The sequence below is a fragment of the Ranitomeya imitator genome, chromosome 9 (genome assembly GCF_032444005.1).
Source record: "Ranitomeya imitator isolate aRanImi1 chromosome 9, aRanImi1.pri, whole genome shotgun sequence".
NCBI lineage: Eukaryota > Metazoa > Chordata > Amphibia > Anura > Dendrobatidae > Ranitomeya > Ranitomeya imitator.
The window spans coordinates 33,071,567-33,143,456 of NC_091290.1; the positions used below are offsets into that span (position 1 = coordinate 33,071,567).

The following is a 71,890-nucleotide window of genomic DNA, read 5'->3' on the forward strand; positions in this document are numbered from 1 at the left end:
TCGTTAAGCGGAAAAGCTCTTCTCTTTTTTTGTTCTAATCCCCCAAACATGATGTCTTGTGCTGACTTTTTGGGGTGGGAGTCTACTAGTCCCATAGTACTCCTCACTGCCTTTATGAGGCCATCAGTGTCCTCTAGCGGGAAACAATTGTGACCTCCTGAGGAAGAAGTGGATGATGAGGATGAGGAGGAGGAGTCGGAGGATGCTGAACTCGCACTATCGCTGTCAAATTTAGAGACTGGGGACGGGGACCTGTGTCTGGTCCTTCTCCGTTTTTTCCTCTTTTTAGGGATCTAAAGGTGTCTTCCACCTGTTCTTTAATCAGGTTTTTAAGATCTGTTGCAAACCCAAGCAGGCTTTCAGATACTGTTTGCTGTATGCAGGAATTGCATAGCTGCTTCTCCCATGCGGGTGGAAGATCCTCTTTACAGATGGCACAGGCATTGTGCTTCGTTTTACCTACGCTTTTCCTCCCCTAAAAGAGACAAATAATAATCTTACTGTCTCTAACTTTCACGAAGATCAACTTACCACCTCCAGGACCCATAAATACCGGTTGGGGATTCTCAGCCTCTGGCTTTTTCCCCGACGCCGTGCTGGACTCCTTGCTGTGTTGAGACCTTTGGCGTTCTTTGCCGGTGTCCTGGTAACTTTTCTGCTGTCGCCTTTTTTGCTGCTGCTGAGGCGATGCTGTAGGTGGAGGTGATCCAGGCAGGGGAGACATAGTAACATAGTAACATAGTAACATAGTTAGTAAGGCCGAAAAAAGACATTTGTCCATCCAGTTCAGCCTATATTCCATCATAATAAATACCCAGATCTACGTCCTTCTACAGAACCTAATAATTGTATGATACAATATTGTTCTGCTCCAGGAAGACATCCAGGCCTCTCTTGAACCCCTCGACTGAGTTCGCCATCACCACCTCCTCAGGCAAGCAATTCCAGATTCTCACTGCCCTAACAGTAAAGAATCCTCTTCTATGTTGGTGGAAAAACCTTCTCTCCTCCAGACGCAAAGAATGCCTCCTCGGGTCGCTCATACTGCTGCTGGTCTCTGCCAATAACGCTGGCTGCGCCTGATGCTGCGACGATTAGTAGCTCCTAAGGCTCTTGCTGATAAACTGCAGAGCCGCTGAGAGGAAGTAAATCCCCCATTTTAAAGCTCCCGCCGCTTTTCTTCCGGCGCCTGCGCAGTAGCGCTTGGCCGACGGCGAACGCCGGCGCCTGCGCAGACGCTTCTGCCTTTGGAACGCCCAAGCGACCTATCTTTTGGCGACGCCTGCGCAGACGCTTCTGCGGCGCCTTTGGAACGCCCAAGTGACCTATCGGCGACGCCTGCGCAGTAGCGCTCAGCCGACGGCGAGGAGCGCCGAACGCCGACGCCTGCGCAGATCCAGGCCCAGCGTCTCGCGAGACCAGCGCAACTCCGGGCATGCGCCCTACTCACAAGATGGCCGCCCGGAGTGCAGATATGGCGCTGCTGACCGGCACCCCCGGTCCTATGCAGACCCTACTGCGTGGCTCTGCATACCCGATGGCATGCAGTGTGCAGGCTGACGCGTGCTAGGGGAGGGCCACGCCGCACCTCCCGCAACCACAGAGGGACCCCCCTGGATGTTGCCGCTGCTGCATCTTACCTGGGGAGGTGACCGCGAACTCCTTGTCACCTCCCCCGCACACCCTGTCGGCCCACTGGCTCCCAGCGGTGGCGCTTCGGGTCACCACCCTAGCCGAGGCAGAGGGACCCCAGCTGCCTGAATCGGACTGGTTGGCCCCGGAATTCCAACGACGACTGGTAAGTCCGTAGGTCTCCCATCAAGGACAGGAAACCAACTGATGCAGGAGAGTGGTACCGCCTTTTTATCCGTAGGTTTCCTGTCCTTGGTGGGCGGATCCCCTCTCTCCGTGGTGCCGTCATGGGCGATCAGAGAAAAAGGGGATATGAGATGGTTTACTCATATTATGTCGGGTTTGTGATGGAGATAGCAAAAGCCGGCAATTGAATTACCGGAGTTTAAGCTATCTATCGCTGCATTATATACAGTGGGGCAAAAAAGTATTTAGTCAGTCAGCAATAGTGCAAGTTCCACCACTTAAAAAGATGAGAGGCGTCTGTAATTTACATCATAGGTAGACCTCAACTATGGGAGACAAACTGCGAAAAAAAAATCCAGAAAATCACATTGTCTGTTTTTTTATCACTTTATTTGCATATTATGGTGGAAAATAAGTATTTGGTCAGAAACAAAATTTCATCTCAATAGTTTGTAATATATCCTTTGTTGGCAATGACAGAGGTCAAACGTTTTCTGTAAGTCTTCACAAGGTTGCCACACACTGTTGTTGGTATGTTGGCCCATTCCTCCATGCAGATGTCCTTTAGAGCAGTGATGTTTTTGGCTTTTCGCTTGGCAACACGGACTTTCAACTCCCTCCAAAGGTTTTCTATAGGGTTGAGATCTGGAGACTGGCTAGGCCACTCCAGGACCTTGAAATGCTTCTTACGAAGCCACTCCTTCGTTGCCCTGGCGGTGTGCTTTGGATCATTGTCATGTTGAAAGACCCAGCCATGTTTCATCTTCAATGCCATTGCTGATTGAAGGAGGTTTGCACTCAAAATCTCACGATACATGGCCCCATTCATTCTTTCATGTACCCGGATCAGTCGTCCTGGCCCCATTGCAGAGAAACAGCCCCAAAGCATGATGTTTCCACCACCATGCTTTACAGTAGGTATGGTGTTTGATGGATTCAACTCAGTATTCTTTTTCCTCCAAACACGACAAGTTGTGTTTCTACCAAACAGTTCCAGTTTGGTTTCATCAGACCATAGGACATTCTCCCAAAACTCCTCTGGATCATCCAAATGCTCTCTAGCAAACTTCAGACGGGCCCGGACATGTACTGGCTTAAGCAGTGGGACACGTCTGGCACTGCAGGATCTGAGTCCATGGTGGCGTAGTGTGTTACTAATGGTAGGCCTTTTTACATTGGTCCCAGCTCTCTGCAGTTCATTCACTAGGTCCCCCCGCGTGGTTCTGGGATTTTTGCTCACCGTTCTTGTGATCATTCTGACCCCACGGGGTGGGATTTTGCGTGGAGCCCCTGATTGAGGGAGATTATCAGTGGTCTTGTATGTCTTCCATTTTCTAATTATTGCTCCCACTGTTGATTTCTTCACTCCAAGCTGGTTGGCTATTGCAGATTCAGTCTTCCCAGCCTGGTGCAGGGCTACAATTTTGTTTCTGGTGTCCTTTGACAGCTCTTTGGTCTTCACCATAGTGGAGTTTGGAGTCAGACTGTTTGAGGGTGTGCACAGGTGTCTTTTTATACTGATAACAAGTTTAAACAGGTGCCATTACTACAGGTAATGAGTGGAGGAAAGAGGAGACTCTTAAAGAAGAAGTTACAGGTCTGTGAGAGCCAGAAATCTTGATTGTTTGTTTCTGACCAAATACTTATTTTCCACCATAATATGCAAAAAAAATGATAAAAAAACAGACAATGTGATTTTCTGGATTTTTTTTTCTCAGTTTGTCTCCCATAGTTGAGGTCTACCTATGATGTAAATTACAGACGCCTCTCATCTTTTTAAGTGGTGGAACTTGCACTATTGCTGACTGACTAAATACTTTTTTGCCCCACTGTATGTATATATATATATATATATATATATATATATATATATATATATATATATATATATATATATATATATATATATATATATATATAGGTGTCTCCCTGACACACACACATATATATATATATATATATATATATATATATATATATACCTATTCTATGTGTATATATCTACTCTAATCTAAGCTGTCAGTGTGATTTTACTGTACACTGCGCTGAATTGCCGGCTTTTCAAAGGACACCGGTGCATAAAAAATCGGACAGCACTCGCATGGTGTGAGTGCTGTGCGTTTTTTTTCTCGCACCCATTGACTTCCATTGGCGAGTCTCGTCCGAGAATCGCAGCAATACGCAGCATGCTGCGATTTTTTTTCTCAGTCCGATTTCGGCTGAGAAAAAAAAAAAAATCGCAAATGGAATGTCACCTATTGAATAACATTGGTCCGAGTGCAATCCGATTTTTTATCGGATTGCACTCGTCCGTTTTCCTCGCAAGTGGAAAGGATCCCTAACACATGTCACAATACAATATTATACTGTTCTTCAAGGGGGAACATGGGCAATATGTCCATCTCCTAAACAATAACCTCTGGGCATTGGGTACACACCTCTGCGTCAGGACAGGAAACCATGTGTCAATGTGATATCCCCTTCCTGTATTTGGACTTTGCGGCTTCTGTGGCAGTCAGAAAGGGAATACTCTTTTGCTGGTGACACTGAGATCTTTGATACTCACCTACCATTATCAGTGCCGCTCCACCGTACTCCTCAGGATGTCTTCCTTCGGTCTCTTAGCTTTTATTAGTGAGAGTCATCTTTTGACCGCTACAGTCAGACATCGGGCAATGATTAGCTGCATAGGTCAAATTTTGTCTTTGCAAGGCAAGTTGTAGTTTTGAATGGCACCAATGTATTGAAAAACTGGCAAAAAATGATGACCGTTTTGTTTCTATTGCTTCCACGATGTTCATTTTGGGATAGAAAAAAAAATGACACATTCACTTTCTTCTACGGGTCTGTACAAACATGGTGATACCAAATGTATATACCGTATGTATTTAGATTTTTTTTTTACGACTTAAAAAAATATTTTTTTTCAGGACGAACAATACGGTAATTTGTATTGGTACCATTTAGGTGTACATATGACCTCATGATTGACAGCTTCATCAAAGGCTTGGTTCATATTGCGTTAATGTGACCGCGCTAACGGACAGCGTTGCACGGCAAAATTAACGCCGTGCAACGCGTCCGTTAGCGCGCCCATTAACAGCTACGGGGACGCGCATCACTAGCACGTGCCATTTTCGGCACGCGCTGGCGATGTGCCGGTGTTTTGTGGCGCGCTGCGGACACTGCTTGCAGCGTCCGCGGCGCGCCCGAGGACCGTTCCCCGCTCTCGCAGATCAAAGATCTGCGAGAGCGGGGACGTTTAACGCGAGCCCATAAAACAACATTGCGTTAGCGCAATCTGCTAGCGCTGGGCGCTAAACGGAATGCACTAACGCAATCTGAACCTAGCCTAAGGAGTGATGGCTGTATAAGGCTATGTGCACACAATGTGGAATGGGGTGCAGAATTTTCTAGCCTAGTTTCCATAGACTGACAGAACTTTTTTTTCTCCATCTTCTCCTGTAAAAGCGGCGATCTCTTCTGATTTAACCCCTTAATGACCGCCAATACGTCTTTTAACTGACCTGAGATATAAGAGAATAGCCTCCCCATACAGATGACAATCCAGCATCTGTCGGCTGTACACTATAGCTGACAACTTGCTGCACCAGCCACGATCAGTATTTGCACCATCTAAATCTGTTTAACCCCTTAGATGCTGCTGTCAATAGTGACTACATCATTATAAATGGTTAACAGAGTGTGGGGGCTTCTTCTTTGTTACAATTGGTGCCCTCAGATCATGATTGTGTGGTCCGGATGTTTGCCATGGCAATTCATGACCAAATAGTGGCCTTAGAGTCTGACGGCTGTAGTAATCTGTTTAGAAGTTAGCAACATTTAGGTGGTAAAAATACACATTTTCATTTCTGTCATACCACTTTGCATTAATTCCTGTAAAGCACCTGAAGGGTTAATAAACTACCCGACAGCAGTTTTCAATATGTTTAGGGGCGCTGTTTTTAAAATGGTATCACGTTTGTGGGTTTCCCAATATATGGGACCCCTAAAGTCACTTTAAACATGGATAAGTCCCTAAAAAAATAAATTTTGTAAATTTCTTTGAAAAAATGAAAAATTGCTGCTACATTTTTAAACCTCCTAAAATGCTAACAAAATAAAATAACATTTTACAAATGGTGCTGATGTAAAGCAGAATGTGGGAAATGTTATTTATTAATGGTTTGCTGTTGTATGACTATCTGGATTAAAGGGATAATCATTCAAATTTAGAAAATTGCTAATTTTTTAACATTTTTCTCAAATTTTTGATATTTTTTATAAATAAACACAAAAAATGTTGAACAAAATTTACCATTATCATAAAGTATAATGTGTCACGAAAAAACAATCTCAAAATCACTGGGATTTGTTGAAGCGTTGCAGAGTTATTACCACATAAAGTGACACTGGTCAGATTTCAAAAATTTGGCTCGGTCACTAAGGGGTTAAGTGCCACTGTCAATCAACAATAGCAGCATTTAAAGGGGATATTCGGAACATTTTTTTTTCTATAGGGCTGAGTATTTATCGGCAGGTGTCCTGCAGCCATCGATCCCGTCAGCAATTCTCCTGCTTCTGGTGACGTCATGTTTGCTGTCAGTGGACTCTCCGCTGTGCACACGTTGCGGATTTGACGCTGCGGATCTGAAGCTGTTTTACAGTAGCATGTAAAGCTATGGAAAACCAAATCCGCTGTGCAGATGCTGCGGAAAATTCCAAGCAGAATTGCTGCGGTTTATATTCCGCAGCATGTCAATTCTTTGTGCGGAATCCGCAGCGTTTTACACCTGTTCCATAATAGGAATCCGCAGGTGTAAAAACGCAGGTGAAATCCGCACAAAAACCGCTGTAAATCCGCAGGGCGTTTTACCTGTGGATTTTTCTGACTGAGCGGAAAAATCCGCACACGAATCCGCAACATGTGCACATACCCTTAGGCTGAAGCAGCAATCAGCATGACGTCGGCCATAACGCCCCATCGACAGAGAGCGGATGAGAAGACGATAACCTCCGCCTAAGGCTACTTTCACACTGGCGTCGTTTGGCCTCCATCGCAATGCGTCGTTCTGCAAAAAACGCATCCTACAAAGTTGCCCGCAGGATGCGTTTTTTCCCATAGACTTGTATTGGCGACGGATCGCGACGTATGGCCATATGTCGCGTCCGTCATGCACTGGATGCGTCGTGTTTTGGTGGGCCGTCGTATCGAAAAAACATTCAAAGGAACGTTTTTACGTACGTCGGATCCTGCATTTCCTACCGCGCATGCCCCCTCCTCCCCGGGACTTTACAATGGGCAGCGGATGCGTTGAAAAACTGCATCCGCTGCCCACGTTGTGCCGAATTTTCACAACGTTCGTCGGTACGTCGCGCCGATGTGTAGCGATGGCCCCGGAAGTGTGAAAGAAGCCTTACACACAAAACAATGATCCCATAGGGGTTTATTTCACCGTTTTACCTCACTCAGAATTTGTTCCCCATGTTTTTAGAACATTGTACGTTATAATGAACGGCGTCATTCGTAACAGCAGCTAGAAAAAAACGCCAATATACACACGATAGCGACAGAAAAATAACAAAAAAAAAAAGACTTAAAAGAGGAAAAGATAAAAGAGCAAAAATTAGAAGAAAAAAACAACCCACCTGCTCAGGTAGAAGTAACTAAAAATAAAATTAATGGGGAAAACCCCCTCCGTGGCCATTCTCCTCCACAGACACAGTCAGTGCCCTCAGCTGCGGGGACCGCGCCGCCCGGAGCTCATGCCATCGCGCGGGAATCATTTATCGCGCCTTTTTTTAAAAAAAAAAACATTTTTCCCGCAAATTTGCTTTGTCCCCGAGAGAACGACAAGAGACGTCGCGGACTCCGCACCTCCTGTGTCCTCTCCGGTCACCTCTGAGGTAATAATGGAAGTGTATACGCCGGCGGCGGCCATTGCTGTCAGCGGAGACTGCTGCGGGCTCAGGTTACAACGATTCTCCATGGTGACTGCTGGCTGCACTGTGTCACGTATGGACGGGGAGGGAGGAAGAGTGTGTGGGGAGAGGCGCTGCAGAAGCACATGGTGCTGAGAGGAGCGTGTGAGCAGGAGGCCGGTCAGTGCTGGGGCCGCCCGGGCCGGGAGCAGGGGGCCGGTCAGTGCTGGGGCCGCCCGGGCCGGGAGCAGGGGGCCGGTCAGTGCTGGGGCCGCCCGGGCCGGGAGCAGGGGGCCGGCCAGTGCTGGGGTCGGCCAGTGCTGGGGCCGCCCGGGCCGGGAGCAGGGGGCCGGTCAGTGCTGGGGCCGCCCGGGCCGGGAGCAGGGGGCCGGTCAGTGCTGGGGCCGCCGGGAGCAGGGGGCCGGTCAGTGCTGGGGCCGCCCGGGCCGGGAGCAGGGGGCCGGTCAGTGCTGGGGCCGCCCGGGCCGGGAGCAGGGGGCCGGTCAGTGCTGGGGCCGCCCGGGCCGGGAGCAGGGGGCCGCCCGGGCCGGGAGCAGGGGGCCGCCCGGGCCGGGAGCAGGGGGCCGGTCAGTGCTGGGGCCGCCCGGGCCGGGAGCAGGGGGCCGGTCAGTGCTGGGGCCGCCCGGGCCGGGAGCAGGGGGCCGGTCAGTGCGGGCTGGCACCGATAATCCTCCATGGTCACCGGTACAGCACCATCCACTATGGAAGTGTGAGAATAGGGCGGGGGCGCTCTCTTTCTCTTTCCCTCTTATTTTTCATTCTCTCTATCTCTTGTTCTCTCTTTCTTTTTCTCCCTCTCTCTCTGGTTTTCTCTTTCTTTTCCCTCTTTTTTATTCTCTTTTTCTATCTCGCTCTCTTTCTGGTTTTCTCTTTTCCCTTTTTTTTCATACTTTCTATCTCGTTCTCTCCTTTTCTCTCTGGTTTTCTCTTACTTTTCCCCTCTTTTTTATTCTCTCTTTCTGTCTCGTTCTCTGTCTCTGGTTTTCTCTTTTCCCTTTTTTTTAATTCTCTCTTTCTATCTCGTTCTCTCTCTGGTTTTGTCTTTCTTTTCCCTCTTTTTCATTCTCTCTTTCTATCTCGTTCTCTCCTTTTCTCGCTCTGGTTTTTTCTTTCTTTTCCCCTGTTTTTTCTCTCTTTCTGTCTCGTTCTCTCTCTCTCTGGTTTTCTCTTCTCCCCTCTTTTTTCATTCTCTCTTTTTATCTCGTTCTCTCTCTCTCTCTCTCTCTCTCTCTGGTTTTCTCTTTCTTTTCCCCCTTTTTTTTCTCTCTTTTTATCTGGTTCTCTCTCTCTGGTTTTCTCTTTTCCCCTTTTTTTTATTCTCTCTTTTTATCTCATTCTCTCTTTCTCTCTCTCTCTCTCTGGTTTTCTCTTTCTATTTCCCTCTTTTTTTTTCTCTGTCTCATGTTTTATCCTACATTAATCATATAACCCCCGGGGTCCGCCAGTGTCTCTATGGGACACCGGTCAGTCACTTCCCCAGAGGGGGGATGGAGGGTCTCAGTTCCCGCAGCGAGGACGGCTGACCTATGAGGATACAGGATGATTGGGGACGTATATAAAATATTCCTAAACTCTACGTATATTTCATGTTTATTCCCCACCTATTAAACACAGGGAATATAATATACACCTGTTTATATGGGATATGTGTTCATTCCTCTATTATCTACATATAGTCCATGTTTATTCCATATCCAAGATGCATAAAAAATCTACAATCCCTCTCAATATTTTTGGACCTATAAGTTATTATGGTCATTCTTTTTATTTGTTTCTTTTCTTCATTCTTTTTAGCACATCCCGTTTTGTCATTTATATCTCAGTAATTAAAGGAATTGTTCGTCCTTCTGATAAAAGTCTGCATTCATTTAATGACAGACTGCTGATTTCAGAATCCTTTGAGCATGTGGTGTTCGTCCTTTCGCCGGCAATATCGGAGACTCCTGACAGCATGTGGTGGACTCGCTGTCGGGATCCGGAGGTCTGTAGTCACCATAGAGTGCGGCTATATCAGAAGGACGGACACCCACTTAAAAAAATTGATTTGAACCTATGTTAAAGAAGATTGTTCATCCTCGGAAGAAAAGTTTGCACGTGTCTGAACAATGGTGTCACTATTTGCTCACTGGGATTTCCCCGGTATTTCCCATGCAGGGGCGGTCACCAGACCACATGTATGTCATTTGCACACCTACAGTCATGAGCTGACGAGACTCCTACAGTTCTCCCTATTCTTCTCTATTAAGAGAAGCCAGGTGAGACTAGTTGGCGAGGGTGCAAATCGTGCACATGCGATTACTTGACCGCATGATTTGCACGGGAAAAAATACAGAAATGGTGACGTGTTTCTCTTATACCTTCCCTCTGATTGTTCCACTCCTGGTTTTGACTTACAAATACTGATGTAAAATACTGACCAAATGCTCAACGTGTGAAGTTGGGGTTGGATCGAATAACCTCTTTAATAAATGCAATGGGCAACTACCTGCCTGTAAGTTGTTAGACCCATAGGGAAAAATTAGAAAAGTCCTAAATCCCTTTAATCTAAATGAGCCCCGACAGTTGTGTTACAACACTACATACAATTTTAAAAGTCATTTTAAAAAAATCAGTCCCGGATTATAGAACTTTTTGTTACCATTTCTCCTGTTCCATTGACTAAAGCCGCTGGTTATAATATTTCGCAGAAAAAGGTATCGCTGCTGATGACTAGAGTTGAGCGATTTTGTTCAGGTCCCCTCATTCGGCAAGCTATAGAGCTTATTAAAAAAAAGCTGCAGAGGGAACCTGGATACATGGAGCGCGCCGGCTGATCGGCGCCGCAGCTGTATGTGTCGCGGCTGTGTCACAGCACAGGCATAGAGGGCCCAACACACAGACTCTCCATGCATGTACTGTAACACAGCCGCGACACATGCCGCTGCGATCAGCTGATCGGCCGGCGCACTCCATGTATCCAGGTTCCCTCTGCAGCTTATTCAGTAAGCGCTGTAGCTTGCCGAACAAGAGGGAACCTGAACAAATTCGCTCCACTCTACTGATGACCAACATAAACATGACAATACCATGTCATGGTGAATTTTCTGGTATACAGTTAGGTCCATATATATTTGGACAGAGACAACATTTTTCTAATTTTGGTAATAGACAGAACCACAGTGAATTTTAAACAAAACAATTCAGATGCAGTTGAAGTTCAGACTTTCAGCTTTCATTTGAGGGTATCCACATTAAAATTGGATGAAGGGTTTAGGAGTTTCAGCTCCTTAAGGGTATGTTCACACGTTCCTGATTTCCATCCTTTTTTTTTCAGGACTGTTTTTTAAAAAACTGCAGCTCTTGGCAGAAAACGCAGGTCCTTTTTTTGGTCCTTTTTTTGTCCTTTTTTGATCCTTTTTTGAATGCAGTTTTCTATGCAGTTAAAATGGCTGAAAATACCCTAACCCTAACCCTACCCCTAACCCTATTCTAACCTTAGTGGGAAAAAAAAAAAAAAATTCTTAATTTTTTTTTATTGTCCCTACCTATGGGGGTGACAAAGGGGGGGGTGTCATTTACTATTTTTTTTTATTTTGATCACTGAGATAGGTTATATCTCAGTGATCAAAATGCACTTTGGAACGAATCTGCCGGCCGGCAGATTCGGCGGGCGCACTGCGCATGCGCCCGCCATTTTGCAAGATGGCGGCGCCCAGGGAGAAGACGGCCGGACGGACACCGGGACGCCGGGTAAGTATAAGGGGGGGTAGATTAGGGCACAGGGGGGCATCGGAGCGGAGCACTGGGGGGGGGCATCGGAGCACGGGGCGGTGGGATTGGAGCACGGGGGGGCGGGATCGGAGCACGGGGGGGCAGCCACACTCCGCCCACGCACTTCCGCCCGCTTCCCCACACTTCCTGCTGCAGCGGTTCGGCACCACAAACCGCAGTAAAACCCGCAGATATTTTTTTCATCTGCGGGTTTTACTGCGGGTTTGACCTCACAATGGAGGTCAATGGGTGCAGAACCGCTGCGGCTCTGAAAAAAGAAGTGACATGGTACTTCTTTTTTCCCGCAGCTATTCAGCGCGTTTTTTTTTTTTTTTTCCGCATTGTGGGCACAGCAGTTCCTGTTTTCCATAGGGTACAATGTAATGTACCCTGCATGGAAAACAGCTGCGGACCCGCAGCGGGAAAATCGCAGCAATTCCGCATAAAAAAAAGGATCGTGTGAACATGGCCTAACTTGTGCCACCCTGTTTTTAAAGGGACCAAAAGTAATTGGACAGATTCAATAATTTTAAATAAAATGTTCACTTTTAGTACTTGGTTGAAAACCCTTTGTTGGCAATGACTGCCTGAAGTCTTGAACTCATGGACATCATCAGACGCTGTGTTTCCTCCTTTTTGATGCTCGGCCAGGCCTTCACTGTGGTGGTTTTCAGTTGCTGTTTGTTTCTGGGCCTTTCTGTCTGAAGTTTAGTCTTTAACAAGTGAAATGCTGCTCAATTGGGTTGAGATCAGGTGACTGACTTGGCCATTCAAGAATATTCCACTTCTTTGCTTTAATAAACTCCTGGGTTGCTTTGGCTTTATGTTTTGGGTCATTACCCATCTGTAGTATGAAACGACGACCAATCAGTTTGGCTGCATTTGGCTGGATCTGAGCACACAGTATGGCGGCTCTGAATACCTCAGAATTCATTCGGCTGCTTCTGTCCTGTGTCACATCATCAATAAACACTAGTGACCCAGTGCCACGGGCAGCCATGCATGCCCGCGCCATAAAACTGCCTCCGCCGTGTTTTACAGATGATGTGGTATGCTTTGGATCATGAGCTGTACCACGCCTTTGCCATACTTTTCTCTTTCCATCATTCTGGTAGAGGTTGATCTTGGTTTCATCTGTCTAAAGAATGTTCTTCCAGAACTGTGCTGGCTTTTTTAGATGTTTTTTAGCCTTTTTATTCTTGATGCTTATGAGTGGCTTGCACCGTGCAGTGAACCCTCTGTATTTCCTTTCATGCAGTCTTCTCTTTATGGTAGATTTGGATATTGATACGCCGACCCCCTGGAGAGTGTTGGTCACTTGGTTGGCTGTTGTGAAGGGGTTTCTCTTCACGGAGATTATTCTGCGATCATCCACCACTGTTGGCTTCCGTGGGCGCCCAGGTCTTTTTGCATTGATGAGTTCACCAGTGCTTTCTTTCTTTCTCAGGATGTACCAAACTGTAGATTTTGCCACTCCTAATATTGTAGCAATTTCTCGGATGGGTTTTTTCTGTTTTCGCAACTTAAGGATGGCTTGTTTCACCTGCATGGAGAGCTCCTTTGGGTATGTTTCCACGTTCAGGAAACGCTGCGTTTTTCCGCAGCGTCAAAAACGCAGCGTCCAGATGTTACAGCATAGTGGAGGGGATTTAATGAATTCCCGTCTCCACTATGCAGGAAAAAACGCATGAGTTTTTGCCGCAAAAACGCACATGCGGCGCGTTTTTTCAGGACGCAGCATGTTGTTACAATGAGCAAAACACGCAAGAACACCGCCAGTGACCTGCCAGTGACCTCAGGTGCATAAAATCCTGACCAAATCCTGAAGCAAGCTTGAACGTGGACACATACCCTTTGACTACATGTTTACATCACAGCAAAACCTTCCAAATGTAAGCACCACACCTCAAATCAACTCCAGGCCTTTTATCTGATTAATTGAGAATGACTTATCGAAGGGATTGCCCACACCTGTCCATGAAATAGCCTTGGAGTCAACTGTCCAATTACTTTTGGTCCCTATAAAACCAGAGTGGCACATGTTAAGGAGCTGAAACTCCTAAACCCTTCATCCAATTTTAATGTGGATACCCTCAAATGAAAGCTGAAAGTTTGAACTTTAACTGCATCTGAATTGTTTTGTTTAAAATTCATTGTGGTAATGTCTATAACCAAAATTAGAAAAATGTTGTCTCTGTCCAAATATATATGGACCTAACTGTATGTCACTATATTGCTTAGATAATGTTATTGCTTTTCTTTGGTGCTTCCCCGTACCGGACAGATAACATATGGTCATTCTGTGATCCAATTATCATGAGGTTTGTGTAACAACAAGGGGTTGCCCAAAGAAGACCACACCTTTAAGGTGGCTATATACTAACTTTGCCTTTGGATCTCTCAGGAGTGCTCTGTTCTGCATTACGAACCGTTAATTACTATGTACAAATACTCTTATTTCACGCTTTTCTTTTTAATGGATGCACAGTATGACGGACTCGCTCCGGCTGGATCCGCCACTTTCCGCATCAGTGAAATGATCAGGTTATAACGATTACTGAGTAACGTATCAGATTTCGTTATTCTGGTTACTGCAAACCAAAAATAGATGATGGCCGACTTGTTGAAGGAGCGACTTCTTCTTTCCCTATATTTTTTCTTCACATTGGGATGTGGCTGTTTTTTTCCCTCCTCTATTTATAGATCCTGCTGCAATTTCTTTCTCCATTCACCAGAGCCATAAATTGTTCGCTTTCCTCCCCGTGCACATCATCTATATTCCTCCTGCGTTCTCAGCTCTATCTATTTACTGCATCCTCTCGGTTTCAGCTTCTCTTTTTTTTTTTTTTATGTTCCTTTGCATGTAGCAATTTTTCTGATACTTTTGTGGTGTTTATAGCTGATTTCCCTCTAGATACATTTATCAGTAACGCTCGGGATAGGTAGGTGATAAATGTATGATTTCTGGGTCCCCTACTTATCACCTGTGTGTCAATGGAACACACTGGATGCACATGGTGGATGAACAATTGGGGGTCCGATTTACCCCTCCCCCTCTTCCGATGGAGTGAGAAAATACCGTATGAAGAAAGTGGTATGATCGTCTTCTGATAAAAATAAAAAAAAGATAACTTTTCCGTAGAGATCTGATGTTCCGGTCATGATAAATCTAGTTCAGAAGCCATAAGCAAATCAGGTTGGAAGTGCACTAGGGGCGTGTCAAAGAACTTGGAAGAAGCTGCCCAAGTGCACTTACACGCCCCCACTACATTTCCAGCCTGATTTTCATAACGCTACTGTACTAGATTTATTATTGCTGGTACAAACAGTGCATGGGAATTTTTATTTTAGACTAGCTGCAAATTTCTGAGCACATTGGCCACCTAGATCCTGATATTTGCCCTGCCTCAGATGATAGCAACAATAGGGCAAGAGTCACACCAACGGTTTTTTTGTTATATCTGATTATGCTAATCATACTCTTATAAGAGTGTAATCTGAATTTTTCAGATAGGGAAAAAAAAATGTCTCCATCTTTTCCATTCTGTCAGTTCATGAAAATCAGACTGCACACAGATGTCATCCGAGTGCAATCCAATGTTTCCTACAGACTCATTGACTTGCACGGTCGAGTGTCATCCAATAATCGGATCCAACTTGGGCACGCTGCAATTTTTTTTTCCCTTGGACCAAGTCAATCCGAGGACTCTATCAGACATGTGCACAACCGCTTAGAATAACATTGGACCTAGTGTGCGATGTTTTGTCGGATCGCACTCTAATCGAAAATACGGCCATGTGCACAAGCCCTAATAAAGATTCAGAGTATTCCCTGACAGAAACCTCCAATGAAATCTACGACATGTACCACGGGCAAACGGTGACCTGAGTTATACATTTACTCCATTGTAAGGAAAAGCACACAGATTGTAGTTTCTTACAAAGTAAAAAAAAAAACAAAAAACATCTGACCTGATTTTATTGGTGTATCCTGTGTGCATGATGCCCTGATGATACAAAAAATGTAATAAAAAATTGAACTGTGAGTCTTAGATCTCTACAAGAGACATTTCTGGGATCGTTCTGTATAAATGAGGCTCTGTATGCTTGGGCTTTTTTATGAATGCAGTATTGTACAGAGAGGCAGTTTTCTGGGGGCGAGACACTTCACGTCACCTTATGGGTAAGAACGATGGTAGCTGAGCAGCTGACCTTTTTTTTTTTTTCTTTGATACACGTGGAAGTTTTCTGACTTTTTTTTTATTATACTGATGTTACATAGAAACGAATGGAGATTTCCACAGAAGGAATAGTCATACTTGCTGTTTACATAGGAAATAAGAAACAGAAAATGACATTTTGCTGACTGTTCTGTAAGTAAGTAATATCATCCTGTGTGTACACAGCCACTAGTCTGAGATTATGATTCACTTACTGATATTACTGCTCTTTAAAAAAAAAAATATATATATATTTAAATGGAAACTGTAAGCTATTTTTGTGCAAATCAATCCAGTTCTCTGTAAACTTCATCCTTCTTCAGGCTTAAAGGTGTATATGCCAGATTTTGGAGGGGCTTGAGATGAATTACATTGTCCTCAGGGACATCTTGGGTGGGTTTTGGGCATGGCTATCTTTGACTCTACTCCTGAATGGCTTGACATTGCTCATGCAGGGACCTGTGACCCGGTAGGTAACGTAGACGTGGCATCATCTCTCGATGCGCTCGGAAGTGAGCAGAGTAGTAATACCCCTCTAAAATTAAAGCTATTCTTGAAATAGTTTATTTGAGAAAGCTGCAACGTAGCCATGGCAAGAATCATATGTATTTGCAATTATGGTTGCACGTTTCTAAACACTCCCAAATGATATCACATTTGTTGGTTGATCCTTATTTAATTTTTCCCTTCTCTCATGACAGCACTGCCTGAGAGAGGATATCCGCCGTCAAGGACAGGAACTCCCTGTCTTCGTGGGAACCTACAGATGAAGCGATACACTTACCCGGGAACGTAGGATGCCATCCGTGGGTGAGGTGATGCCGATCGGGAGATTAGTGCAGCACTGTGCAGTCTGAGAACTTTTGGGCAAATGTCTCCGAGCAGCGCATGCAAGATTTTCGCTGGGATGCGCTTCCGGGTCTGTGCACGGCCAGGAACGCTGGGGGAAGCCGATGTGGCTTGGAACCGAGTGCGCCTGAAAGGGAGACCTTCCGGGTCTGTGCACGCGTGGGACACAGGAGGAGATCCGGCGTGTCCCGGTGACGCAGCGCGCCGGGCACTTCAACGGCCATCCGGGTCTGCGCATGCGCAGGGCTAAAGGAATCCCTGCACTCAGTGCGCGAGGCCACCCGATATTTAAAGGGAAGTGCCCAGCAAGATGGTGGCATTTCCTGCAGCATCCGAGTCATGTATGAGCTACAGCAGCAGTGTCGCCCGACGCCACCCCCACTACCACCATCTTCGCTACAGTCGACACAGGAGCCTTTTCAGCGCTGCCAGAAGCATTGGCAAGGGCGCAGTGGCAGTTGTACAAGCAGCAGGACCAGCCTGAAGAGCAAGGCAGGTCACGAGTCCACCGCCAGGGGGAGATCTTCTAAGGAACCAGCTCAGCCTCCGTCTACAGTAGCATAGATTGATCTGCTGATGGTGAGTGATCTATGTGAAATTGCACTGTATTAAAGCAGCCCTCCCCTTTCTCTGTATATTCATTTACTAGGGAAGGCCCCTGAAACGCAGTTCCAAGCATAACAATAGGGAGTGCACTCTGTGCAAAGAGGATCTACCCAGTGCTTATAATAAGAGACTCTGCCCTGGGTGTGTACTGCAGATGGTCTCAGAAGAAACCCCTGGATTTGCTATGGACCTAAAAGCCATCATTAGATCGGGGGTCCAGGAGTACTTAAAACACCTGATGGGGCAAAAAGAAGAGGAGAAGCCAGAACTACTATTGTCAGAGTCTGTAGGATCAGTAGAGTTCAGGGGGTAGACTTCGTACCCGACGGAGTCATCCTCCTCTTCCTTCTCCGATGAGGACACGGCAGGTAGGCCCTGCTTCTCAGCTGAAGATACTGATAGGCTGGTTAGGGCAGTAAGGTCCACTATGGGCATATCTGATCCCAAGCCAACCAAGACAGTTCAGGACATTATGTTTGGGGGCTTGGATCCAAAAAAGAGGTGTTAATGAGAACATCAAGATGCTCATTAATAAGGAGTGGAAAAGGCCAGAAAGGAAAGGGCTACTACCATCGTCTTCAAAACGGAGCTACCCTTTTGATGAGGAAGATGCATGCATATGGGAAAAGACCCCAAAAATTTGACGTCGCGGTTGCTAAGTCAGTTAAAAAATCCACATTGCCCTTTAAAAACCTAGGCACTCTACAGATCCCTTGGACAAGAAGGCAGAGGTCTTCCTAAAACAAGCCTGGGAATCATCGGCAGGCTGGTTAAAGCCGGCGATAGCAGCAACCTGCACGGCAAGATCAGTGATGGTGTGGCTACAGCAGCTTGGCAACCGTCTAAGAGACAACACCCCAAGAGAGAAGATCCTTGCGGATCCTTTTCTGTTACATGGGGCAGCTTCCTTTTTGGCTGATGCCTCGGCCGACTCTGTTAGGTTAGCGGCAAGATCAGCAAACCTCTCTAATGCTGCCATTGAGCCTTATGGTTCAAAAGCTGGCCGGAGGATGCCCAGTCCAAGGCTAGGCTATGCTCTATCCCATGTGAAGGGAAATATCTTTTTGGTCAAGCTCTGGATGATATTCTGGATAAGGCAGCGGATAAGAAGAAAGGTTTCCCTAGTGTGTCCAGTCCTCAGTTTAAAAGTTACTTTCGTAGGAGAAGGTATAGCAGGAGTAGACCCTCCAAGGAACAGGGCGACTGGAAGGATAAGAAACCGAAAAGCAAGGGTTTCATGTTTGAGAGTTTCTCGACGAGGAGCTGAAAATCCTCCAAGTGATGGGCAGTCCCAGATGGGAGGAAGGCTGACCCACTTCCAAACTGCCTAAGAGGAAATCTCGGCCAATGCCTGGGTGCTCAGTATTATAAGATCGGAGCTGAGACTAGAGTTCACATCCATCCCCAGGTACAGCTTCAGGATCTCGTCCCACAGGTCCTGGAAGGACCAACAGGCCCTGGAAGCAGAGATGTTGCTCCAACTTCAAAAGAGGGTGCTGGTGGAGGTGCCCGTTCAGCAACAGGGGAGAGGATTTTATTCTCCCCTGTTTCTAATGAGGAAGCCCGACTGATTGTCCAGGACTATTATCAATCTTAAAGGCCTCAACAGGTTTCTGGTCTACAGACCATTGAAAATGGAGTCAATAAAGATCTTGTTCCTGAGTTGTTACATGAATGTCTTAGATTAAAAGGACACATATTACCATGTCCCCATTCACCAGGAAGACCAGCAATTCCTAAGGCAGTATATATAAACAGACAACTCAGGCATTTCCAGTACAGGGCTCTGCCCTTTTGGTCTGTCCATGGCCACGAGAATCTTAACCAAAATTCTTCTGGAGGTGACGGCACATTTACGGGAAAAGAACGTGTTAGTAGTGCCATATCTGGACAGATTTTTATTGATCGGCAGAACAACACGAATGCAGTTTCAACTAAATCACATCTGAGCCTCTATGTCCAAACTCAGTTGGATGATAAATATCGAAAAGTTGAGGCTGCAGCCCCAAAAGGTTCAATCCTTAGGGCTTATTTTGGACTCAGAGAGTCAGGTCTGTCTCCTACCAGAGGAAAAGAAAGACAGGATTATAGCACTAGTGTTAGCAGTATTGGCCAACCCGAGCATGTCTCTGAGGAAAGCCATGTCCCTTCTAGGATCAATGACATCATGCATTCCAGCAGTGCAGTGGGCCCAGTGCCTTTTCAGAGCCTTTCAGCAGGATGTCCAAGAGGGAGAAGGAAAGCTTGCTGGACTTCTAGAGGGAAAGATTATTCTCTCCCAGGAAACCGTAGACTCCATGGCCTGGTGCATGTATCCAGGGAATCTATCGTAGGGCGTTTCATGGTCGCTTCAAATATCAGATGTGATTGTGACAGACGCAAGTGTGGAAGGATGGGGTGCGCATCTCAGGGACCATATAATTAAGGGAATCTGGTCAGAGGAAGAAGCAGGTGGTTCCTCAAACTACAGGGTACTGCTAGCAATAAAGAACACAGTGATAGAGTTCCTTCCCCATTTAGAAGGGAGCCACGTTTGAATAATGTCGGACAATCTGTAGCCTATATCAATCACCAGGGGGCACAAGATCCCGGCCCCTAATGTGGCAAGCTCGGGAATTCTCCAGGGTATGGCGGAACATCAGCTGAAAATATCGGCCCTACGCATAAGGGGGAAGGAGAACGAGGAAGCAGATTTCCTCAGCCAGACAACCTTAAAATGGGGAATGGGAACTGGATCCATCTATTTGTCAACAGATTGTGAATCTTTGGGGGCAGCCAGAGATAGATTTATTTGCCAACAGGAAGACAAAGATCTTCTGATCCCTGAACCAAAGAGAAGGACCATACGCAGTAGATGCACTGCAGATTCCTTGGAAGTTCCGACTGGCTTATGCATTTCCCCCCATTAATGTTGATCCCGACAGTTCTGAGGAAGATTCGGGAGGAAGGAGCAGATGTAATCCCATGCTACATTTTGGCCCAAGAGACCATGGTTCTCTTGGATGAGAAGGATGTCCTTGGCAGATACCTGGATTCTACCGGATGTTCCAGGTCTCCTCAGGCACGGCCCAGTGTCACATCCTCAGAACTCAAGTCTACATTTGACGAACTGGATTTTGAGAAGGTGCTGCTAACACAGAGAGGGTAGCTACTCTGATGCAGAGTAGGAAGCCTATAACAACTAGGATTTATGGCAGGATATGGGCTAACTTTTTGGCTTTTTCAAGGCAATCTGTTGGGTGTACGGTTCCAATCAGAGATATTTTAGAGTTCCTTCAGAGGGGTATGGAGATGGGCTTGGCCACCGGCACCCTTAAGGTGCAAGTATCTGCCTTAGGGGCCCTATACAACTATAACCTGGTATCTGATAGGTGAGTAGTCAGGTTCATTAAAGCATGCCACGGGTCTAGGCCTATGCCGGATCCAAAAATGCCTCAGTTGGATTTAAATTTAGTCCTGGAAGCCTTAGCATAATCTCCCTATGAGCCCATACATGAGGTGCCAGATAAGATACTAGCACTGAAGACTGTTATTGTAGTGGCCCTGACGTTAGTGATTTGCAGGCCCTATTAATCATCCTTTTATGAAGGTATTAGATGATAGAGTGGTTTTGAGGCCAGATCCAGCTTATTTTCCCAAAGTGGCCTAGAAGTTTCATAGTCAAGAGGTAGTTCTTCCCTCCTTGTATAGTGAACCAAAGACTGCAGATGAACGCAAACTTCACACATTAGACGTCAGGAGGGCACTGATGCAGTACTTAGACAGAACTAGGCAATGGAGGAAGGATGAGGCCTAATTTGTGTCATTCCCGGGAATCAGGAAGGGGTGTGGCGTTACAAGGGGGACCATAGCTAGATGGATAAGGGATGCCATTAGCTTAGCTTGCACCTCTAGTAATAGGCCAGTTCCTGGAATTCTGAAAGCCCATACCAACACGGCTGTGGCGACCTCCTGAGCTGAAAGAGCGGAGGTGTCCATCGACAGGATATGTAAGGCAGCCACATGGTCTTCCCCTTCCACCTTCTATAGACACTATCGCCTCAAACTGTCCTCATCTGTTGACTTGTCCTTTGAGAGGAAGGTATTGCAAGCGGTGATCCCTCCCTAGGGTGGTTTGATCTATATAAATCTCAGATGGTGCTGTCATGGGAAAAGGGAAAAAATCTTTGTTACTTACCGGTAACAGGATTTTACAGAGCCCATGACAGCACCCTTATATTCCCTCCTCCGCTTTGTCACTTGTGGTGTGCACTTTTAACAGTGTAAAGAAAAATGTATTTGGTGACTGTTATGTTACTAACCGTGTGGAGGTCCTCTCGCGCTCTGAAACCAAACTGATGCAGAGGAGGGGTACCGCCTTTTTATTCAGTAGGTTTCCTGTCCTGGTGGGCAGATATCCTCTCAGGTGGTGCTGTCATATGCTCTGTAAAATCCCATTACCGGTAAGTAACTAATATTTTTTGATTGTATCCTCTGACAATTTATTTTACACAGGATTAAATAGACAGGTCTTTGATGTCTTTTATTTTAACCAGTCTGGTCATTCAGGTGTATTTGAACATTAAAGGGAACATGTCAATAAACTACAGACAATGTCAGGTTGGCACTGTTATACTGATTCAAATGATACATTGGTTGATGAAATCCATCTTGTGGTTGTTGTTTAATCTTTATTTGTGGTTTTGAGTTAATGAGATTCTTGTGCTCCAGGGCGGCCTGTGGGCAGGGCTTCATGTAGCATTCTGCTTACATGTGCATCTGATGCATCTATATGGCTTATGACAGGTCTCTGATCCCTCACTGACCTGCCCCCTATTTTACGTACTGGAAAGAATATTGTGGTGAAAAATCTTGAATTTCGTTATACCTAACAGACCGGACATTCAGCGTCTCCCACTCACACACCACCTCCTCACCTCGCCCCCTATCTGTCGGAGTCCCGCAATGCTCAGTCCTAGGGCCCCTGCTCTTCTCCATTTACACCTTTGGCCTGGGACAGCTCATAGAATCTCATGGTTTTCAGTATCACCTCTATGCTGATGACACAGAGATCTACATCTCTGGACCAGATATCACCTCCCTACTAACCAAAATCCCACAATGTCTATCTGCTATTTCATCTTTCTTCTCCGCTAGATTACTAAAACTTAACATGGACAAAACAGAATTCTTCGTCTTTCCCCCATCTCACTCGACTATCCTAACAAACCTATCCATTACAGTAAATGGCTGCCCACTCTCCCTAGTCCCACAAGCTCGCTGCCTCGGGGTAATCCTCGACTCTGATCTCTCCTTCAAACTACATATCCAAGCCCTTTCCACTTCCTGCCGACTTCAACTCAAAAACATCTCCCGGCTCCGTACATTCCTCAACCTAGAATCTGCAAAAACTGTAGTCGATGCCCTCATCATCTCCCTCCTTGACTACTGCAACCCTCTGCTCTGTGGCCTCCCCTCTAACACTCTTGCGCCCCTCCAATTTATCCTAAACTCTGCTGCCTGACTAATCCAACTGTCCCCCCGCTATTCTCCGGCCTCTCCTCCCTGCCAATCCCTTCACTGGCTCCCCATTACCTAGAGACTCGAGTTCAAAACCCACAATCCACAACCTGTGTCCTCCATACATCTGTGACCTCGTCTCCCGGTACTTACCTACACGCAACCTCCGATCCTCACAAGATCTCCTTCTCTACTCCCCTCTTATCTCCTCTTCCCACAATCGCATACAAGATTTCTCTCGCGTATCACCCCTACTCTGGAACCCTCTACCACAACACATCAGACTCTCGCCTACCATCGAAACCTTCAAAAAGAACCTGAAGACCCAGCTCTTCCGACAAGCCTACAACCTGCAGTAACCACCGATCGACCAAACTGCTGCATGACCAGCTCTACCCTCACCTACTGTATCCTCACCCATCCCTTGTAGATTGTGAGCCCTCGCGGGCAGGGTCCTCTCTCCTCCTGTACCAGTCGTGACTTGTATTGATAAAGATTGTACTTGTTTTTTATGTACACCCCTCCTCACATGTAAAGCGCCATGGAATAAATGGCGCTATAATAATAAATGGCGCCAACCTGACAGTGTCTGTAGGTTACTGAGCTCAATCTTGCTGACAAGTTCACTTTAAATTTAGGCCAACTGAACTTACCGATTTAGGGAGCTGCAGACTGACGATTATTTTGTCAAACTCTCTCTGTTTTCATTCTGGTAATATTTATGTTTTTAAAATTCCCACTAAGAACACTTGTATAAAGCACCACTTGTGGCCTTTATATATTCATATTAAAATAATGAAAACAGTGTGTGGTAATATCATATCATACATGACTCATGCTGAATTTCTACAACAGCTTGTGTTCATGTCATGTTCTGTATCTTTAGTGCGCACTCCCCCAATTAGCAATCAGCCTCTTATGCTCCATTGACCAACAACCCCCGTAGGGGCCTCTCGGGCAGCGTAATCTCATGAGTGCATTCACCATGGGTAAACTAGTATTGGCCTCCTGAAAATGCAGCTGTCAAAGGATCATTGATCCTTGTGCCTGGCACTATTTCCTGCACACGTAGATTACCGGTAACTTGTGTTACAGAAAAGCATTCTGGAATTTGTGCGACTTATTTTGGATCATTATGTACGCTTCTATGTGAATAATTGCTGTCTATAATTGAGCCATTGCTGCTACTGTTATACTCTGGATTTATCCTTTCTGCTGGAACTGTCCGCGTGACCCTATGACATTCTACTGCTGGCCCCATAGATATAGCTAAAGCATTAGTCTAAGGTTTCACCCCTCCTACACATATGGACAGGTGTACTGGAAGTGTGTATAATAAAATTACATGTTATACTCTACTTTTAAAAGTGGTGGTCAGGTTTAAAGAAAAAATCGGTCTACAGATACTGGAATAAGTAGTGAAATTCAGACCCCGATCGGCACTGCTCATGCACACTTGATGCTGTGTTCCCAACCAGTCTCGGAGGATCAACATCTGGAGGTGACCTCTGCAGCCTTCACATTTTATCTGAGCTGGCTTCCTTTACTTGGACATTATGTAACGCTGTAGGCCTCGCCTTGTGAAATGGACCCCTAAGCCCCAGATCCAGGTAGGTACACAGACACCGGTCATTGGTGCAACTGGCAGGATGGCATGTGAAGGACGTGGCACACTCAGGAATCTAATGAGCAGCAGGACGGATGAAGTGAAAGTCAGCAGGGAAAGAAGAAAACTAATGCCCGATGTGCACAGAAGGATGTGTATTCTAAACAAAAGTATTGAATCTTAAGACACAGGTGTGTGTCCTAATGGACCTTAAAAGGCCTAGAGAGATGAAGTCACTGAGCTGCACCGAGCAAACTGCAAAACCTAGCGTGGAAGGCAGCAGACCAAGGTGAAGGAAGCGGACTCCGGGATACCTGTGACAGGTGTGTAAGAGACGGCTGCAGTGGTCACATGATGTACTCCCCCCAGGGTGGATGTTGATTGTCCAAGATTGGCGGGTAACACAGAACTGGGTGGGGAAGAGTATTACCGACCTAGGACCCACCCTAGTCCAATTGACAATAACTTTTCAAGCTAAAACCCCTTTAAAGTTGGCCAAACTTGTCCGTTTGAATGAAACTGGCTTATTCAATAGGGGAGAGTCAGGTAGCTGCTTACCCAACAGATTATATCGGGTAAGACGAGAAGGATCGGTTATGATGAATTCTAAGGTCCTGCCTTTGTGTTCTTCCAGTAGTTAAGCTGCTACAAGAGAAATCTTCTGTGCTTTCTTACATAATCTTACCTGAGTCAGTTCAGCAGATGGCTTGATAAGGTGTATGGGCGCCTGAACACTAACAGCTGACTATGATAGTCTAATGTGTCCAATGAGTATTGGGGTTTCATGACTTCACTGATGATGTCAGAGGACAGTCATATGTCGCCTGTTGGATCTCCCAACTGCTGACCCTTTCGTTTGGGGGCGATATAATCTTTCAGCTTACAGCAGCTCTCAGAGATCACAGGAATGCTCCACCAAACCAAGAATCCTGTATATGGAGGAGTCAATAGATATGGCTGTTGGCCAAACGATCACTCAGCTATTTCTTGAGTTTAGGAGGGCGTAAGGTTCACTTTTTCAGATTTTTGGCCTCTTAAAGGGTTACTCACATCTTCATAGCTGGATATTGTTGTAAAACCAAGCACTTTTGCGATTTATTGCTTATTAAAATTGTAGCCGTTCTTAAGATATTAACGTTTTTTTTTTCTGTTTACAGCTCGTTGCCTAGGAGTCCGACCACTGCAGCTGTCTAGCATGTAAGCACTGAGCTGAAGTTGGCCGGGATAAGGAGGTAACTGCGTGCTCCAGCGATCATGGCCATCTTAAAATTGGTGCTTACAAGCTCAGTAGAAAAGAGTTTGTAACTACTGAGCATGTTCTGCTGTCTAGAAGCTGTGGTCTGTCTCCAAGGCAACAGGCTGTAAACAAAAGAAAGGTATTACTATCTCAAGAATGGCTGAACATTTTAATAAGCCTAAATTGCCAAATGTCTTGCATTTACAAGCACTTCCCATTTATGAAGATGGGAATAAAGGGGTAAAACGTTGAGGTTTGTGGGCTGTTAATTAAGAAAGTATGGAATAGTATTATATTTGCTGTTAAGGATTGTAATGTGCTATTTGCTCATTATTTCATACATTAAATGTCACATTTTGTTTTAAATTGGTGTCCTGCCTTTTCCTATGAAATTAGGTTTTGTTATTTGTGTGTGTACAGTATACACTGGGTCCTTGCAGAGGTCCTGCCCTGTACTATACACATCCACTGTGTATTACTCACCTCCTTTGTTGTGTAGATTACATACGCTGCCTTTGATTGGTTTCCAGTGATCAATAGTTTGGGAGGGAGATGACTGGACATGCACTAGGTATGGGTGTGAGACATGTGGACACTGAAGATGGGGGTGGTGTAGGACACGACTTTAAGAACAGAATCGATGGTTTTCCCGGATCCTAGGGGGGTTTAGAGGGCAGAATTAGGGGCTTTGACAGTCCACCGATGATATTCAAAAGGAATAGATCAAGATAGACTGAAAGACGGCAAATAAAACAAGAAAAGAAGAGCAGGATTATATATAAGGGAAAACCATGGGGAGGGATTGGTCACAGCTCAGCCTCTTCTCACTCTCAGGCTTTAGGAAATATCCACGTGACTATTTCTCCTCCTCTCCCGACAGTCTACACAGTTTACTAGAAAAGAGTCGAGGAGGGCATTGGAAGAACACAGAACGCAGGATGTCTCGCAAGGATGAACCTCAAGACAAGTGAGTAAGCAGCCGTTTTGGGCTATTTTGTCTTTTTTTTTCTTATTTTTCCTTCTCTCCTTTTTATAAAGCTGTCTCACATGCCGTGTAGGTTAACCCCTTCCATCTCTTTTTTTTTTTTTTTTTTTTTTTTTTTAATCCTGGTCTCTCAGTCCACAAACCTCACACCCATAATACCGTATTCCTCTCCGTCCTGCCACCCTATCTGTTATGGAGTGTGTTTATCAGCTTCTGGTATTACCAGTTTTTTCTGTCTCTGCATTGTAAAGATAATACGCCCGACATTTGCTCCTACTTGTCAGCCCTTCTTTGGAAATGCTATATATTTCATTTATGGTTCATCTGTACAATGTGTCGTATGGTCCCCTGTGTTATTGCGGAAAGTCAGACAGGGAATACATTATATATTCAGGTTTAGACTTGGCAGCATTCAGGACTTGCCTTGGATAAGTCTCTGTTTGCTGTAAAATACATGAAGATTCCTTCCATACATCTTTACGTATAGGATTTTACTGAGAAAGACGTCCTCTTTGCTTGATGGGCTATACCGAAGCAATCCCATCAATAACATTTCCTCTTTCCTTTACAGATTCCACTTTGTCACAATTATATTCCTTATCTTAGGCCTTGGGACATTACTGCCCTGGAATTTTTTCATCACTGCAATTCCAGTAAGTAAAACATATATGCCCCTATGTATGTAAAATTCTTCTTAAATTCTTCGGTTGGTCATTGAACAAATGGCATGCATTTTTTCACATCTGCATTCATAACAAAAGCCCCATCTGGATTCATCATAGAGATCAACACTTGCTGTCAATTCTGATGGAACTGCAAACCCGGCTTTAAATGCCGGTGTGAACTCAGTCTTAAATATCAAATAAAGGGCAACAAAATCCCCAAGCTGAAGAGAATCTTTTTTAATTAACACATATTGGATGTATTTATATTAGAAATGATTTATGCCAGTGTGAGATTTATGTTCGCAAAAGTACAAGAATTCATTTTATGCTGAATTTACAAAACCGAGAAGGAAAGCTTATCTGGCCTGCTAATATCTTGTACAAACATAGCAACACTATAGAATACGCCGGACGGCACATGGGTGATTTTTATAAAAATGCGATCGCTGCTATGGTAGCTCAGTTTCGCACTGAGAAATGACACCATGTGTACCAGTCCAACTATAGTCTTCCTGCTTGAAGTATTAGTCATACATTTACTGTGTTCTCCTGCTTCTTAAAAAATGACTATGACGATTGACTAAAGAAGTAATGCAGCTACTGAGTGGAGATGAGGAACTAAGTTTGGTTTCTCATATCCTTGAATCGCAGTGAGAGTATGGACCGTGATGTACAGACCCGGCCGTGTGTCTCCAGACCCATACTCAACCCACTCAACAACCTCTAGGGCATATATAAGACTGAGTCAGGAGACCCGTGACCAGTCTGTGCATGGCCTTAAGGTGACCACACACATTAGATTAATGTTGGCCGAACCCTAGGATTTCTGGAGAATCGGACAACCATCTGATGTTTTATCGGGCCATCTGCCAATCAGGGGAAAAATCTGTTGGATTGATTTTCAACATGCTCGATCCCTTGTTTTTTTGTGAAGATCAGACATTGCCTGAGGCATCTACTCCCCTCTTCCCATTAAAGAACATGCATGTGTACGAGGGGGTAAAATATTGGCTCAATATTGTAAACCCTGTTCCCTACATGGATTGATGCGATTTCACTCCTTAGGCCGGGATCACACATACGCGAGATATGTCCGAGTCTCGCAGGTGAAAACCCTCTTCTGGCGCCGGCACTCCGGAGCGGAGCGTGCAGCCGCACAGCAACACATGGAGCCGCACGCTCCGCTCCCAAGTGCCGGCGCCAGAAGAGGGTTTTCACCTGCGTGACTCGGCCGTATCTCACGTATGTGTGATCCCGGCCTTAAGGTACCGTCACACTAGACGATATCGCTAGCTATCCGTGACGTTGCAGCGTCCTCGCTAGCGATATCGTCCAGTGTGACAAGCAGCAGCGATCAGGCCCCTGCTGTGATATCGCTGGTCGGGGAAGAAAGTCCAGAACTTTATTTGGTCGCTGGACTCCCCGCAGACATCGCTGAATCGGCGTGTGTGACACCGATTCAGCGATGTCTTCACTGGTAACCAGGGTAAACATCGGGTAACTAAGCGCAGGGCCGCGCTTAGTAACCCGATGTTTACCCTGGTTACCATCCTAAAAGTAAAAAAAAAACAAACACTACATACTTACCTACCGCTGTCTGTCCTCCAGCGCTGTGCTCTGCACTCCTCCTGTACTGGCTGTGAGCGTCGGTCAGCCGGAAAGCAGAGCGGTGACGTCACCGCTCTGCTTTCCGGCCGCTGTGCTCACACAGACAGTACAGGAGGAGAGCAGAGCACAGCGCTGGAGGACAGACGGCTGTAGGTAAGTATGTAGTGTTTGTTTTTTTTTACTTTTAGGATGGTAACCAGGGTAAACATCGGGTTACTAAGCGCGGCCCTGCGCTTAGTTACCCGATGTTTACCCTGGTTACCGGCATCGTTGGTCGCTGGAGAGCGGTCTGTGTGACAGCTCTCCAGCGACCAAACAGCGACGCTGCAGCGATTCCGGATCGTTGTCGGTATCGCTGCAGCGTCGCTAAGTGTGACGGTACCTTTACAGATGTTACCACTATTGTTAAAGAACAATATATTAGTTATTAATCAGGTTTGTGTCTTTTTCTAACATAGACCTTTTTTTCTCAGTATTTTCAGACCCGTCTGTGTTCAGAAACCCTCCAGGTGAATGAAATTTCCTCTAACAACAATCGTTCATCTGCACACAATGAGACGGCTCCATGCAAAGATGAGTTTAGCTTCAACAATTGGATGACACTCTTAGCCCAGCTGCCTCTATTGCTGTGTACACTGCTCAACTCCTTCATGTATCAATGGTGAGACCTTTGGTGTCTGATGTCACACGGACAATCTTGTTTTTTTTTTAAATTGACTTTACTTAGGGTACCGTCACACTATACGATTTACCTACGATCACGACCAGCGATATGACCTGGCCGTGATCGTAGGTAAATCGTAGTGTGGTCGCTGGGGAGCTGTCACACAGACAGCTCTCCAGCGACCAACGATGCCGAGGTCCCTGGGTAACCAGGGTAAACATCGGGTAACTAAGCGCAGGACCGCGCTTAGTAACCCGATGTTTACCCTGGTTACAAGCGTAAAACTAAAAAAAAAACAAACAGCACATACTTACATTCCGGTGTCCGTCAGGTCCCTTGCAGTCTCTGCTTCCCGCACTGTGACTGCCGGCCGTAAAGTGAAAGTGAAAGCACAGCCGCTGTGCTCTGCTTTCACTTTACGGCCAGCAGTCACAGTGCTGGAAGCAGACGGCAAGGGACCTGACGGACACCAGAATGTAAGTATGTGCTGTTTTTTTTTTTTTAGTTTAACGCTTGTAACCATGGTAAACATCGGGTTACTAAGCGCGGTCCTGCGGTTAGTTACCCGATGTTTACCCTGGTTACAAGCGAACGCATCGCTGGATCGCATCGCTAGATCGGTGTCACACACACCGATCTAGCGATGACAGCGGGAGATCCAGCGATGAAAGAAAGTTCTAAACGATCTGCTACGACGTACGATTCTCAGCAGGATCCCTGATCGCTGCTGCGTGTCAGACACAGCGATATCGTAACGATATCGCTGGAACGTCACGAATCGTACCGTCGTAACGATCGAAATGGTATAGTGTGACGGTACCCTTACAGTAAAACTTTTTTTTTTTTAAGCAAAACCTTTTTGGGAAGACGACTTCCTAATCTAGTGGGCATAATAAACTGTACCATAATTAGTGACTGAAACAGTTACTACAGCTACAAAAAATAATGGATATCTTTCTGGTTGCTTTTGTCAACAAAGCGCATTTTTTTCTGATGCTTTTGATAAATGAGACCTGAAATTAAAGGAAAAGAAAATTTGCATTTAATCTGAAAAAGACAAAAATCATGCTCATTGTATATTTATGGGCAGAACGGTGGCTCAGTGGATAGCACCGCAGCCTTGCAGCGCTGGAGTCCTGGGTTCTAATCCCACCCAGAACAACATCTGCAAAGAGTTTGTATGTTCTCTCCGTGCTTGCGTGGGTTTCCTCCGGGCACTCCGGTTTCCTCCCACATTCTAAAGACATACTGATAGGGAATTTAGATTGTGAGCCCCATCGGGGACAGCGATGATAATGTGTGCAAAACTGTAAAGCGCTGCGGAATATGTTAGCGCTATATAAAAATAAAGATTATTATATTTCAGCATGACTGAGAATAGATAGACACACATAACTAGAGCCCAGGAATTTGGCGGCATCAGCAAATTTCTTGCCATGTTTGCTCTGCTTCCTGGGACTAGTCCAGCACTGATAAAAGGGAACTTCTACAGAATATTTTATGTTTTCATTTTGATATTGTTTTAACTCTGTAACTCCTTTATAAATGTAGTGTTACAGTTTGGTAGTACTTTTCATTTGTCTGAGGTGATTGTCTATTTCTGATATAAAGTCATAACCTGTTGTAAATTTCTCCTAGGATCCCAGAAAGAGTGCGGATAGCAGGCAGCATGTTTGCTATCTTGTCCCTCTTTATTCTCACAGCAGTCCTGGTTAAAGTTGAGATGGGTGCCCAGACTTTCTTCGATCTGACCATGACCACCATTTGGTTTATAAATGGTAACTATAGGACAATTTTAAATTTTTTTAATTTTGTAATTAGCTACAGATGTTTTATATAACAATACAATTCGTCATATGGTCGGTACATCATTAGCATGTATGAAGGGAGGACATTTGGCATGACACTAGATTCGTGAGGCCCGAATCACGGGCAGCATGAATTAGTCTTTTACTTTGAAATGCTGTGGCATTTTGGGGGAAGCAACAGGGGACTTCAAAGAGAGGCAAGACCTCACCAGTCCGATGAAGATCCCATCCAGCCCCAGTTGATAAAACAGTTATGTACTCACATGGGGACGTCATCTGGATTAGTCTTGTCTCTGACAATAGTTTCTCGATGGCTTTTTGAACTATATCTTCTATGAAATGCTGCTGTGTTTCAGTAAAAAAAAATCTGGCTGCTATCTTTCAGCCAGGTTCTGATTCATGCTGTCCTTGGTGAAATGAATGGTGTGTTCCCTTTAATAAGTCTGGGGAATGAGAAAAAGTAAAATGCAACAAGCTATGCAGCTCTATGCCATATAGTGTGCAAACGTAAATGTGGGCAATATCTAATGTTTTTTTTAATATAACATGTAGAAGTGTGGTGCATTGATTTTCAATATTTCTTGCAATAAGGCATACAGTTAATAAGAGTGTGATGCCCTGTATGAACACAGTATGGGGAAATCTCCGCTGTCATGTGGATACTGCATCGTTTGGCTATTAGTATCCGCAAATACTGTCGGTTCATGGTTATACGTCCACTGTATTCCTAATGGCAGCGTTCCTCAATTCGCTCCCAAGGGATTGACATTTTGCTGGATGTCTATGCTACTACTCTGAGAAGGGGGAGGGGAGCGCTCTACTTAGAATAGTGATGAGTGAGTATACTCGTTGCTTGGGTGGTCTCCGAGTATTTGTGACTGCTCGGATATTTAGTTTTTGTTGACGCAGCTGCATGATTTGCAGCTGCTAGACAGCTTGAATACATGTGGGGATTCCCTAGCAACCAGGCAACCCCCACATGTACTCAGGCTGTCTAGCAGCCGTAAATCATGCAGCTGCGTCAACAAAAACTAAATCTCCGAGCACTTAAAAAATACTCGGAGACCACCCGAGCGTACTCGCTCATCACTACATATGAATGCTGCAGACATATATCTATGACTCCATTAAGTATACGTGTGTTGTTATAGCTGTCTCCACCATCCAAAGCTTTGGCACAAAAATACAGTATCTGGAAGTCCGTATAGTTTTATATGTGTTCCTCATTCATTACTCTGTCTTGACGTTTCCGTTTTGTTTTTTTGTCCAGCCTTCTGTGCCATTTTACAAGGCAGTCTTTTTGGCTTGTTGACCCTCTTCCCTCAGCATTACAGCAGCATGTTCCTCAGCGGGCAGGGAATGGCCGGCACCTTTGCAGCAGTGGCTATGATCCTCTCTATGTCCAGTAAGTGTCTTTGAAACTTTTATCTGGAAACATTTAGTATTAGTATTTCATTCCTGTCATTAAAGTCCTCAGGTCTGACGTTCCAGCTGCTATCACTTACTTACATTTTTACATTTGCACTTTTTGGGTTAATGGTCCTTAGTGTGTAGGTTACAGTTATGGGCTCAATATCGCAATTGTTACCATCCACCTCTCGTGTCTCCCCTTTTCCTCATAGTTTGTAAGCTTGCGAGCAGCAGGGCCCTCATTCCTCTTGGTATCTGTTTTGAACTGTGTTTATTGTTATGCTGTAATGTCTATTGTCTGTACAAGTCCCCTCTATAATGTAAAGCGCTGCGGATTATGTTGGCGCTATATAAATACAATTATTATTAGGCTCGGGTCATACATTTTCTCTCATGTGCTGATCACACTCTGATCAGAGATTGATCAGTGTGTGGTCCCATTTTCTATGATGAGGAGATGATGCAAAGAAATTTTCTCTTGTCTTCTTCATTCTGTTAGCCTGTAAAAATTGGACCACGAGTGCAGGCTGTTTTTTTTTTTTTTTTTTTTACCTCTGACTCATTGATTTGCCTGGCCGAGTGCGAGCCGAATATCAGATGCAAATCGTACAGACACATCCAAGGAAAAAAATCTGACGTGCACGACCGCATAGAAGAACCTTGGTCCGAGTCCGATCCGATGTTTTGTCGGATCTCACTCAGCAAAAATAAGCTTATAATAAAATACTGTCTGCCATTATATACAGTCCTCTTTATTTTATATCTATAGTCAACTTTTGCAGTCTTGCAGTTTCATTTTTTGCATATGTATCTGCTGCCCATATTGATATTTTTAGCATTTTTTTTTATGCTTGTCTGGGAAGGTTGTGCAACATTATCATTCCCTTTTCTTGTTCCTTTATTCTTTTCGTGTTTGTTTTGTTCTTTATCTTTTTGTTATGCGGAACAAACACATTGACTAGTGTTCTCCAAGGGGATATTTCGGTTAATCTGGTTTTAATTCAATAAGTAGCTCAAAAGTTAAAAACACTGAATTAAAACTGTTCTGTGTTTGTGGTCAGGTGTGTTTTTTCAATGTGCTATTAGGTGGGCTGCTACACTGTAATATAAAGTTACCTGGGTATGTACATAATGTCAGTCTGGGGTTACTGGAGTTCACAATTTCTTACTTTGTAGTTGTTTTTTTTTTCTTCCCCTCTTTTATATTCCATGTTAAACAAAAGGGTGAGGCTTTTGACATGGTGTCATTGTAAAGTCAGCTTCCAGGATGTATGTTCAGGATGTCACACCATTTATTAGTGCACATCTGAAAGAAGCGTTTATCCATTTTTACATTTGATGAAAGTAAAAGTTTTAATTGGAAAATAGTTATAAGCAGTTTGGTAATGGGCGTTTCTGTTTTTATAGTAGTATGGAGTTACAAGGAAGTTTGTCGGATGCTTTTGTCCTGTTCACAGCATTGGAGAGTTCAGTGATGTTGCCTAATGCTGGAGCCATAAATGGGGAGGCTGTGGGTTGATTTTCTGGCCCCCTGGGACCATCTCGGTACTCCTGTGGTCTCATTTACATACAGAAACTAGTTTGTCCTGCTGTAAAGGTACCTTCACACTGAGCAACTTTAGAACGATAGCGATCCGTGACGTTGCAGCGTCCTGGATAGCGATATCGTTGTGTTTGACACGCAGCAGCGATCAGGATCCTGCTGTGCCATCGCTGGTCGGAGCTAGAAGGCCAGAACTTTATTTCGTCGCTGGATCTCCCACAGACATCGCTGAATCGGCGTGTGTGACGCCGATCCAGCGATGTCTTCACTTGTAACCAGGGTAAACATCGGGTTACTAAGCGCAGGGCCACGCTTAGTAACCCAATATTTACCCTGGTTACCATTGTAAATGTAAAAAAAAAAAAAACTACATACTTACATTCTGGTGTCTGTCGCGTCCCCCGGCGTCAGCTTCCCTGCACTGTGTCAGCGCCGGCCGGCCGTAAAGCAGAGCACAGCAGTGACGTCACCGCTCTGCTTTACGGCTGGCGCTTACACAGTGCAGGGAAGCAGAACGCCGGGGGACGCGACAGACACCGGAATGTAAGTATGTAGTGTTTTTTTTTTTTTACATTTACAATGGTAACCAGGGTAAACATCGGGTTACTAAGCGCGGCCCTGCGCTTAGTAACCCGATGTTTACCCTGGTTACCCGGGGACTTTGGCATCGTTGGTCGCTGGAGAGCTGTCTGTGTGACAGCTCTCCAGCGACCACACAACGACTAAACAGCGACGCTGCAGCGATCGGGATCGTTGTCTGTATCGCTGCAGCGTCGCTTAATGTGACGGTACCTTTAGAGTAATCCCGCAGACATCACCGATTGCATTGCAAATTGCATTATAAATAGACAATTATCCAGAATTTCATCCAATACATACCTGAATTTTTAACAGTTGTGCCTCCTTTGTGAGGAAGAAGCGGTGACTTTGTTCTTTATTTGTCCGTTGTAAATCTGAATGTTCTGGTAATGAGTCAAGGCCGCATGTGAATAGCACTTGCCTATTACTTGGAACATGTGGTAGAACAGGTCTTAAAGTTTTTTACATTCTTGTATGTCTTAAGACTGATGACGTTTATGAACAAAGTTTTACTGACGTCTAGAAGCGCTAGATTTAGTATTATCACCCCGAGGGTTCACATAATGTGCGGCACATTTAATGCTTTAGGTGTAATTAAAAATGGGTAATAGGTTATCTAAGAAATCTTTATATCTTGTGTTGTGGACCAACATGTATTTTCATTCTATTTTAAGGAAATAAACTAGTAATAACTCTGCAACAAGAATGTGTTCGCCTGGCTTCACATATCAGCTATAGTTTTGCATGCCCCCCGAATACAATAGTTATAAAACAGCTCGCTGTATAACAATAGTCAAAGCAGTGCTTACCTCTAGGGATCACGCGGTGTCTTGAGCTGTCACAGCGGCGTCTTGTGCTTTTTGAGCAGTCACAGTCACATCTTGAGTGGTTGCAGTGGAGTCTAGTGCCTCCTGAGCAGTCACAGCGGCATCTAGAGTGGTTGCAGCAGTGTCTTGAGCTGTGTCTTGACATGCCGCAGCGGCGTCTTGAGTGTTCAAAGCGGAGTCTACGTCCTCTTGAGCGGTCGCAGCGGCGTCTTGCCCCTCTTGAGCAGTCATAGCAGCGCCTTGAGTGGTCACAGTGGAGTCTAGTGCCTCTTGAATGGCCGCGGCGGCATCTTGCGCTTCCTGAGCAATCACAGGGGCACCTTGAGTGGTCATAGTGGAGTCTAGTGCCTCTTGAATGGTCGCAGCGGCATCTTGCGCCTCTTGAGCAATCACAGCGGCACCTTGAGTGGTCACAGCGGAGTCTAGTGCCTGTTGAATGGGCACAATGGCCTCTTTCAGTGGTGTCCAGCACCTCTTGAACGGTCGCAGCGGCATTTTGCTAAAATTAGTCATTAAGTGCCATGGCTAATTTTGGTAAGTTTTTGGGGGGGACTTTGTGGATACTTCATGATTAGGATAGCAAAGTTTCTCAATTAATTTGACTAAATTGGATGACACGTTTGTCATGTTTGCCTATATGTTATGTTTAACCATCTGTATTGAGCAGATGGGTTTTCTACTCTCAGCCCCCTAATGTGTAAATTATTTATGGAAGGTTCCCTTCTTATTCTTTACCACGTTCTTCCTTTCTTCCTAATAGGTGGGGCAGATCACCGCACCACAGCCCTCGGGTATTTTGTCACTCCTTGTGTTGGGACTTTCATCTCCATCACCTGTTACTTCCTGCTTTATCGTATGGCAAGTATTAGCTTGTACTGTAGATCATTTAAAAAGGTGTTTTTCGGGCTGAGCCTAAATGTCTGCACCCAATCCTGATGATGAATTATGCAGTACTATTGCCATCTCAAGCGGTCGTCACATGCCACACAATGGCGATCATGTGCTGACTATCACATTTTCATGTTTCTCAATGATGTGTTGACAGAAGCAGGTGAAGGTAGTCGTCACAAGATCCCCAGTAGGCAAGTCGTGTGCTTGCGGTCACGTGGCGATCGTTGGACCTGGTGATAGAGGGGAACTGCCGTCACACTATCAGTATTTGAAAGCCAAAACCAGGAGTGGGTGATAAATGCAGAAGTGGTGCAGATGTTTCTATTAAACTTTTCCTCTAAGGCTTTGTGCACACGATGCGGATTTTGCCGCGGATCCGCAGCGGATTTGACCGCTGCGGATCCGCAGCAGTTTTCCATGTGGTGTACAGTACAATGTAACCCTATGGAAAACAAAATCCGCAGTGCACATGATGCAGAAAAATCCGCGCGGATTCTCTGCGGAAAAAAAGGAGCATGTCACTTCTTTCTGCGGATTCCGCGGATTTCAACTTGCACCAATAGGAAAGTGCAGTTGAAAACCCGCAGAGGAATCCGCAGAAGAAACTGCACACAAATCCGCAGTGAAAACCGCAGCGGTTTTGCACTGCAGATTTTCCAAATCCGCGGCGGAAAAATCCGCGGCAAAATCCGCATCGTGTGCACAAAGCCTAATTGTTCCACTCCTCGTTTTGGTTTACAAATACTGATGTAAAATACTGACCAAATACTGATTGTGTGACGGCAGCCTAACAGTATGCATATATGTGGAGCCTTTAAATCGCTAAGAAAAATAATTCTATTTTGAACCCAAATCAAATTTTGAGTCATTTTGTGATAATAATACAAGTGCTTTTCAATTTAACCTGAACTTCATGTTGTCTCTAACCTGGCGTCTGTGTATTAACAAATCATTTTAATTTTTTTTTTTTTTTTTTAATTCAGGAATTTGCAAAATGTTATCTGTCCAAGTCCAACACTAACAATTCAAAGTCCTATGAGCTTGAGACAAAAACTGAGCTGTTGCACCAAGGTACAGTCCTATTGTATCAGCACAGACACATTGCTGGCGTAGTCTATGAATGCTAAAATATTATCTGTCTTATAAGGAGAGGAAAACGGAGATGCTGCAGGACAGAAGAAAGCTGTTCTTCTATTAAAGGATGCAGAGTCTGGAGTTGTTGGCGAGGAGAAGCAAAGCGTATCTGTCTGGATTGTTTTCAAGAAGGTAAGAACATTTTGTTCTTGAAGATATTCAGATGAGTCCGCTTCTTGCATTATTATCATTGTTTGAGTGTTTGGTGCCTCTTTTTCGACATTACCATTTTACTTAAAGAAGCACTATGAAATGTTTCATGCCTAAACCTGTGTACATATATATATGATGTAGTGTGAGTGCCGTAACATACTTGTCAAACGCCGTCTTCCCCGGCTTCTAGTCCTGCACGGTCATCTTCTGAGTCATGTGACTGCTAATCCAACTTGGCAGATCACACTGGGGTCTATGTGTGAGCCGGAAGTTGCTCTGGAGGCTCGTACACTACAAAACATCGGATCACCCTCGAACCAATGTTCATCCACGGGGCCGTGCACATGTTTGACTTTTTTTTTTTTTTTTACCGAATCGTTGTTATTAAAAAAACAAACAAAAAAAAAACAAAACGCATGTCCGAGCTTGATCTGTTATTTGGATCGCTCTCAACCATGCAAGTCAATGAGTACGTGGAAAACATTGGACTGCACTCGGATGACATCTGAGTGCAGACCAATTTTCACCAACTAAACAGAATGGAGAAATTTTTGGGGAGCAGTCATCTCGTCTGAGAGAATCGGATCGCACTATGATCAAACTCTGATAGTATGATTAGCATAATCGACTGATTCTCTCGGATGAGAGAAAATACAGTTGTGTAAACCCAGCCTGACAGTGCAAGTCTGTGGAGCGTCAGAACAAGACTCCATCATAGGCTTACATTGTAAAAGCAACTTCCGACTCAAACACAGATGTTGTTGTCATTTGGAAAGTTAGAGTTATAGTGACCCAAATGTGAAAAAGATTACAGCGGCGCAAGAAACCAGGAAAGATGTCAATCTGCAAGTATCTTACCACACTTAACACTACATATACATGTACACAGGCTTAGGGCATAAAACATTTCATAGGAGTGCTTCTTTAAGTGATTTTTTTTTTAAAGTTGGCAGCACGCTAGTGTATCTAAGTGAAAAAGGAAATTTCAGCTTTTTTTTTTTTTTTTTAGCCTTAAGGTACCTTCACACATAACGATATTGTTAACGATATCGTTGCTATTTGTGACGTAGCAACGATATCGTTAATGAAATCGTTATGTGTGACAGCGACCAACGATCAGGCCCCTGCTGGGAGATCGTTGGTCGCTGAATAAAGTCCAGAACTTTATTTCGTCGCTGGACTCCCTGGAGACATCGCTGGATCGGCGTGTGTGACACCGATCCAGCGATGTCTTCACTGGTAACCAGGGTAAACATCGGGTAACTAAGCGCAGGGCCGCGCTTAGTAACCCGATGTTTACCCTGGTTACCATGCTAAAAGTAAAAAAAAAAAAAAACAGTACATACTTACTTACCGCTGTCTGTACTCCAGCGCTGCGCTCTGCACTCCTCCTGTACTGTCTGTGAGCCGGAAAGCAGAGCGGTGACGTCACCGCTCTGCTTTCCGGCTCCCAGCCAGTACAGGAGGAGAGCAGAGAAGCAGAGCGCAGCGCTGGAGGACAGACGGCTGTAGGTAAGTATGTACTGTTTGTTTTTTTTTACTTTTAGCATGGTAACCAGGGTAAACATCGGGTTACTAAGCGCGGCCCTGCGCTTAGTTACCCGATGTTTACCCTGGTTACCGGCATCGTTGGTCGCTGGAGAGCGGTCTGTGTGACAGCTCTCCAGCGACCAAACAGCGACGCTGCAGCGATTCGGATCGTTGTCGGTATCGCTGCAGCGTCGCTAAATGTGAAGGGGCCTTAAATGTGAAGGGGCCTTTAAGATGACACGGCAGGACAAATGATTGTGAAATGTATGCTTAATTCTAGATTCTACAAATAATAAAGCCGTTAGTCTCCATCTGTTTTCTACTGTGTAATACAAGTTACTGCACCCCCCCCAAAAAATAAGAAAATTCTTATAATATTACAAGTGTATGGTGTTATTTCAAATGCCTTTCTCCAGATTCCTGTTTGCTTTTATTTCCAGTGTTAATGCAAATGAAAATAGTGATTGCAAAAAAAAAAACCTCATTGGGAAATGTTGAAGCATTCCATAATTATTGCCATAAAAAGTGACACGTGGCAGACATGAAAAATGAGGCTTCGTCATTAAAAGGGAGTGGAATAAATTCATTTCCTCCCGGTAGCCAGGGTTTCAGAGCGTCAGCCACACGGCTTTAGGACGCTATTAACCTGTAGTGTAATCCCATATCTGCAGGTTGATAGCGTTTCGGGACATGACCGATTCACTTTTAGGGTATGTGCACACGTTCTTGATTTTTCGCGGTGTTCCGTGGCAAAAATGCTTAAAAAACTGCATACATTAAGCATCCCATCATTTTAAATGCATTCCGCAATTTTTGTGCACATGCTGCGTATTATTCCGCAATAAAAACGCATTGCGAAAAAATACGCAGCATGTTCATTAATTTTGCGGATTTCCCGCTATTTAATGCATCGGGAAGCTCAGGGGAAAAAAAATGCAAAAAAAAAAACCTGCGAGTAAAACACGTGCGGATTTTCTGCAGAAAATCTCTGGTTTTGTTCAGGAAATTTCTGAATAAAACCCGGAACGTGTGCACATACCCTTAAGGCCAAAATTGGCTGTCACTAAGGAATTAACCGCAGTCGGTAATTAATGCAGCAGGTAGTAATAGACGTCCTTTCTTTACATTTTTAATTCCTTTTTGCATCAGCTTTTGGCTTTGACTCAGAAAAACGGTATCAAAAGCTACAGTGAACCTTTGTGGAAGAAAGCCAAGGCATTTTAATAAGCCGGAGCCAGGAATGGATTCAAAAGGAATGAGGAATATAAAAGAAGCGCTTATATCTCTCCTTCCTGCTCAATCCACTACTGGTTTTGGCTTAAAAGAAACATGTCTGTGTGTTTCCTGACCTAAGGCTTTTTACCATGGTTGTAAATCCACATATGTCTGGTGTCGGCTTACTCTCCTTACCCCATAAATCGTGTTTATGATAGAGGCAGGGAAAATGGCGATTCTGCCGTATGGCCTGTATTACGGTTATACACAGCCGCTGTCAATGTGTCTTCACCATATCATACTTGAATAGTAGCCTACATTATTTTTTACTGAGAAAGTTCTGCTGTAAACCTATCAAGAAAAAGCATTGTCTCTAGTATTGGAAACCTCTGTATTGCAAATCACAAAACCATGAACTCGTTTCTTTCATGCAGTGATGAGCTGCAGTTTTCCGTAACTCTGTTTTGGAAATGCTGCCTCTAAAAAGCGTTATTTTCGGCTAGAAAAGGATTTACTTTTAATGTTTTTCTTTTTCCTGCAGATCTGGGTGATGGCTCTAACTATTGTGATCACATTTGGGGTAACACTTTCCGTATTCCCTGCAATCACAGCAAAAGTCATCAGCCATAGTGATAATGAAGGCTGGAGTGAGTGTCATTTTGTTTTGATCATAATCCCTTTTAAGCTTTTATATTATGATTTGATATTTTCATCTTGTGTTTATTTTCCACTATATATTTTAGAAAATTTCTTCAATCCTGTTTGCTGCTTTTTGATTTTTAATACCATGGACTGGATTGGACGCAGTATTACTACAAAAACCTTGTGGGTAAGTGATGATCCATAAATTAGATCTTTTGATCCTATTTGTAATATCACAGGAAAAGAGCCCTCACCTTCAATCCTTACCCCCGTTAGATTCTCAGTAGTTGCTCCACCTACAAAGATTCCTTAGGCTATGTGCCCACAGCGTCTTTTAGACTCCGACATACCTGCTGAGTTTTTCCTACAAAAGTTGCTTCGGAAATACGTTGCCTAAGGCCGGCTTCACACTTGCGAGTTTTACGGACGTAAGAGCGCAGAAACTACGTCCGTAAAACTCGCAAAAAATACGGCACAATTATTCTCTATGCCTCTGCTCCTATCTGCCGTATTTTACTGATCAGTATTATACGGCTTTCTACGGCCGTACAAAATCGCAGCATGCTGCGTTTGTCACCGTACTGCGCAAGAAATACGCCAATGAAAGTCTATGGAAGCGTGAAAAATACGGATTACACATGGACAAGCAGTGTGACTTGCGAGAAATACGCAGCGCTGTTAGAGAGAAAAGCCGGCAATTCAGTGCTGTGTACAGTAAAATCACACTGACAGCTTACAGTAGAATAAATGTGTACACATAGAATAGGTATATATATAGATCAATGAGCTATATTTAGCTTCATTTGCGGTGAGGCGCCCTCTGCTGGATGTTCATAGATCGTGGGAACTTACCTAGAAAGCTCCCAGGCTTTCTAGGAAAGTTCCCACGATCTATGAACATCCAGCAGAGGGCGCCTCACCGCAAATGAAGCTAAATATAGCTCATTGATCTATATTTAGACTCATTCCCCGGGGTTTTGCAGCGAGGAGTAGCATTGCATTAGCAAAGCTCCTTGCTGCAAAATGTTTTAACCCCTTCAGAAGGATTTACATCGTTGGACGTTACAGATCTGCGGAGGGTAAGTATATTGTTGGTTTATTATGTTTTTTCTTTCACAGAACGAGGGTCTTCAGTGACTGGATTGGGCGTAGAATAAAATACTCCAACAACCATTGTTTTTATTTCATTAAAATAATTTCAAATAATGTGTTTGTGTTTTATTTAACCCTTTACTACAATTGGATTAATAATGGATAGGTGTCAAAATTGACGCCTCTCCATTATTAATTAGGCTTAATGTCACCTTACAATAGCAAGGTGGCATTAACCCTTCATTACCCCATATCCCACCGCTACACGGGAATGGGAAGAGAGTGGCCAAGTGCCAGAATAGGCGCATCTTCCAGATGTGCCTTTTCTGGGGTGGCTGGGGGCAGGTGTTTTTAGCCAGGCGGGGGCCAATAACCATGGACCCTCTCCAGGCTATTAATATCTGCCCTCAGTCACTGGCTTTACTACTCTGGCGGAGAAAATTGCGCGGGAGCCCACGCCAATTTTTTCCGCCATTTAACCCTTTATTTTAAGAGCTAGAACGGCCAAATTTTGCAGATACACACTACTGACAGTAGTGTGGAATCTGCAAAAAAAATGGAGAGAAGACATGGTTTACTGTATGTAAACCATGTCTCAAATCATGTCGGGTTTTAGGAAGGAGAAAGAAAAAGCCGGTAATTGAATTACCGACTTTCAAGCTGTATAGCGCTGGAAAAAATATTAATATATATACATATGTGTCTCACTTTTTTTTTTTTTCTTTTTGGGACACATGGATCATTTCTATAGCGGTATGTTGGTTTTGCAAGCCTGCGAGAAAACCACGCAGTACGGATGCCATACGGATTACATACGGAGGATGCCATGCGCAAAAAACGCTGACACACCCTGCCTACGGAGGAGCTACGGACCACTATTTTTCGGGACATTTCAGCGTATTACGGCCGTAATATACGGACCGTATTTTCATACGCTGAGTGTGAAGCCGGCCTTATTTTGACGTCTTTTCTTTTTTAAAATTGGATGTATTAATTGTGAGTAGCTTCCAAGGAGAAGCAGCCAGGAGAATGGTCAGGTCACTTCTTTTTTTTGGCTTTAGAAGCCTGGGCAGTTCAAAGAAACTAGAAAAAAACGGAACATATGAACAAGACGTTGTTACATTGCTATTAGTGATGAGCGAATGTGCTTGGATTAGGTGTTATCTGAGCATGCTCAGATGTTATCGGAGTGTCTTTGGCATGCTCAAAAAATATGTTCGAGTCCCTGCACCTTCATGTTTCAAGGTTGTTAGACAACCACAACACATGCATGGGATTGCCTGTTTGTTAGGCAGCCCCTGTATGTGTTGTGGCTGTCGAACATGCAGGTGCGGGGACGCTAACATATTTTTCGAGCACACCGAAGACACTAGCACTCGATCATGCTTGGATAATGCCTTACCCAAGCACATTGACTCATCACTAATTGCTATGCATTTTATTCTTTTTGGCGCTTTCTAAGTGTTTTCTCATGCGGATTTTGTCCAAAAAGGATGCGGTGTGTATATACCATTGTGTGAATATAGAAACAAAGGAGCTATTGTTTGTCAGAAACACCAATGTAACCTGGCCAGATGACTTTGGGCTGACCACCCCGTTCAACCGACGGATATTTCTCCTGACTGACATAAACATGGTTAGCTTTGTCCCTGTTCATTCCTCTCTCCATATTTATATAAAGTGCCAATAGACCCCTTTTGGCTGCAGCTTATGTCCGTGGGAATCTTTTTTTTTTATTTTTTTCAGTCAGCCTCATACACATCTCTTTTTGATTGGCTTACTTTTATCCATCTCTTTGTCAGGTGCTTCAGTATATAGTTTTCTAGGACACACATGTATGCCATTCCTGTATTGATAAAGCAATACATATTAGTTTATTTATCCTGATCGCTCGGCTGATGGTCATCTCATTCGACTTTTCTGCTTGGCCAAGGGCTTCTGTGTTCTCTATGAGAAAGCCACCGACTGACACGTCGGCTGAAGGCTTATGTCTGGGAGAGCATTGTGATCAGCATTCTGAAATTGGACATGCGCGACCGACATCTCTCTCGACCATCAGGCGGCCGGCGCCCCCATACACATTAGACCATTGGCCTAACCTGTTGATATTGTCAGGTTTAGTCTACATTACTCTAAAGCAGGGGTCTCAAACTCGGCTGGGTATATGGGCTGCACACAGAAAAACATTTCATTTCGGGGGCCGCAATATTTGCATGACAAAATGACATTTTTAGTGATACCATTTTTTCTCTATACACCTTTTGAACTGGTCCCTATCTTGTAGTAATGTGCCCCATGCTGGTCCCTATCTTGTAGTAGTGCCCCATGCTGGTCCCTATCTTGTAGTAATGTGCCCCATGCTGGTCCCTATCTTGTAGTAATGTGCCCCATGCTGGTCCCTATCTTGTAGTAATGTGCCCCATGCTGGTCCCTATCTTGCAGACATGTACCCCATCCTGGTCCCATTCTTGTCGTTATGTTCCCCATCCAGGTTCCCCCATATATTGCAGACATGTGCCCCATCCAGGTCCCCCCATATATTGCAGACATGTGCCCCATCCAGGTCCCCCCATATATTGCAGACATGTGCCCCATCCAGGTCCCCCCCAGATATTAGACAGGTCCCCCATCCAGGTCCCCCCATTTTCACATAGACATAACAGAGAAGAAAAAAAAAAAGATTCTTCTCACCTGTCCTCCGTTCCCTCGGTGTCCTTCCTGCTCCTGCGGCCCGCAGGCACATAGACCCCTTGATGATCGCAGCCCGGTCCAGGAGCCGCCGACATCCGCGCTGTAGTGCAGTGTATTGCCGCGCAGAGACCGGCGCTCTGCACAGTAATACTAGTGACAGCCACCGCCTATCAGAGGCCAGCAGCTGACATCTGCGTCCCGTCGCAGCGGCGTATGATGTCACTGCCATGCGCAGATGTCAGCTGCTGGTCCCTGATAGGCCGGTGACTGTCACTAGTATTACTGTGCAGAGCGCCGGTCTCTGCGCAGCAATACACTGCACTACAGCGCAGATGTCGGCGGCTGCTGGAGCGAGCGCGATCGTTACGGGGTCTGTGCCGGCGGGCCGCGTGTTTTAGACCCCTGCTCTAAAGTATATGGGGCCTTAGATTTATTACAGAGCGTCAAGATGGAAAGCTAAAACATGGGACGGCTACTTAATACAAAGAAGACCAAGATATTGACTGCTGCCAGGTATGACCAGGACACAGTTGAGATGGACGGTGATGAACTGGAAAGACGTCAACCTGCTCGGATCAATGAGCACTCAACATGCAGTGATGACATCGGAAGTCAATAAGAGTATAGCCATGGGCAAATCAACAATGAAGTCACTGGACAAGGAACATTTCACTGACGACGAAAACATGGCTTGTACATAGTCCTTTTCTGTAATAACACGCGGATGCAAAACCTGGGCGATGAAGAAACAAGACAGAAGAAGAATCAAAATGTAGTGCTGGAGAAGGATGCTACCAGGAGCATGGATGGCAAGGACAACAAACCAATTTTGCTCACTCGAAGCAAGGATCACCAAGCTACGACTTGCCTACTTTGGACACATCATACGATTAGAGCAATCACTGAAGAAGGACATCATGGTGGGAAGAATAGAAGGAACAAGGCAAAGAGGAAGACCTGCAATCCGATGGCTTGATACAATCAAGATAACGTTAGAGAAGACCCTGGTGGACCTATCTAGGCTCGCACAAGATCCATCTTCCTACAGAGCGTTCCTCCATCAAGTCGCCATGGTTTGAGATTGAGCCAAAGGCCGTTAAAGAAACAAAACATGGAGCCTTAAGAGTGGAGCATTGTACTGCGAGGAATCTTTTATCTACTTTAGGAACAAGGGAGGACGCCCTTTCGCATGGCTGGAAAGTCTCAAGGGACGGAAATGCGGAAATGTTATGAGATCAGAGTCATGGTAGATTGCCAGTTACATAAAAAGAATGTTTTACTGTATCCACGCCAATGTCAAATACGCAGATCTTATAAATGACTAGTAGTGTACTTAATAGCTGCTGATTTAAACTCTGACTATGGAACTTGTTTGATTGTCTCTTCTCTTTTTTTCTCAGCCGGGTCCTGATTGTAAATACCTTCCTTTACTCGCAGCAAGCCGCTCCATATTTGTACCTCTCTTTATGTTTTGTAACATTCCCGACCGCACGTACCTCTACAGCTTCTTCTTCAATGACGCCTGGTTTATCATCTTCATGATCTTCTTCTCTGTCAGCAATGGCTACTTTGTATCTCTCCCCATGTGTTTGGCACCCACGTGAGTAGCAACATTAGCAAACTAAGCTTTGTTTTACCGGATTCTGTGAAGACTGGTCTTGAGAAAGGTGATATGTAGGATCAGTTGACTTTAGTAACGCAGAGATCGTTTAAAGGGAATTTGTCATCAGAAAATGACCAATTGTTTAAATCTTTTTTTTTTTAAGTTTTTGGTGATTTTTTTTTCCCATATACAGTATCATTATGTAAGGCTGCTTTCACACATCAGGTTTTTGGTTTTAGGCACAATCCGGCAGTTTCAGGCACAATCTCAGTCGAGGGGTTCAAGAGAGGCCTGGATGTCTTCCTGGAGCAGAACAATATTGTATCATACAATTATTAGGTTCTGTAGAAGGACGTAGATCTGGGGATTTATTATGATGGAATATAGGCTGAACGGGATGGACAAATGTCTTTTTTCGGCCTTACTATGTTACTATGTAATCTGGATCAGTTTTTTTTCTGATGCCTGATCTCTCGCTCGCTCGCTCGCTCTCGCTCTCGCTCTCGCTCTCTCTCTCGCTCTCTCTCTCGCTCTCTCTCTCGCTCTCTCTCTCTCGCGCGCTCTCGCTCTCTCTCTCGCTCTCTCTCTCTGTCTCTCTCGCTCTCTCTCGCGCTCTCTCTCTCGCTCTCTCTCTCTCTCTTCCCCCCCTCCCCCCCCCCCCCCCCCCAGGAACTCAAAAAACATGCGCAGTACATAGATCCGGATCCAGCTAAAAAAAACGGATCCAGTGCATCAGTTTGCATCCGTTTTTTCACTATTTACACCGGATCCGTTTTTTAGCAAATTTGCCGGATTGTGCCTGAAACCAAAAACCTGATGTGTGAAAGCAGCCTAATTTTTTTTTATAATTATTAAAAAATCTCACATTTTTTAAACTGGCCACAAGGCCTTATTCTAAACTCACTCCATTTTGTACAGAAGACGTTTTAGCAGTCGCAGTATCATCACAGTCAGAATTAGAATGTTACCTCTAACCTTAATATAGATAACACAGGATCCACCAATCACAAGAGGTGTTTCCTCTCCCTTCACAGTCATATATTTTCCAAGATCAGAGCATGCAAAGAAAATACGTCTAGAAGAGGGTTGTCCAATACTAGGACAAACCCTTTTCGATTTGAATGTTTGGCGCTGATAAAATAAAACCACTTATACTCACCTCTGGCGCCATTCCTGCAGAGTCGGCACTCCCGTTCCCGGGGATCTTGTGTGGTTATTATGACTCTTAAGCCCTTCATCCAATCAGCGCATAAGTGTTCTTATTTTGTAAGCGCCAAACATTCAGATCTAGGAGGGGCTGTCCTAGTAGTGGACTACCCCTTTAATGAGTCAGAACCAATTTATTGCTATTCATATACCTACTGAAAAGAACAAGTAGTAGTAGTAGTCCGAAATTTGGCCTAGTGGCCATCATGAACATTGCAAGGATTTAGACAACTATATGAAGAAAAACCATAATCAACAATGTTTTGAAAAATAAAACCAAATTATTTTTTTCTGTTTTTTGGGAGAATTTTATATTTTGTATCATTTTTAACGTGTTTTTTTTTTCCCCCCTGTGCTTTTAAGATCTCTATGCATGTAGCTTTTTGTTCTCTAGTTAAATGATGGACCCCATTATGGTCAGCGGGATCAGTCTGGCACCATTCCTGTCTATTATGTGCCAGATACAGCTGACTGTGAAAGTCATTTGTGACAGATAACACCGCAGTGGTTGTACAGTTGTCAAATGTCTTTCCAAAAACTACTAGTAGTGTAAAATAGCAAAACGACACACTCACTTCTTCTTTTCCGCAGCCATCCAGCATTAGTACTCGGCAGACCTTCCTGTCTTAGCAAAGAGATCAGCATGTGACCACGTCAGCCAGTCTGTGGCTACTGCAGTCATGGGCTTTACTACTGGCATCAGCGCTTCTTAGTGACCGAAGCCGTGATACCATTATTGCATCATGAGTCCTGATGAAGGCCTCAGTGCTAGGTTATCGGGGGAAGAGTTGTTTAATGCCCTGTTCAGACAGATCGACCCGAATCCTATGTGCACAGAACAATTGTATACCGGCAGCACGTGTCCTGTTTACAAAGGACCATGTTGATTTTTTTTATTGCTGGCATGAATGAGCGCTTTTGCTTATTTGTGGGGTGATTGCCATCATATTTATACTACTTTAAAAATTGTTCATGACATTTAATAAATGAGTCTAATGAAAAAAGGAAAAGGGTGAAACTTGGTCAAAGGAGCGCCGAAAGGAAACTCTGACACCAGAATGGGGTTTAAGCCGCAATGCGTTTCAACGGAAGTGCCGTCTTCATCAGGGGGACAAATGTCAATGACAAACGTGAATGAGAACAATGCTATCCATAACCTTAGGTAAAAATAAAGGAAATGTTATTAGGACAGATAAGATGGCTATTTCCTGCCATCAGTCCCCTGTGAGGAATTGCTGTGCAAAGGACATTGAAAATATCTGAATAACTTGCTGGGATGGGGCGTCTTTACATATGATATAGATAGATAGATAGATATATAGATATATATAGATAGATATATATAGATATAGATAGATAGATAAATAGATATATATATATATATATAGATAGATAGATAGATAGATAGATAGATATTTTATATACATACAACCTTTGTTTCTTTTCCAGGAAAGTATTAAAACATGAGAGTGAAACTACAGGCGCCCTCATGACCTTCTTCTTGGCATTGGGACTGTCAGTCGGCGCGGGATTATCCTTCGGCTTCAAAGTACTTTTATAAGTAGAAGACTTGAATCTCCATCTATGTTACAATAGTCCTCCTATCCTGACCCTCAGTTGTGTTCTGCAAGGGAGAAATCTGCACTGATCTCGGCCGTTTACTGTTTTCTTCTTATAATGTTTGTTTGATTGTTTTTTTTTAACTTATTTTCCTTCTATATAGTTTGTCGATTTTAGGCCAACAGTTGTCTCCCATCCTTAATGATCATTGCTGCTGCATTTTTATACATAAGAAAACTATTCTTAAAAGGGGTATCCTCATCTCCAAGATCCTAGTAGGTTTAATGATAATATTAGCAAATACCTCCAATTAGAAATGTAGTATAGTCCTTGTGATAAGCTATGTCGCTTTCCCCATGTGCAGGGCATTGCAGTAGTTTAGGTATCCATAGTTACGACCACTCATAGTGACAGTGAGCTATTCTTGGTCGTAACCATGGATACTAGGCAACTGCAATGCTCTGCATATGAAGTAAGGACATAGTTAATCACAAGAACTATACTATATTTCTAATTGGAGGTATTTGCTATTATTATTATGACTACACCTACGACATTTTTGGATGGGATCTTGGAGATGGGAATACCCCTTTAAACTATTTATATTCAGAACTGAAGCTGTTTTTTGGGTTATTTTTAGGTGTAACATTGAAAATAGGAATAGCACGTAGCTTCTCGGAAACTAATGTCTGCCAAATTGTATATCGTCTATAGAAGTTATCCACATTTATCACAAAACATTCTTGAAAAAAAAGCATCAGATGATCAAAGACCATTTCCTTCCCAAGAATTGCTCTAGAACTTTTCCGAGCAGTATTTCATCCTGTCTGTTAATATGTAGCGGATTGACCATATGTCACAATGTCGGTGTCCGGAACCAAAATGACCACGGTTGGTCAGAAGGTCTTGCAGAGTTGGTTCTGTTATGTTCCATCTCTTCTATATGGTCCACATGAGTCTAATTTTTTTTTTTTTGTCAATAGAGATTAGTTCTATGGGAAAAAAGTGTGAGACACAGACCACGGGAGATTTGTGCTAGGTTATGTTCACGTGGTATATATATAATCTGCTGATATTAAAGTCTGAATTTTCCAGGCGAGTAATGAACCTGTTGTAATGAATACAACAGCAACAAAATTAAGATGAGATTGCGGCAAATTTCATCTACATGTTGGGAATAAAATCAGCGCAGAAAAAAATGTTCAGAAAAATCTGCACGCAAGTTTTTGACGTGGAGTCACAGTAGATTTTTTGCGTATTCTTTTTTTTTTTTTCTTGCCAGTTTTCATCCCGTGTGGGCCCTCATAGGAACTGGAAAATTGTCTGCGTTTTACAGTATCGGGGTTAGGCTAGGTTCCCATTGCGTTAATGGGAACGCGCTAACGGACAGCGTTGCACGGCGAAATTAACGCCGTGCAACGCGTCCGTTAGCGCGCCCATTCACGGCAATGGGAATGCGCAGCACTAGCGCGTGCCATGTTCGGCACGCGCTAGCGATGCGCCGGTGTTTCGTGGCGCGCCGCGAACGCTGCTTGCAGCGTCCGAGGCGCGCCCGCAATCCGTTCCCCGCTCTCGCAGATTGGGGATCTGCGAGAGCGGGGACGTTACCGCGACCCCGGAACGCGGCCCCGGTAAAAACATTGCGTTAGTGCAATCCGTTTAGCGCTAGCAGATTGCGCTAACGCAATGTGACCCTAGCCTTATACATGAGATGTTATGAAATAATGGAGCATGTGCTTCCTTCAGGTTGTGGATACGCTGCTTCTTTAAGGCCGGATCCACATGTCCGTGTACAGACGGCAGTTTCCGGTCAGACTACTTATCACCAGACCTGAACTAACGAGCCTTATAGATAACTATGAGACTGTTCGTTCAGTTTGTGAGTCGGTGTCGGTCCAGAAATCGCTGCCTGTGATGAGTGCGAATCAAGCCTAAGCTCCTTTCACACATCAGTTTTTTGCCATCAGTCACAATCCGTCGAATTGTGAAAAAAAACAAAACGGATCCATTGCAGATTGTGAAAAACCCATGCGACGGACCCATTTTTTTTTTTTTGCCGGATCCAACTTGCTGATCCAGCTAATTTGATCCTAAACAAATCTGAGCTTGCTCAGTTAAAAAAAACGGAATCCGTCGCCGGATTCTGTAATTTGACGGATCTGATGCCATAGGCTTCCATTCTAGCAAACGACGGCGAAGTCGCTGTCCGTGTTTTCAACGGACACAAAAAAAACGTTACTATGTCCGTACACAAGGATATATCTTCATCCTGTTACCTCTGATACAGGATATTGCGCTCCCTGCACACTTGCAGCTCTATTTAAAAAGTTTTTAGCAATAAACTTGTAAAATGTACATTTTTATATTACTTTAGCTAATATTATTTATAGGATTTTAAAGAGAGCAAATCCAAGTTTATTTTTAGGACTTTTTTTTTTTATTTTTTTTTAGTTGTCTGGTTGGAAAGGGAACAAGCCGAATAGTGAAGGGTAGTTGTTAATGAATATATAAGTACTTTCCAACGCTTGTATTATAAAGCGCGTTTCCATTTACTCTTTGGCTGTGTGCTGCTATATTATTGATGAAACGTTCATATATTGTGTGTAAAACGCTTAATATTATATTTTTTATTTTATCCTATTGTAATAGACTGCTCTGATCTCACCCAAATCAACACGTGTATGTACGTCATGTCTCTGTTACATGTAGGATTCATGAGTGTGAACCGTATAGATGTGTGTCAGTGGAGTGGATGGATGTCCGGGGTAGAGGAGATATTTCCAGAATGTGACTTTTTACAGTATCATCGACCTGGGTATATAATACAATGCATTGGAGCGGCAGTCACCAGTGTGTGAGGTGCCACTCTGTATCATAGGATGTTGCTGTTACAAAGCAGATCAACAACTTCGTTTTTGCATTTATTATTTTATGTTAAATGCTCAAAATTGGGGAGGGAAAAAAAACAAACATTTTATCAGTTTATTTTTGTATGAATAAAACATTTTTTTGTGATAAACCTCTGTTTTATTGTATGATTTTAATACCACCACTGAGTAATGCCACATCCTGTGACGTCTAGTTCGACTGGCAGTAAGATCAAAAAAGTTGAAATAATCATCTCGGCGGCATCTTGTTCTTTGCAGGGAGCGTCCTTTAGAACGTGTCGCTGCGTATTTTATGAATTTCTAATATTGGACAAGCTGCACCATGCACGTTTGGAGGAGGAGATCAGCGTCTCCCAGACGTTTCTGCCCAGGAGAGATTAAGAGAGGAATTGCTGAGGGGCGCAAGCACGTGCTTCTGTTCCTTTGGGGCGGTTAGTGTTGTAGTCGCACTACACATGCAGTCAGCGCTGCAAAATGATGCTGCTTTTCTCCATATATCAGGGATAAATTGTAGTATGAAGCGTCTCTTAGTCTACAGCCTCATCCTTTCCTACCAAGTTACATAAAAACAAGTGCGCAGCCAAGAAATCGCATTATCAGTAAAATGAGTTACACGTAAGCGCTCAGTGACTTGTCATAGGATATGGTCTTATCCGCACAACCAGACCTGGTATGGTGATCTGCACACTGATATAGGAGTAACAGCTGTGACGTTCAGGGCTGCCTTCTGCTACATGGATTGTGAATTCAGGCCCGACAGCTACATGCTCGTTATCATCGGTGGTAATGTGCTCATGAGGCCTCATTCAGATGTCATTTTTCCACGTGCGAGAAAAACAGACCGACTATTTTAATAACATATTGATCAGAGTGTGGTCTGTGCTTCTCGTAAGTGGAGAAATTTAAAAAAAAAAAAAAAAAGTTTCTCCACATTCTGCTTTCTGACAGTCTGTGAAAGCTGGACCGTACTCAGATATATAAATATTTTCTATGCTGTACCCCGGAATAAATAATTGCCCCTCATAGTGCTTTCTGCATAAAATATTCCCCCCACACTACCCCTCTCTATAATATCCCCCACACTGCCCCTCCATGATGTCCACCCTCACACTGCCCCTCTCCATGAAATACCCCCATACTGCCCCTCTCTATAGTATACCCCCACACTGTCCTCTATAGTATACCCCCTCTCCCTTCTCTATAAATGCCCCCCATACTGTCCTCTCTAGTATACCCCCTCCCTGCCCTTCTCTATAATATACCCCTCATGCTGCCCTTCTCTATAATATGCCCCTCATACTGTCCTCTATAGTGTACCCCCTTGCTGCCCTTCTCTATAATATGCCCCCCATACTGTCCTCTATAGTATACTCCCTCGCTGCCCTTCTCTATAATATGCCCCCCATACTGTCCTTCTCTATAGCATACCCCCTGGCTGCCCTTCTTTATAATATGCCCCCCATACTGTCCCTCTCTATAGCATACCCCCTCGCTGCCCTTCTCTATAATATGCCCCCCATACTGTCCTATAGTATACCCCCTCGCTGCCCTTCTCTATAATATGCCCCCCATACTGTCCTCTAAAGTATACCCCCTTGCTGCCCTTCTCTATAATATGCCCTAATACTGCCCCTCTCCATAATGTCCACCCTCACAGCCCCTCCATAATATACCCGCATACTGCCCCTCTCTATTGTATACCCCCTGTAGAGGTTTGTGCTCTCAGCTGCAGTTAAAGGGAACCTGTCACCCCGTTTTTTCAAGAAGAGCTAAAAATGGCGTTAAATAGGGGCAAAGCTGGGCTTTACATTAGTGTATTTTGGAGCCTTTATTCCCCACCTATGCTGCCGAAATACCTTTGTAAAGTCGCCGTTTTGGGCTGTCACTCACGCTGGTCAGGTCATATGGGCGTGGTGACAGCGCTGTTTCTCCCCCAGTTCTCCGTGGGTGGCGTAGTGGTGTGCGCATGTCCAAGTGGCGAATCCACTGCTCAGCTTCAAGGAAAATAGCGCGATCTGCGCTATTCAGCCGTTTATCGGTGGGCGCGGCCATCTTTGTGAGGCCGCGCGTGCGCAGATGGTTCTTCTCGGCTTCCCGGGGCTTCAGGAAAATGGCCGCGGAATGCCACGCGTGCGCAGATGGAGATCGCGGCGGCCATTTTCCTGCAGCCAAGATGCAAACTCGGCTTCAGGAAAATGGCCGTCGAGATCGCCATCTGCGCACACGCGGCATCCCGCGACCATTTTCCTGTGGAATAAAGGCTCCAAAATACACTAATGTAAAGCCCAGCTCTGCCCCTATTTAACGCTATTTTTAGCTCTTCTTGAAAAAAACGGGGTGACAGGTTCCCTTTAAGGTAGGCACAGGAAGCAATATTGCTGAAATGTCCAGGCAAGTTTATTTAAACTGCATAAACCGCTCGGGATAGCAAAACAAAAGAACAGCCTTTCTCTATCGCCTTTCATTGGGGGACACAGGAACCATGGGTGTATGCTGCTGCCACTAGGAGGCTGACACTATGCAAATAAAAAAGTTAGCTCCTCCTCTGCAGTGTACACCCCACCGACTGGAAGTAGGATATTCAGTTTAGCTTAGTGTCAGTAGGAGGTGGACACGGGTCTTTCATTAGACCCTTATCTACCTCAATGTGCGTCGTTTTCTTTCAGGTTTTTTCCGGAGGGATACAGGGTGAGCAGTCACACCTGTAGTCCCACTATACGGACTATGAGTACGGCGTGTACTGCCGTCCCGTATCCTCATAGATCCCTATCCAGGACCAAGATCCTAGCACACAAGCGTGCTCAGAAGTCCGGTCCTGGCTCCGTCCCCCACCCACTCGCCTACCAGAGCCTGTCGGTTGGAGGAGACGAGGACGTCCATCACAGCTCCGTGGACGTCTCATTCCCCTCAGGTTATTAACGGCGTGGGATGTTTAGGTGAGTATTTCCCCTCCATTTCCAGATGTCCCCCGGTCCTCCCTCTCAGTGTGGGGGCATAGTAATCCCTAAGGCTATGTTCACACCTTGCGTCGGGTCCCTGCGGGTTCTCCCGCAGCGGATTTGATAAATCTGCAGGGCAAAACAACTGCGGTTCTCCCTGCAGATTTATCGCGGTTTGTTCCGCGTTTTCCGCTGCGGGTTTCCGCCTATACTATTGATGCTGCATATACAGCATCAATAGTAATGTTAAAAATAATAAAAATTGGTTATACTCACCCTCTGATGTCCGGATCTCCTGGGCGCTGCACCCGGCGGTCCGGTTCCTAAGATGCTGTGGGAGAAGGACCCTTCGTGACGTCACGGTCATGTGACCGCGACGTCACCGCAGGTCCTGGTCGCACAGCAACTCTGACCGGACGGCCGCGTGCAGCGCCCAGGAGCTCCGGACATCAGAGGGTGAGTATAACCAGATTTTTTATTTTTTAACCCCAAATATGGTTCCCAGGGCCTGGAGGAGAGTCTCCTCTCCTCCACCCCGGGTACCACCCGCACATTATCCGCTTACTTCCCGCAACGTGGGCACAGCCCCATGCGGGAAGTAAGCGGTTCAATGTATTCCTATGGGTGCAGAATCGCAGCGATTCTGCACAAAGAAGTGACATGCTGCGGGTTGTAAACCGCTGCGTTCCCGCGCGGTTTTTCCCGCAGCATGTGCACAGCGGTTTGCGGTTTCCATAGGGTTTACATGTTACTGTAAACGCTATGGAAACTGCTGCGGACCCTCAGCATCAAAATCGCGGCGGTTCCGCGGTAAAAACCGCTAAGTGTGAATATAGCCTAAATGCGGATTTTCTCATGGCGTTTATTTTATAGGGGTCCCAGGGACAGCCACAAGGGCAGTATCTCATTTTCCTATTAAGCTGCCTCCTTCATTGGCGGCCGCAGTGCTCTCCCTGCAGCCGCACAGCCTGCCACAATGTCTCCCCTTACAGCGTCACAGCCTAGCAGGCTGCCGCTCCGCTCCCCCCTGCGGCCTCACTGCTCGACGGCCACAATGCGTCCTGTGTCTGCACGGCGTCCTTGGCAGGATGCCGTGCTACTTACTTTCTGCGGTGCTCCGGCGGCGCCGGCCTCCAATTTAGGTCCCGGCTTCTGCCAGGGCATACTTCGGGCGCCGCGACCCCGCCACTTCCGCTTTCCCGGGCAGCCTTGGCAGGCTGCCGCTCTACTCAGTCCCTGCGGCGCACTGCTCCGGCGCCGCGGTTCCCTTCTCCGGCGGCGTCGGCCTCTAATTTAGGTCCCGGCTTCTTCTGGGGCCTACTTCCGGCGCCGCGTCTCCTCACTTCCTTTCCCTCAGGAAATCCAGGCCCCGGCTTCGGTCGGGGCCTGGACCTTTTCCGCCGGCCACCGGGGGCTAATTTAGGCCCCGGCTTCTGTCGGGGCCTAGTGCGGCGTTACGGCTCCACCCCCATCCTCTTTCCGGCGGGTCTTTCTCCCGCGTTTTCCCCCTTCTCTCCGGCACTTAGCCCCGGCCACTCTTCCTGGCCTAGGCACAGACTGCGGCGCAGTGCCTCTAACCCCCGCTCTCTCCGTCGGGTGGGCTAGCCTTGCGGGACTTCCACGCCGCGGCTTCCATTCCCGCCGGCCACCGGGGGCTAATTTAGGTCCCGGCTTCTGTCGGGGCCTAGTGCGGCGTTATGGCTCCGCCCCCGTCCTCTTTCCGGCGGGCTTTTCTCCCGCGTCTTCCCCTCTCTTCACTCCGACACTTAGCTCCGCCCACTCCTCTTGGCCTCAGCACAGACTGCGGCCGGCGCCATCTTTGTACTCCAAATCGTGCAGCTTCAGCGCCGGCTGCTTTCGGCGCTTCTTGGCTCGTGCTGCGAACTTCACAGTGCGGGGCCTTACACCACTCCCGGCGTGTGGACCCAGGGGGGATTTCTTACAGGACCTGCCTCCTCCTACAGCCGAAGCTATCCACAGGACATCTTCCGTGAGTAGCTCTGCACTGCAGACCGATACCCTTCCTCTGCTTTAGTCAGACACCTTTGTGCTCTCCTGTAAGGGCAGGTTCCCCTTAGGTCAGTCCTCTCCCACCTATCAGGACTGCAGCGAGCCCACATCGTTCAGGGCTTCCCCCCTCTGCCCCGAGTGAGAGTGAGGACCCTATCCCAGGGTGGGCTTCCTCTTTGTCTCAATCTGTGGCGGATCTCACCAGGGTATCCCAGACCCCGGTGTCCGTTCTGGATCGGTTGTCCTTGCAGACCTCCGCGGTAGCCAGCGGGTTACAAGTAGCCCTGTCTGAGCCTACCAGGATAGGCCTTAAAGAGGTCCAGACGGGAGCGCCGTTGCGACTCCTCTTCCTGTTCCATCTTGCCTCACGGCCCATTTCAGCGGTCAGTTTCTTCCCGGTCCTCTCCCCCGAGTCAGGCGAGGCGTTCTCGGACGCACCTTCAGAGGGACGTTTTGGAGCTGCATTCTGACCAAATCGCTAACAATAGGGATATGGTTCAGAGCCTCATTGGAGCAATCAACCAGACCCGTGGCATCAAAGATTCCTCTACGGAACGCGCGGATCAGGCGGTTTCGTTTAGACGGTCGAAGCCACCTTCCAAGGTCTTCGCCTCTCACCCTGAATTCGAGGAGGTCCTGACGAGAGAAAAAGAATCCGACCAGTCACTTTCAGAGAGGAAAGCGCCTTAGCGTTTTTATATCCCTTTTCTCTGGAGCTCACCGCTAATTGGACTCTGTCCTCCAACACGGTCCTCCCGCTATCTGGCGGAGCATCTCTGAAAGATTCTAACTATAGAGTCATAGAATCCTTTGCGAGCTCAGCCTTCGAATCGGCTGCGTCTATTTTTGCCCGGCCATTGCTTACACTTGGGTTTCAATATCCATATCCAAATAGGTCACACAACTCCGTCGGGGCATTCTGGACGGGGCCCTCCTGGACAGCTGGCGGAGCTTGCCAACCAGTTTTCTCATGCGGGTGAATACTTGGTCTCCGCTTCCCTGGATGCCGCGTCTTCTGCGGCTCAGGTGTCCAGCAATGCCGTTGCCATCCGTCGGTCCGTTTGGCTCAAGGCCTGACAGGCGGATTTGTCTTCAAAAAGTCCCTTACCAGCCTGCCTTTTTCAGTGTTCATGTCTCTTTGGTTCTAAGTTGGGCCAAATCATTAAGGACGCTACCGGGGGCACAAGTCTACACCTCGTCGCCCTCCTCCTAGACGGCAATTTCGGTCCTTTTCGGCCTTTACGTCGCTTCGTGGCGTCAAACTCCTTTTCCCCGCAGCAACAGAGGCCACAGGCACGTCAAGAGTAGAAGACGGTTTCCTTTAGACGCACGCCTTCCTGGCGCTCTCGCTACTTCCAGGGTAGATCCTCCAGGTCTAGGACTGGAGGATCCACCTCGGCATGACTCACAGCAAGACCCCAGCCCACTTCCCAGGATGGGCGGCTTTCTCTTCTTCAGGGATGTCTGGATCTCCTCAGCAGAGGACGCATGGGTCAGGGAAGTTGTATCCTCGGGATACAAAATATAGTTCGTTTCACAGCCCAGGGATCGTTTCTTCGGATCCCGACCCCAAGAGTCCCCGTTCTAGTTCCGGGTTTCTTCGCAGCCACCGCTTCTCTCCTCAAAGCCAGAGTAATAGTTCCCGTCCCAGAAAAAGAACGGTTCACTGGTTTCTATTCCAATATTTTGTGGTACCGAAAGAAGAAAAAAAAATAAAAGGCACATTTTGTCCCATTCTGGATCTTCACCCTGCCGTTCGTTCTCGCAACCGCTTCCAGGGTTTGCACGAAGACCATGGCAGCGCTGATAGCCATCTTGATGGTCAGGGGCTTATTTTTTCCGTACCTCGGCGACATCCTCTTCAAGGCTCCGTCCCCTTTTTCTCAGGCTCACCAGAGCCTGTCCATCGTCCTCTAGTCCGCTTCGGGTGGCTCGTCAACAAGAAGAAATCCTGTCTTGTTGCTTCCCAGCGCCTCGTTTTTCTGGGCATGCTCTTTGACACTCGTCAGATCAAAGTCTTCCTTCCCGAGGACAAGAGATCCATCCTTCGTCGGGATGTACGCTTGCTTTAGGGTCCTCGGCTTCCCTTCTTCTGACTGGCCATGAAGGTTCTGGGGAGGATGGTAGTGACGTTCGAAGCAATTCCCTTTGCCCAATTTTGCTCTCGACCTCTTTAGCAGGCCATTCTGTCACAGTGGGATAGGGCTGTCTTGTCCCTGGATCGTCCGATCCGACTCTCTCCCCGAGTCAAGGGTCCCTCAACTGGTGGCTGATGTCACCTCTCTTCTCCCAGGGCATGTCCTTCCTTCCAGTTCTTTGGCAGGTAGTGACGACGGACGCCAGCCTGCTTGGCTGGGGCGCTGTGTTTCGCCACCTGACTGTTTGGGGTCGTTGGTCGGCGCAGGAGTCTCCTCCGCTGATCAATGTCCGCGAGCTTCGGGCCATCTTTCTCTTCCCTCGTCACTAGGAAAGGATTCTCAGGGGTCTACAATGCCATGGCGGTGGCATATGTCAACCATAAAGGGGGGACTCGGAGCTCCTTGGCCGAGGTATCCAAGATCCTCCTCTGGGCAGAGGCAACGGTTCCGGTGATATACACTGTGCATATCCCCGGCATGGACAATTGGGCCGCCGACTTCCGCAGCCGCGAGGGTCTCGCGGCAGGGTAATGGTCCTTGCATCAGGAGGTCTTCCATCAGATTTGTCTTCGATGGGGGACTCCGAACGTGGACCTCTCTGCGTCCCGAAGGAACAGGCAGGTTCCTTTGGTTCGTCTCCAGATCTCGCGACCCTCCCGCAGTGGGCGTCTACACTCTGGCCCCCAGGGTCCGATCTGCCACCCGAATTATCGGTCGCTCTGTTTAACGGCGTGGCTGTGCACTCCACAGTTCTAGAGCGTCCGGCCTTTCGGCCCGGATGAGTCACACTATAATCCAGGCTAGGAAGCCTTCGTCGTCTTCCAGGTTCTACTATCGTACCTGGAAGACTTACTTTCGTTGATGCGAGCCCAACCGCTTTTCACCTATGTCCTTTTCCCTGCCTTCCATTTGGCTTTCCTTCAGGCAGGACTGGATTCGGGCTTCGCTCTCAGTTCCCTAAAGGGCCAGGTTCCTGCGCTCTTCTTCCCTTTAAGAAGACGTTATCTTCTCAGCCGCAGGTTAAGACCTTCTTTCAAGGAGTAGCCCACGCTGTCCCTCCGTACAGGGCCTCTGTGGATTCGTGGGATTTGAAGGTTGTGTTGGTTGTTCTTAGGGGTTCCCCCCTTTTGAGCCTCTCAGGGAGTTTTCCCTGCCAGTTCTATCTCGGAAGGTGGCTTTTCTCAGTTCCATCTCTTCGATCCGCCGCGTTTTTGAGTTGGCGGCCATTTCTTGCCGACCTCCTTTTCTTGATTTCCACCAGGACAAGGTGATCCCAAGCCTCTGCCTTCCTTTCTCGAGATAATACAAACAAATAGGTATTATCTAGCAACATCACGTAACACAATATTTAAATGTTGCACCTATATCGGATTCATACTGCACCGAGTCGTTAAGGAACAACACACTGGGGGTGTGAAAATCACAAGGAACGACAAAACCCGGTTGATATCAATAAAAATACTCTTTATTAGAACAAGTCAACAATACAATTACAAACAAGCAATAGGACAATAATGTGACCAAAGTGGACATATGGTGCGAGACACTACACCAAACTGTCACTATGCAAAAAGACATGCAGGCTGCATAACCTAGGTCCCCAGGTAAAAGATGTACGTATAGGGGGATGAAGCAACCGGATGGTAATATTGTTAAGGCAGGTGGGCAGAATATCACTAGTGTCCAGGGCACCTCAAAGGACAAAAATAGTGTCCACCCTATTATCTCTATATATACCACACTGGGTTAGAAACAAGGCCCCTGCACCACAGACCACGCATAATCAGCCAAAATGCCCATGCGCAGATGTAAAGTGCACCATGCTCACACTGCTACCTGAAATAAACCCATAGCAAAGCGCTATATGGACATAGATTACCTCCAATAGACCACACTCGGTGCAACCCGGACACAGCCTGCACGTTACCCGACGCGCGTTTCGGAGAATCAACTCCTTCGTCAGGGGGGCCCCTGACGAAGGAGTTGATTCTCCGAAACGCGCGTCGGGTAACGTGCAGGCTGTGTCCGGGTTGCACCGAGTGTGGTCTATTGGAGGTAATCTATGTCCATATAGCGCTTTGCTATGGGTTTATTTCAGGTAGCAGTGTGAGCATGGTGCACTTTACATCTGCGCATGGGCATTTTGGCTGATTATGCGTGGTCTGTGGTGCAGGGGCCTTGTTTCTAACCCAGTGTGGTATATATAGAGATAATAGGATGGACACTATTTTTGTCCTTTGAGGTGCCCTGGACACTAGTGATATTCTGCCCACCTGCCTTAACAATATTACCATCCGGTTGCTTCATCCCCCTATACGTACATCTTTTACCTGGGGACCTAGGTTATGCAGCCTGCATGTCTTTTTGCATAGTGACAGTTTGGTGTAGTGTCTCGCACCATATGTCCACTTTGGTCACATTATTGTCCTATTGCTTGTTTGTAATTTTATTGTTGACTTGTTCTAATAAAGAGTATTTTTATTGATATCAACCGGGTTTTGTCGTTCCTTGTGATTTTCACACCCCCAGTGTGTTCTTCCTTTCTCGAGGTGGTTTTCATCTTTCCACCTCAACGAGGACATCGTTCTACCTTCCTCTGGAGCGATCGTTGTACAGGCTGGGCCCCGTCAGGGCAGTGAGGATCTCCCTGGCTAGCACGGCCGCTTTCCGAAAGATGGATTCTCTTTTCGCCATTCCTGATAGCGTGCGTAGAGGCCTGCCGGCTTCCAAGGCGACTATTGCTCGCTCGATCAGAATGGCAATTTGGAAGCTTACCGGGTCAAGAACAGAGTGCCCCCTCCTGAGAGAAAGGCTCACTCAACCCGGGCAGTCAGCGCTTCCAGTGCTGTAAAATATTGTGCGGTAAAATATTTGAAGGGTTTCTGAGGGATGTTATTCTGGATTATCTCAATGAGAATAACTGTTTAACTCCATATCAGCATGGGTTTATGAGAAATCGCTCCTGTCAAACCAATCTAATCAGTTTTTATGAAGAGGTAAGCTATAGACTGGACCACGGTGAGTCATTGGACGTGGTATATCTCGATTTTTCCAAAGCGTTTGATACCGTGCCGCACAAGAGGTTGGTACACAAAATGAGAATGCTTGGTCTGGGGGAAAATGTGTGTAAATGGGTTAGTAACTGGCTTAGTGATAGAAAGCAGAGGGTGGTTATAAATGGTATAGTCTCTAACTGGGTCGCTGTGACCAGTGGGGTACCGCAGGGGTCAGTATTGGGACCTGTTCTCTTCAACATATTCATTAATGATCTGGTAGAAGGTTTACACAGTAAAATATCGATATTTGCAGATGATACAAAACTATGTAAAGCAGTTAATACAAGAGAAGATAGTATTCTGCTACAGATGGATCTGGATAAGTTGCAAACTTGGGCTGAAAGGTGGCAGATGAGGTTTAACAATGATAAATGTAAGGTTATACACATGGGAAGAAGGAATCAATATCACCATTACACACTGAATGGGAAACCACTGGGTAAATCTGACAGGGAGAAGGACTTGGGGATCCTAGTTAATGATAAACTTACCTGGAGCAGCCAGTGCCAGGCAGCAGCTGCCAAGGCAAACAGGATCATGGGGTGCATTAAAAGAGGTCTGGATACACATGATGAGAGCATTATACTGCCTCTGTACAAATCCCTAGTTAGACCGCACATGGAGTACTGTGTCCAGTTTTGGGCACCGGTGCTCAGGAAGGATATAATGGAACTAGAGAGAGTACAAAGGAGGGCAACAAAATTAATAAAGGGGATGGGAGAACTACAATACCCAGATAGATTAGCGAAATTAGGATTATTTAGTCTAGATAAAAGACGACTGAGGGGCGATCTAATAACCATGTATAAGTATATAAGGGGACAATACAAATATCTCGCTGAGGATCTGTTTATACCAAGGAAGGTGACGGGCACAAGGGGGCATTCTTTGCGTCTGGAGGAGAGAAGGTTTTTCCACCAACATAGAAGAGGATTCTTTACTGTTAGGGCAGTGAGAATCTGGAATTGCTTGCCTGAGGAGGTGGTGATGGCGAACTCAGTCGAGGGGTTCAAGAGAGGCCTGGATGTCTTCCTGGAGCAGAACAATATTGTATCATACAATTAGGTTCTGTAGAAGGACGTAGATCTGGGGATTTATTATGATGGAATATAGGCTGAACTGGATGGACAAATGTCTTTTTTCGGCCTTACTTACTATGTTACGTCACAGGGCTTTCGCCGACGGCTTTGCAAAGCGGCAACCTGGTCTTCCATCCACACGTTTCGCCGAACTACGGCGGACTCCAGCCTGGGCAGAAGGATCCTGCAGGCGGCAGTGGTGAGTCCTCGGACCTGATGGAAGTCTGTTTTTCCCACCCCAGGGACTGCTTTGGGACGTCCCATGGTTCCTGTGTCCCCCAATGAAAGGCGATAGAGAAAACAGGATTTTTGGTTGCTTACCGTAAAATCTGTTTCTCAGAGCCTTCATTGGGGGACACAGCACCCTCCCAAGTTGAACAGCTCTGTTTACTGTATACGTTTGAGTTATTTGAACACTCTTTGAGTGTTTGAAACTGTTAATCTGTGGAGCGCCGTGGAATTTGTTGGCGCTATGTAGATAAAGTTTATTATTATTATATTATTCTTTCACTTTGACACGTTGCTTCTCCTACTGCTTTCTCACTAACTGAATATCCTACTTCCTGTCGGTGGGGTGTACACTGCAGAGGAGGAGCTAACTTTTTTATTTGCATAGTGTCAGCCTCCTAGTGGCAGCAGCATACACCCATGGTTCCTGTGTCCCCCAATGAAGGCTCTGAGAAACAGATTTTACGGTAAGCAACCAAAAATCCTGTTTTTCCGGCGCAAAGTAAAAACAAAGTAAAAAGTCCATACAACATACAGTGGGTCTGCTCGCTCAGGATAATGTCCGGTTCTTTAGGCCAGGGGTCCCCAACTCCAGTCCTCAAGGCCCACCAACAGGTCATGTTTTCAGGATTTCCTTTGCATTGCACAGGTGATGCAATTATTACCTGGGCAAGACTAAGGAAATCCTGAAAACATGACATGTTGGTGGGTCTTGATGACTGGAGTTGGGGACCCCTGCTTTAGGCCTTAGCGCAGACCAACACACAGGAGATCCACACATCTCCAGACCCAGACAATGAATGAGACACACTGTCGCCATTTTATTTTCTAAACCAAGCCCCTGCGGTAGGGATATGTGAGCAGTCATTCCCACCCATCTCTTATGACTGCTTGTAAAACCCAGCCCTGGAATGGCCTAAGAACTCTCTCAGCACTATATGTGCTGGAGCATGCTTACGAGCTCACATCACCGCAGCTAATAACTGCGATGACACACATCTCATCTCAAGGATCCAGTGGCCATCTTACACCCCACACTGCCCTTCTCTATAATATGCCCCCCATACTGCCCCTCTTCATAATGTCCACCCTCACAGCCCCTCCATAATATACCCCCACACTTCCCCTCTCCATAATGTCAACCCTCACCATTATAACTGTGATCTGAGAGGAACTCGGTGACTTTTTCCCACAGTGCTGAGGTCACCGCAGGTCAGCCTGACTGGGAACCCAGCCTCAGTGACCCACAGTAACTTTGATGATATCACTAATGCTTCGCTTGCCGCAGCAGTTAAGTCGCATCTTGGCACAGTCCAGGTTGAAAACTATTCATCCACTAGACATAGATAATGGCATGGGTCAAAACGATGGACAGATGAGGGATATTGGCTTTTTTTTGTTTCTTTTATTACAAGAGACGAGGGATTCAGTGGTATTAGGCGTTAGGTGAGTAACTTTTTTTTTTTTTTTAAATAAAAAAGGAAAAGTGTGTTTTGTTTTATTTCAAATAAAAGATTTATAGACGCCTCTGTATTACTAAGCTGTGGTCTTGATGTCACCAAATACAATGGTGACAATAACCTCGCAAATATGAACCCCACTTGCCACTGCTACAGGGCAAGTTGGAGGAGACGGGCAAAGCATCAGAATTGGCGCATTATTATAGCGCCATTTATTCCATGGCGCTTTACATGTGAGGAGGGGTATACATAATAAAAACAAGTACAATAATCTTGAACAATACAAGTCACGACTGGTACAGGAGGAGAGAGGACCCTGCCCTCGAGGGCTCACAGTCTACAAGGGATGGGTGAGGATACAGTAGGTGAGGATAGAGCTGGTCATGCAGTGGTTTGGTCGATCAGTGGTTACTGCAGGTTGTAGGCTTGTCGGAAGAGATGGGTCTTCAGGCTCTTTTTGAAGGTATCGATGGTAGGTGAGAGTCTGATGTGTTGTGGTAGAGGGTTCCAGAGTAGGGGGGATGTGCGGGAGAAATCTTGTATGTGATTGTGGGAAGAGGAGATAAGAGGGGAGTAGAGAAGGAGATCTTGTGAAGATCGGAGGTTGCGTGCAGGTAAGTACCGGGAGATGAGGTCACAGATGTATGGAGGAGACAGGTTGTGGATGGCTTTGTATGTCATGGTTAGTTTTTTGTACTGGAGTCTCTGGGTAATGGGGAGCCAGTGAAGGGATTGACAAAGGGGAGAGGCGGGGGGACAGGTGGATTAGTCTTTTCTATGCGGCTGCGAGCTGCTACACTTAGGCTGGGGGGTTGGGGTCAATATCCATGGTCCCATACCAGCTGTAACAACTCCGCCGGCATCACTGCATGGCCTCCCATCCCTCACACACCATCTTAGGCTACTTTCACACTTCCGTTTTCTGGGGTCCGTCGTGCAGCAAAATGACGTATCGACTGACATGAAAATAGGTAAAAACGTGTGCAACGGATCCAGTGTAATGACGGATCTGTCGTACAGAAATTCGGGGAAATTAATGTCCGGGGACGAGAGAGAGACTGACTTTTTCCCAGACTAGAAAATCCTTCTGGGCATGTTCAGCAGGGAGAAACTGGATTCGTCGCTGGATTACAGTGTGTGACGGTCAGCGACGGATCCTGCGTCCATAGGCTTCCATTGTAGCCGACGACGGGCAGCGCAGGATGCATCGCTGAACAAATTATCCGACGTGCACAAAAAAACATTACAATGAAAGTTTTCTCTGCACGACGGACCGCTATTTTACGATGGATCCAGTGCACGGCGGATGGCCATCCGTCACTAATACAAGTCTATGGGAAAATGCAGGATCCTGCATTCTCAAAAATCGACGGATTGTGACGGATCTGAAAAGACGGAAGTGTGAAAGTAGCCTTACCCACTGCTCCAGGTCATGTGGTCTCTGTCTGCTGTCGGCTCCATGCTCTGTGTCTCTTGCTTTCTGCCTGCTCTCTGCATGCTTCCTCTCTGTGTGCATAGGGAGGGCGGCACCAGAACTCTCTGGTTCTTATAGAATCAGGATGCACATGTCTAATGTGTACCTGACCAATTACCAAGAGGCTTCTAGTATTTAGGACAGCTCCACCCTGTGGACTGGGCCTGTGCAATGTGTTAAATCAGTTAGTGTTTTGCTTCTGAGCTGCCAGGCCTTGCTCTGTTTTTCCTTCTCCAAAGGCTGTTCTTGCTTTGCCTTGTACCTGCCTGCCCTCCAAGAGGCTGAATATCCTGGTCCCTGTGTCATTGTTCCAGTACCGTAGTTAGAAACACGTGTGCACAACCGTATGAGGTGCACGGGTAGGTTCCCAAACCGTAATCAGCAAATAATACAAAACCCGGCACTCAACTTTGTGGTGTGAAGAAACGAAAGATTTATTATCCCAAATCAGAAAACGTTTCGGTTCCACAACTGGACCTTCATCAGTAACGTTTACTGGGACAATATATAGATTCAAGTGGCTATATGGCCTGCCCGGAGGTAGCTACCAATATAGTATTGGATATCCAGAGAGAAAAGTTACAGCCTATATGGGTGCTGTCATCGCGGCGTCCACCGCTGAATAGCAAGTGACTTGCTATAGGACTTGCTATTCAGCGGTGGACGCCACGATGACAGCACCCATATAGGCTGTAACTTTTCTCTCTGGATATCCAATACTATATTGGTAGCTACCTCCGGGCAGGCCATATAGCCACTTGAATCTATATATTGTCCCAGTAAACGTTACTGATGAAGGTCCAGTTGTGGAACCGAAACGTCTTCTGATTTGGGATAATAAATCTTTCGTTTCTTCACACCACAAAGTTGAGTGCCGGGTTTTGTATTATTTGTTAATTGTTCCAGTACCTTGTCTCGTTCCATTAACTTGTCTGAACTCTGTCCTACCACTGTCTCCTTGTCTGTACTTCTTTCCCTACTGTGTCCTTACTTGTGTTCACTCTGAACAACTTTTCTACCTCTGCTCTGCACTCCTTCGACTCTGCTCCGTTTCACTCTGCTGCTGCAGAATCTCTTGCTGCAGCTCCTCTCCACATACCTTGCAGTTTCGCTCTGCTCTTGCTGCTGCAAAATCTCTTGCTGCAGCTCCTCTCCGCAAACCTTGCAGTTTCGCTCTGCTCTTGCTGCAGCTCCTCGCCGCATACCTTGCAGTTTCGCTCTGGTCTTGCTGCTGCTGAATCTTTTGCTGCAGCTCCTCTTCGCATACCTTGCGGTTCACCCCGTGTGAACAGGTCCCAACCTGTTCCTTCCTGCTTGCATCCGTACCTGCACCTCCTGTGTGAATACGTCCAAACATGTTCCATCATACTCCACTCTTTCCTGTCAGTTCTAGTATCAGCATCTGCTGTGTCAACAGGTCTTTACCTGTTCCTTCATACACTGTGCCTGCCAGCCCTGTGTCTGCCGTGCCTGCCAGCACGCACCTGTTCTAGTGTTCCTGTTCTCCAAGTGGGATCAGCAGCCACAGCCAGACACCACCCTGGAGTAGCACCTGGCAGCTGCCTGCCGCACAAGCCTGACCTCACCATCAGAGGCTCCAGCGGGCACCAAGGCAGCTGTCCTAGTCACACCCCTTCCAGGGTAGTCAGGTTTGTGGCACAGTGGGGCCACAACTCTCTGGCTCACGCCCACCAGTCAGGGCGTGAGCGTGACACCAGCTGTCAGCTTTAGCTAGGCTGGTTTTCAAAATTGGGACCCCACACTGCTTTTTATTATTTATCTAAATAATATAAAAATACTGTGTGGGAATCCCTCTATTCTTGATAAACAGCCTTGCTGAGAGTTGCAGCCCCCAGCTGTCAGTTTTGCCTGGCCGGTTATCAAAAATAGGTGGGAACCCATGCCTTTTTATGTACTTATATAGCAGGCGGTGGCTGATGATGAATACTCCCATCAGCTGGCGCCTGCTCTCACTGTTATTAGCGTCATGTGTAGCCTGATGTGTAGCAGCTGCCTGCTCTTACTGTTACCTCTTGAATATAACTCTCATCATTCTGGTACTGCTGCGGCACACATATGCCACAAGTATTACATACATGGACACAGATATTCCAGGACTGAAGATATCAGGACGTGTGAAACTGACATCACACTGTAGATAAAAAGTCAGAAAACTATTTCTCTTTGTTCAAAGTTCTGATTTTTTTTTTTTCTTCACTAAAATTGAAAGATAAACTATACACGTTTGGCATCGCTGTGAATTGTCCAAAAACAAAGCTGACATCAACCCCAACTACCATTACCCTGGTGTAAACGCACCAGAGCAATTGGGAAGAGACACAGCAAAATGCCAGAATTGGTGCATCTATTCGCCACTTCTGGGGCGGCTGCGGGCTTGTATTTTTAGGCTAGGGAAGGGCACATTGACCATGGACCTTCCCAGCCTGATAATAACAACTGTCTGCTTTACCTTTGCTGGTTATCAAAATAGGGGGTTTAAATAAGGCTAAACACGTTTTAGACAGAAGAAAAAGTAGAATGAGTCAGTTTACCCGGCTAATGCATGGCTTCCTAAGGTCCAGGACTCGCACGGATGAAGGCTGAGCAGTCGGTGTAGGAACAGCAAAAAGGCAGGATGGATCCAGCGAGAAAACGACGACCTTGTAGTAAAATATAGCTTTTAATGAGCCATGTAAAATAAGAACACAGGACTGTGCTAGCACATGACAGCAGAATGCACAATGGTGCAGCAAAGAGACCTTGAAAGGCACCAAAGGGTGCAAGTGTATCATGTAGAGGGCTTGTGACATTCTATATGTGCAGGATCTGTATGTTCTATCTAATATCTTTCTGTCATCGATCTATAGAGATTTGTACGTAGAATTCGCATGGTGCACGAATGGTCTGTGTGACATCTGGTTTTTCTCTCGCACACATGGACTTGCATTGGCGAGTCCCGTCTGATATACGCGGCCTCATTGAATAACATTAGTGCGAGTGCAATGCAATTTCTGCTCCCCGTGTATACGCAGATGGAAGTGAACCCTTCGCCCCATTATTTTCTGGTTATTCGGCGCCATGTTCGCCGGTGCGGATCTAGGCTTTGGGGGACACTGTCCCCACCCGTCTTCGAGAGCTCATGGCCCAACTATATTATGTGTGGAATAAAATAAGCTGCACGTTCTAATGTGGTTGGACCTATGTACCGGACTACTGCATGTAATTCAGGGCCCACGGACGGGATGTGGACGGGCAGTGACGGCTCGATACGGCTGTAGAACAAAATTGTGCAATGTCAGTGAATAGACTAGCATTGCAAAATACAGGTTAGGCTACTTTCACACTAGCGTCGGAATTCGGCCCGTCGCATTGCATTTCTCCGGCGCATCCGCTGCCCCATTGTAAGGTGCGGGGAGGTGGGGGCGGAGTTCCGGCGGCGCATGCGCAGTCAGAAAAAGCGGTCCGTCTGGAGCAAAAAACGTTACATTTAACGTTTTTTTGCTCCCGGCGGTCCGCCACAACACGGCGCAACCGTCACACGACGGTTGCGACGTGTGTCAATACGTCGCAATGCGTCGGTAATGTTACGCTATGGGGCAAAAACGCATCCTGCAAACAACTATGCAGGATGCGTTTTTTCCCCTAAACGACGCATTGCGACGTATTGAAAAAAACGCCAGTGTGAAAGTAGCCTTAGTGGTATTGCACAAAAGCAACGAATATATTAAAGTTTGGGGGGGGGGGGGGGGTTTACAACCTTACACAGAGAGTCACCGTGCATCTCCAGTCCTATGAGTGGAATAAGCGCCGGTGATATCGTCATTAATAGTTTTTATCCATAAGAATAAAATAATAAAAAAACATAAAAGAATCCGACGAGGATGGGATTCGAACCCACGCGTGCAGAGCACAATGGATTAGCAGTCCATCGCCTTAACCACTCGGCCACCTCGTCTGATGAGTTCAGCAGGGCTTCTCCTTCTATCACATGCTTGGTGTGCAGTGACGCAGTCGCCATTAGGCTGCGGTATAATCCGCTGCTTCTTGCTCGTCTCTTCTAGCGTTTCCTAAGCGCCATCCGGCAGTAGGTACTGTAGTCTCTGAGCGCCTGCACCATTTATCTTGCGCTTCCGCTGCAGCAGAGGGCGCTGTGAATTTAACGATATCATGCACAGATGATTGTTCTCTTCCTGCTTGAGGCATGATGGGTAAGGGATGCGGGCGGCGTAGTGGGCGGGGCATCCTGTGTAGGCACGCACGTTACGTCGGCACGTCACCGTGTAGTTCGCAGATCAGATGCGAGTGACTGCGGCTGGAGGCGTCACGGTGAGGTGTGATGAGAGGCGGCTGCAGGGAGAAGTGTGAGTGCGGCCGCTCCTGAGTAGTGGTGGGCGCAGGGGGCACTGGCACTGAGGACCCCGAGTGTTGGGTGCAGGGCTCAGAGCAGTGTGATGGGTGCACCTTACCAGCTGTCAGGCTTCTACCAGGGCAGGGGTTGATTTTACACCATAAGTGGGAATTGGGCCCCCCTCAAAAAGAAAAGGGCGATGCCAACTGCGGTGCGCTGCTCCTTTTTCCGCGTGGTCCTCGTCGCCCTCCTCCTTGTCGCTCTCCTCCAGCTTCTCTACCTCTCGCTTCTCTCTAACCTCCATGGACAGCAGCAGCAGCGCTCTGCCCATCCAGTGCTGGCGGGCACCCCCCGGGCAGAGCCAAGATGGCAGCGGGAGCAGAAGGACCACCTGAAGTCCGTGCTGGCGTCCGGTGGCATCCTAGATGCCGGCGGACAATACCGCATTTACCGCCATCTCTTGGCCCGTGACGCGGGGCAGTCTAAGGATGTGGCGTTGGCATCTCATGCCAGCCTGAGTAACCTGTGGCATCTGCAGGAGCTGGTGCAGCGGTGGGATGGTAGGATCTCGTTAGCGCTGTTTGCATCTAGCGGAGCCCAGGCGAAACTAGCCGCGGTGCTGACCTATACCCTCGCCCAGCTGTGCCCGTCAGTGAGGCAGAGGGTATCCGTCCATCTGGTGTGCCAGTCCGGAGATACAGCCGTCTTCCCAGAACAAGATGACGCAGCCGAGTTTGCCCATCTTCAAACGTGTCAGGCCGTCTTCGCCAAGGTGGCAAATCTGGGCACAAATATAATAAACTACGCAGGGAACACGTCTTACCCCAACAATCTGCTCCGAAACGTCGCCAGGGGCGGAACTGGGAGCGCAGCCTTTGTACTGGTGCTCGATATTGATATGGTGCCCAGTCAGGGGCTGAGATCAGGCTTTTTAGA

General features: G+C 46.1%; 2 protein-coding genes and 1 non-coding gene across 4 annotated transcripts in view; 2 read left to right on the forward strand and 1 right to left on the reverse strand.

Moving 5' to 3' along the window:
• Positions 1 to 7,612: 7,612 nt before the first annotated feature.
• Positions 7,613 to 51,334, forward strand: SLC29A2 (solute carrier family 29 member 2). Of its 2 annotated transcripts, none has more exons than XM_069739761.1 (13): positions 7,613 to 7,725; positions 26,409 to 26,495; positions 27,085 to 27,166; positions 29,260 to 29,447; positions 31,089 to 31,228; positions 32,529 to 32,663; positions 36,378 to 36,475; positions 37,492 to 37,579; positions 37,656 to 37,774; positions 41,082 to 41,187; positions 41,284 to 41,369; positions 46,366 to 46,565; positions 49,224 to 51,334. In XM_069739761.1, exons 2-13 carry the CDS (start codon positions 26,467 to 26,469, stop codon positions 49,333 to 49,335), a joined length of 1,383 nt encoding a protein of 460 aa, XP_069595862.1. In that variant the 5' UTR covers positions 7,613 to 7,725; positions 26,409 to 26,466; the 3' UTR covers positions 49,336 to 51,334. The 2 variants fall into 2 exon arrangements, with proteins under 2 accessions (XP_069595862.1, XP_069595863.1); XM_069739762.1 differs by lacking the exon at positions 7,613 to 7,725 and adding an exon at positions 7,847 to 7,920.
• A 19,145-nt stretch (positions 51,335 to 70,479) lies between these two features.
• TRNAS-GCU (transfer RNA serine (anticodon GCU)) lies at positions 70,480 to 70,561 on the reverse strand. The gene has a single exon. It is a non-coding gene; the product is annotated as a tRNA-Ser (tRNA).
• Positions 70,562 to 70,884: 323 nt separating this feature from the next.
• B4GAT1 (beta-1,4-glucuronyltransferase 1) overlaps positions 70,885 to 71,890 on the forward strand; it is a 4,088-nt gene continuing 3,082 nt past the window's right edge. The window contains exon 1 of the mRNA XM_069738490.1: positions 70,885 to 71,890. This exon is cut by the window's right edge and continues 337 nt beyond it. Within this exon, the coding sequence (XP_069594591.1) occupies positions 71,154 to 71,890 (737 nt within the window). The 5' untranslated portion in view covers positions 70,885 to 71,153.

What these genes read in the sequence shown, in the direction of transcription:
- SLC29A2 (XM_069739761.1), top strand. Translation starts at nt 26,467, where the DNA reads ATGTCTCGCAAGGATGAACCTCAAGACAA. An exon ending in TTTTCATCACTGCAATTCCA is followed by an intron (nt 27,167 to 29,259) that starts GTAAGTAAAACA and finishes TTTTTTTCTCAG; the next exon opens with TATTTTCAGACCCGTCTGTG. An exon ending in AACTGAGCTGTTGCACCAAG is followed by an intron (nt 37,580 to 37,655) that starts GTACAGTCCTAT and finishes CTGTCTTATAAG; the next exon opens with GAGAGGAAAACGGAGATGCT.